The sequence below is a fragment of the Mustela nigripes genome, chromosome 7 (assembly GCF_022355385.1).
Source record: "Mustela nigripes isolate SB6536 chromosome 7, MUSNIG.SB6536, whole genome shotgun sequence".
Lineage (NCBI taxonomy): Eukaryota > Metazoa > Chordata > Mammalia > Carnivora > Mustelidae > Mustela > Mustela nigripes.
The window spans coordinates 119,901,692-119,971,909 of record NC_081563.1 but is presented as its reverse complement, the minus strand read 5'-3'; the positions used below and the strand labels follow the sequence as shown (position 1 = coordinate 119,971,909).

Here is a 70,218-nt window from a genome sequence, read left to right as displayed (position 1 = left end):
TTCAAAGATGACATGAAGTTATATGAACCCAAAGGTTCCAAACAAAAAAACCTGTTAGAACTAATAAACAAAATAAGCAAAGCTACAGAATACAAAGTCAACGTACAAAATTCCATCACATTTCTATGTTAAAAACGAAAACTCCAAGAAAGAAATTAAGAAACCAAACCCATTTACAATAGCATCATAAGGAATAAACTAATTAGGAATAAACTTAACCAAGAAGGTAGAAGACCTTGTACAATGAAAACTATAAAACATTGCAGAAAGAAATGAAAGAGGACACAGATAAATGGAAAGACAGCCCAATTTCACAGATGGAAAGACTTAATATTATTAAAATGTCCATACTACCCCAAAAGATCTACAGATCCAATGCAATCCCTACCAAAATCTTAATGGCTTTTTTTTTTTTTTTTTGCAGAAATAGGAAACAACAACAATAACCCTAGAATGCATATAGAACCACAAGGATCCCAAATAGCCAAAAAATCTTGAGAAAGCAGAACAAAGCTGAATTCAAAGCAATTTACACTTTCTTAATTTGAAGCATATTACAAAGCCATGGTGATCAAAACAATACCGTACTGGCATAAAGACAGACATCTACACCAGTGGAAGAGGATATAGAGCTCAGAAGTAAACTCATGCCTGTATGGTCAAATGATCTTCAAGAAGGGTGCCATAACTACATAATGGGGAAATTATAGTCTTTAACAAAAAGTACTGAAAAAACTGGGTATCCAGATACAATAGAATAAAATTGGACTCTTTATCTTATACCAGACACAAAAATAAATTGAAAATGGATTAAGGACCCAAATGTAAGATCTGGAACTATAAAACTCCTAGAAGAAAACACAGAGGAAAAGCTTTGTAACGTTAGTCTCAGCAGCAATTTCTTTGATATGGCACAAAAAGCACAGGGGACAAAAAAAAAATAGACAAATATGATTATATTAAACTATAAAACTTTTGCATATCAAAGGAAACAATCAACAGAGTGAAAGACAGTCTACAGAATGAGAGAAAATATTTGCAAACTATGTATCTGATAAGGAGTTAATATCCAATATATGTTAAGGAAATCCTACAACTCAATAGCAAAACAAAACAAAATAAAACAGATAACCCTACTAAAAATGGGCAAAATTTGAATAGGCATACAAATGGCCAATTAGTATATGAAAAGATGCTCCATATTATTAACCATCAGAGAAATGTAAATGGAAACCACATGAAATATCACCCCACACTTGTTAGGATGACTATTATAAAACAAACCAACAAACCATAAAATAACAAATGTTGGTGAGGATGCAGAAAACTTGGAATCCTGGTGCTCTCTTGGTGGGTATGCTTAATGGTCCAGCCACAATGGAAAACATAGAATTTTTTGGAAAGATTAAAAATAGAATTCTCATATGATAGATCAATCTCCTCTCTGGAGATTTATCCAAAGGAATTGAAAATAGTACCTCAAAGAGATATTTACACTCCCATGTTCATTGCAACATTATTCACAATAGCCAAGGGGTGGGAACAAACAAAATGTCCATTGATGGATGAACAGATGAAGAAAATACGGTGTTTACAATCAATGGAATATTACTGAGCTCTGAAAGGAAGAAAATCCTACTATATGCTACGACATGGATCACCTCTGAGGACATTATACTAGGTGAACTAAGACAGTCATAGAAGGACAAATATTGCATAATTCCACTTATTATCTAAAGTAGTCAAACTCATAGAAGCAGAAAGTGGAGTCCTGGTTTCCAAGGGCTGGTGGGGAGGGGAAAATGAGGGATTGCAGCTCTTTCCAGTCATGCAAAATGAAACAGTTCTAAGGTTCTGCTGTACATCAATGTATATACAGTTAATAATACTGTACTATGCACTTAAAGATTTGTTAGGAAGGTAGAATTCATGTTTTGTGTGTGTGTGTGCATGTGTATGTGTGTGTGTGTGTTTTATCACAATAAAACAAATTTTAGAAACAATTAAAATAAACATCACTATATCAAAGAATGACTGAGCAGGACAATCACAGAAAGCTCTGAATGGGGAATCAGAAGACAACTTGAAGCCTAAGGCGAGTGTTAGCCCTAATAATTGCTCCTGTTTATTGAACCCTGACTGCAGACTCAGCAGTTAACTTTGTACGGAACTCATTTAACTCTGTCAACAGTTTCATGGGTTGCTATTGTTACCTTCTGCAACAATTTAAACCAACTCTAGCCTCTGTGATAGATAAATCCCCAAAGCTCATGCTAAATAGGGCAGAAGTTCATTTCTGCTCTTCTAAAGTCTAAAGGATGGTCGGATTGGCTCTGCTTCTCTGCTCTATACAATCATTCAGAGACTCAGGCTGCTGGAGGCTCTGCCTCAACACATTTATCTCAAGTCTCCTTGGGTGTCAACATCCAGCTTCAGCTACAGGGAAAGTTGGGGTGGTGGGGGGCGGGGCGGGAAGAGAGAGAGAGGGAGACAGAGATAGAGAGAATCATACTGGTGGTGCTTTATGGGCTCTGCCCAGAATGGCACACATTACTTCTGCCCCCAGTCCATTTGCCAAATGGTCACACATACTTAAAAGGGAAGCTGGGAGACACAGATGTGTGTCCGGGAGGAAAGATTAATGTTTTGTGGATAGCCATCTGGTCAGACTCTCCCACACCTTCCTTTTTTCAAGGGAGGGAACTTGGACTCAAGGAGGTTCAAGGTCACACAGTGAGTAAAGAGAAGTCAAGAGACACCACTGAAACTAGTTGATGGAGCAACAAAATAAGTTGAGAATATAGTATCTAAAATTATGCACTTTACAACAGAGGAACAAGAAATATTAAGTTACATAACTAGCTTGAGCGACGGCTGGTCACTCAAGGGACAGTTTCATGAGCTTAACCCTCATGAAGTTGGTAATTTTGTTTAAAATTGGTAAATTTTAAAAACGGAAAATGGAAACATTACTTGATATTTGGAGGTATCCAGAACTAAAACCAAACATTTAAGGAATTAAAAGTTGTTCCTTCTGTGACCATTGCTTCTTATAGAGGCCCTTTTGTCCATTTGAGTTTTAAAGCATTTACTCTGTTACTTTGATTGACACGTTTAAATTTATATTTTGACAAAATATAAATAACAATTACTTGTGTAAAAAATTCAAACAATACAAAATGGCACAAGAGGGGAAATCAAGACCTTACAACTTTATAAACCCTTTCTTCCCACTCTCCAGAGGTACCCTCTGTTTCCAGGATTTTGGGTAAACTCCAAGAAGTTTCCTCCACACAGCTAAGTATGCGTGTATGTGTCCCTATCATTTTAGATAAAAGAAGATAATACTGTACTTTCTGTCCTATAGTTCACCCTTTTCACTTGCCTTGATATTTTTCATGCTTGCATGCAAAGTCATTCTTCTTAATGCTTTCCTTTGCATGGATGCATCATAATTGGTTTACCAGTCCTAATCAAAGGTCACCTGGATTGTTTTCAGCTTTTGTTCTTGTTTTGCTATTACAAATAATGCCATAAAAAGCAACCTATGCAAGGTGTCCATCTCTGTGTGTTAGATGAATAGAGCTGGAGAAATGGGATTTTGTGCATTAGGAGCCCAAGTAATCAAAGGCACTGTAAGAAGTCTCGTAAATACAGATGGAATCATCTTATGTATTCTTCTTGGAAGCAAAACATACATGCAGAAAAAGCATAGAAACAATAAGTGTATGTTCACAAAGTGAATTCACCCAGCCAGCACAGGGAACAAATTCCAGAGCCCAGGAGACCTTCCTGTCCTAGTCTAGTTACCCATCCTCTCTGGCATGGCACACACTCTTCCTGACTTTCACTTCCATATGAATTAATTTTGTTTTTGAACTCTGTGTCGGTGGAATCACACGGCATGGACCCTTTCATGTCAGGTTTCTTTAACTAAGCCCTCTCTTGGCAGGATTCATCTACATTATTGCCTGTAGTTGAAGTTCATTTGTGTTCACTGCTGTATACCATTCCATGGTTAAATATTCCATAATTTACCAACTGTGATTGACAGACATTTGGGTTATTTTCAGTTAGGGGTTATTAGGAAAGGTGCTTTATCCTGGTAGGTATGTATCGTTTGTTGACCGTGTGAAGGCATTTCCACTGGGCATCTACAGAGGCTGGAATGGTGGGGTCCTGGGCATGTGCACGGTCCACTCTGGGACATCTTTCCCGTGGCTGTGCCAACTTACACTCCCACCAGCAGTGGACATGTGTTCGCGCCAACATTCCACGTTCTTGCCAACACAGATTTTTGTTTGTGTTTTTCATTTGAACCATTTTGTATTAACTTAAAATGATTTTACGCAGGGGCAGGAGCAGTTCATGGAGCACTGCTCATGACTGAATGATAGGGCCTAGATGGCTTGTTAGCAGTGGAGGGGTGGGGATGGAAGAAAGCTGGGCTTGATTGGGTCTGGGGACTCAGGTGATGGCTCTGGGCCTAGCCCAGCACCCCAACACCCCAAGATAGGATGGAGTGACAAGAGCATCCTTGTAAAGATTTTATTTATTTGAGAGAGAGAGAGAGAGAGCATGCGCACTTGAGGAGGGGCAGCAGAGGGGAAGTAGAGCAGGGAGAGAGAGGGACAGAATGTCAAGCTGAGTGCAGGAGCCTGATACAAGGCTGGATCTCACGACCCTGAGATCATGACCTGAGCCGAAACCAAGAGTCGGACACTTAACTGACTGAGCTATCCAGGCGCCCCAGCAAGAGCATCCTTTTAAAAACAGCCTTCCCGTCCCTGGGATTTTTGCTGATAGGTCTGCACTAAGGGCCCCAGGAGATCACTTAAGGCGGGAAGAAAGCCTACCCTAAGGGAAGTGGAGATGTGAGCCCTGGATTCTTTAGTGGTCCCGGGTGGGAAATCGGTTTCTTCTGGCCCATAAAGCAGTTGTCTGTTCTGCTGTGTTTTACTACCAGCGTGGCCTGGCAGGCTGCCAGAAGCAGACCCAGGGGCATGTGCTGGGATGTGGGATGTCTGCAATAGACCCCAGGGAAGCCCTCAAGATGCCTTTACAGATGCCTTTGTCACACAGGCCCCATGTACCCCCCAAACCCAGTCAGACTGAGGGGTATGTCCAGCCTGCAGTTAGGGGACAGGTCAGAGTCTCAGGATAGATCTGGACTGAAGACGTAGACGTCAGAGTCATTGCAACCAGTGACGGTCTTCCAGGCAGTGGGGCCTGAAACCCCTTTCCTGCCTACATTGACCAGAGTGGATTCTGAGGTTTGCAGCGCTCACAAGAGCAGAGCTGAAGATGAGTCAGCTGGCAGCTGAAGTGGGGGCCCTCTGGTCCCCAGAACACACCTAGCGTCTGAGGCCAGCCGTGTGGCTGGTGGCCCACGGAGCCAGAGAACAGAAGACCCCTTGAGAAGTGAGAGGTAGTGCAGCCCCTAAGATCCCCCTCCCTTCGGACACCCACCCGGAGACCACCCATAGATTCTGTAACTCGCTAAAGGACTTCTAGGACGCACAGAAACCTCTTCATCTCGTATTGACAATTTGTTAAAGGTAAATGATGCCATTTAAAGTCAGCCAAGGGAAGAGGTTCATAGGGCAGAGCCCAGGAAAGTTCCAAACACAGAGCTTCAGTTACCTTCTCCTTGTGGATACGTGGACTGGTTTACTCCCTCCCCCCACCCTTCTACCCCCCGCATCAGTGCGTAACAAGGTACCCAAGGTGTTGCCTACCAGGACACTCACCCAAGCCTTGGTGTCCAGTCTTTACCGGGGCTTCATCCGTTGGCACTACTGACCACCTGTGTGGGTGACTGTCTTCTGCCACCCCTTCAGGGATCCAGCTGATGCCACGTAACCCAACGCACCCACCACAGATCACACTGCTCCCCTGGCTTGGTCCAATGCCCCCAGGTAGACAAAGAAACTCTGCTCCGGCAAGACTTCCCAAGGGCTTAGAGATTAGCTCTTGGGCTGAGGACAGAGATCAGACCGCTCTTCAAGCAAGACTGAATTGTTTACTGTAGAAGCCCCCCACTCCACTGCCTGATTCCACCAGTGCTCAGGTCCCAGCTCAGGGGGGAGGGGGAGAGAGTGTAAGAGGAGGGACCTGAGCACATACCCATGGGCTAAATGATGGAAGCGTCTCCTTCAATTGTTGCATTCCATTTCTGGGTTTTGATTTTCCAGCTGTATCTGTACATATACATGGAGGATGGACTCAAAGTGATGTTATGGATAAAGCTATCCAATAGCACTATGTGCTGTCCAGAGCTCTGCCGAGCTGGAGAGGGAGCTGAGCTGCCAGGTGTCGGAGATGCTGATCACAGCAACAACAAGCCAAAACAAGCGGGAAGGCTTCAGTCACTCCGATAGTGTAGGAAAGAGGCTCCAGCCGGATAGCACCGAGAGCCCCCTCTGCCCTTCCCCCTTTGAAATGAAATGCTGGTGGATCCGATGGATCCGTGTAGATGTGGGGACCATCTCACAGTTGAGGAAGCCCCCAATAAAAGCCTCTGGCAGTTATATGGACCCTGGGCCAGCGGGGAGTGATGGGGGGGATGGGCTGGGAGGGAAAGTGCTGAGAACTGAGTCATGGTTGGGGAGGAGTGTGTGCAAGGCGACCTCCTTCTCTCCCTGGGAAGGACCCTCCGCAGAGGCACCTAAAGAAGACCGCTGCTCATGGCTTCACCAGGAGAGACTTGGGGTGGAAGATGCCTGGGCCAAGAATGCAACTATGCAAATATGCAAAGAGCAGGAAGGGCTGGAAGCTTCCCCAGATACAACCGGCATTGGCTGCTCCCCAGGTCTGGGAGGGGAGGCCTGTCAGCTATAAAGCCTTTCTGGTTGCCTCCTGTCAGGCCTCAGAAAGCGCATGTAAGGTTTGGGTGCAAATGCCAGAGTTTGGTTAAAATGAAGAGGTGGACTCCCTCTTTATAAAAAAAAATTACTGGAACCAATGGAAGAGCCCATCAGTAAGGAATTGGTTGGATACATTGTAGCATCTCCCCACCAGGAAATCCTATGCTTCTATAAGAAAGAGGAAGTTGGGGGCGCCTGGGTCGCTCAGTGGGTTAAAGCCTCTGCCTTCAGCTCAGGTCATGATCCCAGGGTCCTGGGATCGAGCCCCGCATCGCATTGGGCTCTCTGCTCAGCGGGGAGCCTGCTTCCCTTCCTCTCTCTCTGCCTGCCTCTCTGCCTACTTGTGACCTCTGCCTGTCAAATAAATAAATAAAATCTTAAAAAATAAAGAAAGAAAGAAAGAAAGAAAGAGGAAGCTGGGGGCGCCTGGGTGGCTCAGTTGGCTAAAGCTTCTGCCTTGGGCTCAGGTCATGATCTCCCGGACCTGGGATTGAGGCCCGCATCTTGGGTCCCCTGCTTGGCTGCTCTGTGGGGAGGCTGCCTCTCTCTCTCATTTTCTCTCTCTCTTTCCCTCTGCCTCTCTCCACCCCTCAATCTCTCTCTCAAATAAATAAATGAAAATCTTTAAAAAAAAAAAAAGAAAGAAAGAAAGAAAAAAGAAAGAGGCCGTTGTCTTGTACATACACAAGCATGCAATTCTGTGTAGCTGTAAGTGGGGGTGGGGTGTGGGGAAGTCAGGGAAGAGGAGAGGGGAACTATAGCTTGCAGTCAAGAGGAGGGTCTCCAGGGGCACCTGGGTGGCTCAGTGGGTTAAAGCCTCTGCCTTTGGCTCAGGTCATGATCTCAGTGTCCTGGGATCGAGCCCCACATCAGGCTCTCTGCTCAGCAGGGAGCCTGCTTCCTCCGCTCTCTCTCTCTCTGCCTGCCTCTCTCTGCCTACTTGTGATCTCTGTCTATCAAATAAATAAATAAAATCTAAAAAAAAAAAAGGAGGTTTCCAGGGCAGCATCTTCGTTTGGCGGGAGGATGAGGTCCTTAGTGCAGTGAGACTGTGGTCTCACGACGGTTCTTTGACAGCTTAGACTTCTGATCATTAATAGCCGAATGTCTTGTCCCAACGCCAGTCCTTCTCGACAGGTCTGAGCTCTCCAGGATTGTCAAATGCCCACAGTCAGACTTCAGGGTTTTAGAACCTGTTACGGGCCAGCTGTGGGTGCCCTGGACCTAGCCCAGCAAGACATGATGACATTCTGTTACAAAATGAATGTGTTTATTCTCACTGGGTTAGAACGACCTTTCCTTGCTTTGTGAATAACAAACGTTTTGTTCTTTTACAAGTAAGTGTTCTTTCCCTGTCTCATAGCAAAATGATTGCCCCATACTCATCAAGGACTTGCCTGGGCTTCCCTGAGTCTTTTCTTGGAGCTATCTCCCTGGGATGTGCTTGCAAACTAGCCTAAGTTTCTTAAAAAGGGAGAACACAGGAGAACAACTTTCCCAGGCATTGTGGCAAACAAGTTTTCTTTCTTTCTAGCACATTCAGGATTTTGAGTTGGTGAGCTCCTACTCCATTGGGGGACCATGTGCAGGCCGTGTCAGAGCCCCACCCAGCTTCCCATAGCCGTGCTCACCAACCTGATTTCTGCTTGCTGGCGCTTGTATTTCTTTGCCTGAGAGCTTTCTGTTGCTGCTAGGGCCCTCTCTTAGAAGACTAGGAGAACCAGAGAACTCAGGTCCACCAGAAGCCCTCCCCACCACCCAGTGAGTGGTGGGAGATGGTGTATAAAGATTCCAGCTCCTGTGGCCCTTGGGTGTATACCCTGAGAAGCAACCTGGGCTGGCTCCCAGAGTTTCCCCAGCAGAACTAAGCTGAAGTCACCTTTGGTTTGATCATATGCCCTTTAAAAGCTGTTTTCTTCCACCCATCCTATTTTCTCTCCTCCAATGGAACTTCCTGGGCTCTTCTTCCAAATAAACTACTTGTACTCACCTCCTTGTACCCAGGGGTGCTTCTGAGGAGCCCAAAGTTAGGCAGGTGATAATCGCATCAGCCGTTGACCAGCACCTAGTATGGCCTGGGCAACCCCGAGGGCTTGATAGGAACATGGAGTCCCCAGTCACCCTGCAGGATGGGATTCCCAGACACAGCTGACAGGTGAGGACACAGAAGTTGCCCAGGGGCTCAAAGCAAGTGCACTGGAGTCCAGGCTGGTTCTTTCCACCAATCCTGAGGCAACACTCTTAAAAGTGGGGACTGAAACTGGGTCCGTGCTGCCTCTACTTCCTCCATGCTGAGTCTACAAACAGGAGATGCTCGAGAAGCACGTCTGACCAATCAGTATCAAATTCCCAGTACGGCTAAGTAAGTCCTTTTGGGTTGATTACCTAATATCACCATGACAACAGGCTCCAGAAGTGGCTACTGTCATTATCATCCTTATTTTATAGATGAGAACCCTGAGTGGGGGGAAGGGACCTGCCCAAGGCCACCTGGCTTGTCAAGGACAAAGCCCAAGTCTGTCACCTGTCTACCATAGGGATGGATGACGGAGGTGGACAAGTGAACCAAAGGAAAGAGGAGGAGGACAAGAAGCCATGGCCTGCCTACCCTGCCGACAGCTGGGTGACAGCACATTGTCCCAACTTGGAACGTATCTCTGTCACACACACAGGGTAAATGGGTCTGTTCCCTGTGAATTATCTGTTAGCCGGCAGCTTCATCCAGCTGCTCATTAACACAATAAAAAAAATATCAAACGAGCCTTCTGATTCCCAGTCCCCGGGGCCCCAACTACGTAACTTGGAAATGACTCTTTAGTAAGTCTGATCAAAGGCTGGTTGTTCAGTAATTAGAAATCATGGCCTCTTCCTCTGGGCTTGGGGCTCATAAACAACAGTTGGATGAACTCTTTATCTGGGTCGGACCAAAAACCTAGAGGGATCCATTTCCTCCTAATTTACACCCGTTTCAATGGGGGCACAGCAGCAGGAGCTTGCGTTTCTGCTCTGGGAGACCCACTGGTTCCCTTGTCTGCAGCAGGCAGGGAGAGAGGGAGGGAGCACACATCGAAGTGAGCCCATGAGCTGCCCATGCACTGAGATGGTCAAGCACCTTCCAGAGGGGGCCTCAGAGCCAGATCCAGGGCTGGGTGGGCCTCTGTGAGACCACGGATGGGGCTAACCCTCCAAAGAGCCCGCAGACAAAAGAGGCCGGGTGGTAGAGAGGTTTAGCTAGAGTACCAAGTGGTTCCTTCATTGAACCATTCAATAAATATTTATTGAGGATCTACTCAGTGCCAGGTACAGAGATCAGATGGTGACTAAAAAAGATGATGCCTGCTTTTAAGGAGGGTACAGGCCAGCCCAGGGAGATGGTCTTTCCTGGGGGAGGTGGAGGCTGGAAAGCCCAGGGGCAGAAAGGGTGGGGGTGCACTCGCTGAAGAGGCCCAGGGCACCCCAGTGGACCTCTCCCCCAGAGTTGGGAACAGAGAAGTCTTCATCTCCCCTGGAAAATGCTGCACATCTGGAAATACAATTTGCCAGTCCAGCTGTGGGCTCCAAACCCTAACTGGGTCGTGGCCCTCACGCTCTCTTGTACTGGAGGTTGGTGCCCAGGAACAGGAAATCCTAGGAGAGACAAGACAGGATGGCATGGGAAAGCATTCCTTACGCCAAAAAATAAGCCTCATCTCCAGGATAAAGGGAGGCCCACGTCTGGGAAAGCGTGAGCTCTGCCAGAAACCAAGTCAGGTTATACATCTCAAACGCGCCTCCATCCCTAAGGTCTCCATAAAGCACAGCTTTCTCCAGCCACCTTCTCTGACGTGGTGATTTATCTGTCATTTCCCAAGCTGCTGCTTCCAGGCAGGCCCCATATAAATGTCCTTTGTGTCACCTAAATTTTCTCTCCCTCGCGAATAACACAAAATTGTGCACCACCGAGGTTTACATTCCTACCGCCTTAGTAGTTTCCATCACCTGAAAGGGTGGGAACTCTGAACCTGAGCCAAAGTCCAATTCTCTCCCACACTGACCCAGCCCTTGCCTTTGGGAGTCAAACAAATGACCTCAAAAGTCTACTGAACATGAGAGTCTATAATAAATCTTCTGATGATTTCTCATGTGCCCAGCTGAGGCCAGCTGCATGAATTGTCGGTCCTCACTTCAATTAACCAGCTGTCCGAGTCCTTGTAAACTCTCAGCAGTAGGATGTTGAGCATCCTTGGGTCCAAAAGGACATTGGATATTAGTCTTTCAAACAGAGTAGTGGGTCAGTGTGTCCATGTCCCTGACCCGCTGTTGCCCTTCCATGTCTTTTTATTTTTTTTTTTTAAGATTTTACTTATTTATTTGAGAGAGAAGGAACACAATGTGGGGAGGGGTAGTGGAGAGGGAGAAGCAGATTAACCTGCTGAGCAGGGAGACCGATGCGGGACTCGATCTCAGGACCCTGGGATCATGACCTGAGCTGAAGGCAGATGCTTAACTGACTGAGCCACCCACGTGCTCCTGCCCTTCCTTGTTTTCAGCGGCTGTTACTTGCTGGAGATTGACGATGTCCCAGACACAGCACAGCATCTCCTTTACTGCTCACAGGGCTCCCGACCCAGTCATCCCTCCTTACAGACGCTATTCCAGAAAGATAACCTGAACCATGGGCACAGACACACCAGAAAATGCTTGATCAGATCCGTGGCGTGGAGAGCAAAGACTCAGATGTATTCCTCGATATGGAAATGGTTCAGTAAATGATGTCTCTGATGGCTCAAACTTTTGGTTCTGTTAATGGTTCTGTTAACCGACGGTTAAGTGTCTGCTTTCAGCTCAGGTCATGATCCTGCTTGTTCTCTCCCTCTTTCTGACGAATAAATAAATACAATCTTAAAAAAAAAAAAAGAATTTAGAAGAAATTTTCAAAACTTCCAAATGGCTCTCAGAGCCTGTGCTGTTGCTATGACAGTATTTTCAAACTGAGCTGGTGTTGAGGTTCCCTCAGGTCACCCACAGGGGTGGGGACGTGGAAGGCAGTGTGGCACAGGCTGTGTCCAATGCCGGCTGCCCGAGGAGGGGTGCCACGTCTGAAGAACATGTGGGTGGCTGCATGGCATCTAGCGTGCCTGGGGCCTTCCTCCCCTTTCTGAGTGGCAGCACTGGATTGAGTCCCACCCACGAAGCTGCGGCCTCTGAACCTGGAAAACAAACCAGTTGCCCCCCTCCCCAATTCCTCAAAAGCCCGTCGGAACCCACTGACCTTGTGGATCTCGAGAACAGGGTCATAGAGCTGAATATCCTTGAGCAGCGGAAGGGGGAAGCCTTCTGCCAACTTCTCTGGAGGTTGAGGCATAGCACGGAGAGAGATTTGTAAATAAATAATAATTATAAGTAAAGTCATAGAAAAAAAGAAGCTTCCCTTGTCCAACTCTGTGTACAGTATACTCCCATTTAAAGATTATGAGGTAGATAAGATTATTATTTCCATTTTACCGATAAGGAAATTGAGGCACAGAGTGGCCAACTAACTTGTCCTAGGTCACACAGCCAGAACTGGGATATCAACCCCGGCAGGCTGCTCCAGGAGCTTGAGCTCCCAGCCCTGGTGCTATGTGGGAGGAGTGGGAGGTATGGGGAGGCAGATACTCATGGTAAGAAGCTAGTAGGCACCTGTTCTCTGCCCTTACTCTCATCCTGCTTTCTGTTGCGGCCAAATGAAGCAGGACTTCATGGAAATGGTGTTTAGAGCTTGATGCTTTATTTTCTGACTAGGGAGTTGGCCATTGACTGGAAAATGTGAATTCAAAGATGGGCTGCCCTGTGCCCGCTACTTTAGCTTCATCCTTAGTCTTTTACCTGCCATTTCAGGGCATGGGGGCACACTTCTGTGAATCCCTCCTTCTCTTTTAGGAGGAGGTTTTCCCTGCCCCAAAGAGCCGCCTTAGTTCCTAACCCTCACTAGAGCCCTGGAGGGAGAGGAGTCCACCTTCAAAACTCCCATCTCATTGGCTACTGAAGCTCAAAGAGGGCAACTGACTAACCCAAGGTCACTCAGCCTTCAGGAAAGCCATGTTTCCCATCTCCAAGCTCAGCTCCTTTTCCCTCAAAGAACACTGTCCTCCTTGACATGGAAAAATCCCTTATGATTCTTACCATTGACCTTGGGGTAGAGGGTGTTGAGAATGTAGTAGTTGAGTAGCGCCTCCAACAGCTCCACCTGGTGGAGAACAGGAGAGATACACCGTGACCACATGTGCCATTTTGCCCACCAATAAACGTCCCCATGTCTGCATGGGGCGACATGGCGAATAAGACTGAAAAAAGCAAATTTCAGATAGATGCCTACAACATGCTACTGTTTTATATTATAAAACTATTTTAAGAAACACATTTTTTTGTGTACAAAAGGATAGAAACCCTTGGAAGATTATTCACCCAACCGTCTTCTCTCTAGGAAGAACGTCAAGGTTTGACTTAGCTTTGTCTTTAATTTTTTTTCACAGTTTAATTTTTTTCCACATAATGTTTTCCCAATTTACTTATGTAATAATTTCTTTAAAAAATTTCAAAACAAAAATTATGAAATACAATTTTATAACACTCACCATGTAGATGGTATAGGGCTCAGAACATTACATCTACACCGGACTCAGTTTTCACAATAACCCTTTGAAGTTGATATTACTGCCTCCATTCCACAGACCAGAAAACTGAGGCCCACAGAATGAAAGTGACATTTAGAAATGGGGAAGCTGGGGCAGAATTTGAGTCCAGATTTATCTGATTCTATAGTTCCTGCTTTCGGCATTCCATGCTCTGAACACCCGATAAGATGACTTCTTGTGAATCTTTACATATGAATGTTTTACCTCATAGGACACTTATACATGCCATGTACAGATGCAATATTAGTGTGTCATCAGTCACTTCCTCCTTCATTCCCTGGAAGGGGTCATCCTTTGGGATCCCTGTGGGCAACGTCTCTCTCCACAGTTTATGTGGTTGTTTCTACTTCGTAAGTCGGTAAGGGAGGGTCTGGGCAGCGCAGGGCAGGGGGACGCTGGCCAGAGGGGTCAGTGTGGGCAGGATGGTAAAAAGGAAGACAATTATTGGAGGTTAAGGTCATCCATCTCCTCCTTGGCCTGTGAGGAGGAGCTGTCATCACCCCGTCTTCCTTCTTGTCAGAAATTTCTCCCTGATCACATCAGCCCACACTGATTTTCCCACTGTCTTTCTTATTTCAAATAGGGGCCATCCATTTTGCCACTTGTTTCTCCTGGTGGAAATCACTTCTCGGTTCAGCCAGGCCAGCAATTAATTCCTCTTCTTTTAATAACAGAGTCCCAATTTCCCCCTGGGGAACTCTCCTTTCCAATCTCAGTCCATGTGGCTTGGGACCACACATCCTGGCTCCCGGAGTGTAGATGAAACCTATGTTCGTTCGGTCAACTGGCCTTGTCTAATTTTTAGCCACAGTGATTGGCTAAAGAATGGTCACATGACTCAGATTCACCTAATGAGAGCTAACACCTAAATTTTTAAAAAATTAAACTACAAAATGCTGATGTTTTCTAGCAGTGGGAAAAATCAGTCAGAGAATGAAGTCAACATGGATGAAAGCAAAGAGGAGAGATGGAGAGAGATTCTTGATGCACTAATTTGAGCACCTAGATCCAGCTATGCCTGAAACCTCATTTTTAATTTAATTTAAATTCCTCCTGTTGGCTTAAGGCATTTTTAGTTGGCTTTGTATTCTTGTAGTTAAAATAATTCTGTCCAACAGAAGATTTAATTATAACTTATCTTCTATTGCAATGTAACTGTTCCTTGGCCCTTGTTCCATGCCCTCAAGAACTACACTTGTTATGGCAGACAGTAGCTCTTCTCACTTTTCTATTTTCTTCTATAGGTGCCATAGCATTGCTTAGGAAACACACTAAATTATATTAAATAAAAACAATGATTACTTACATTGAACACCCCAACTTTAGATTCTTTCAGTTCCACTTGTATCCTATAACAAATCAGGCAAAAGTCAGAGATGCAGGCATGATACCCATGGGACACCTAAACAATGTGGGGGTCCCCAGAAAGGAGGCTCTGGTTTAAGAAGACACAGAACCAAGGATGGTGTAGTGATGGGACTGAGAAAGATGACTAAGAACCAAATCAGCGATGCAACCTTACTGGGAAGACTCACAGAGGGGACGTGAGTCATGTATGTCAGAAAGTCAATATGGCTAATGTCAAAAATAAGAAAAATCAGTATTAGTAAACTCTTTAGAAATTTGGAAGTAATGGGAATTAGGCAGAAAGGACGTTTGGGAGGCACGACCAGTGGGGGAAAAGAATTGAGCTAACCGAGGTAAAATTTAAGTTTCCTTCTCCAGTGATAGACCCCTAACATTGAGAAGAAGATCTGCTCCCATCCCTACCCCCAGCTACAGAGAATCAGCTACAATGTCCAGATGGAAGGAGCCCAGTTGAATGCCTCCATGGGGGCAGGAGGCTGACTTACTTTCCCGGTTTCAGGAACCCAGTGATCCTGCTGGTGTTGAAGGTCAACATGGCAGAAACATTAGTAGCCTGGAAATTCCAGTAGAAGAAAACAGGTTTAAATGAGAAAGGCAGTCAGGGCACCTGCGTGGCTCAGTGGGTTAATGCCTCTGCCTTCAGCTCAGGTCATAATCCTAGGGTCCTGGGATCAAGTCCTGCGATGGGCTATCTGCTCAGCAGGGAGGCCACTTCCCTCTCTCTATCTGCCTACTTGTGATCTCTGTCAAATAAATAAATAAAAATCAATAAAAAATATTTTAAAAAAACAACTAAATGAGAAAGTCTGTCACATATAGGAAGGATAACTATTAGGACCAGCTGTTTCCTTTAAACAAACAACTTGGTGAGTTAAAGCAGGAACTTGTGCCCTAACTGTGGACTCCCAAAAGGTTCATCATAAGTATTCAATACATGTTTGAACTTGGACTTGAACATTTTTTACTTGAAGTTGGTGACTGTGATAGTGACTGAACTTTGAACAAACAGACTACCAAGAGGTGTAGAGTACCTATCCCTGGAGATCTCTAAAGGGATAATTTCTAGCTACCTCACAGCTAAGAGTCTATCCTAGTGGTGATAATAATAAAAATAATATTAATAATATTTTAAAATTTATAATATATTAATAACAACAAATTTGACAACAATAACAACAATATCAAATTGCAGATATAGCATCTAGGAGCAATTACCCTTCTAGAAATTTGTCTTGTTGAGTTTCCAACCTGACACAAGAGAACAAAGTTCTCCATTCAGTGAGCAGGAACCCAAAAGGACTCAGAATCCCTTCAATGTCAGACAGAGCCCATTGAGAAAGGAGAGAACCCTCTCAATATTTAACCCACAGGGCCTTTGATATAGGGAGGTGCTTACACAAGTGATGGAATTGCTGAGAAGCCAAAGAGAGCTAAGGGGATGACTTAGAGACCAGCAGAGGAAGGAAGCTGCTTCCACCCCAGGACTGAGAGAACAGAGGAGGGATTGGGGTTAAGGGAACCACCATGGAAGTGACAGAATCACTGCCTGAGCCTCGGACCAGGACAAAGACAGAGGAAGAAATATTCGGGCTTCTTCCTTCCTCCTGCCATCTTGACAGTGTTTTCCATTGGCTAACTTTATTAGAAGTCAAAGTCCAAGGGAGCCTGGGAAATGTAGTCTTCAGGGGTCAGATATAGCTGCAGAGCAAACAAGTCCAGGACCCTTATGCCTTCCTCCCAATAATATCCCTGTCTCAGTGTTTTGGAGATACAAACATTAAGCAAATAAACAATTACGTAAGCATCTTTATAATAAATGCTATGCAGGAAAATAATAGCGTGCTTTAAGAAAAAAAAAAGATGACAGGGAGCCTAAGGTGGTAAGAGGCAATCAAAAAAGTCCTCTCTGAGGAATGGATACTGAAGTTGAGATCTGAAGGAAGGGGGAAGAGCATGCAGAAAAAGGGAACAGCATTTGCAAAGGCTTTGAGCCTTACCACACCAAGCCGGAAGACAGGCTCCTTGACGGAGCTGGGCAGGAGGACAAAGCCTTCGATCTCCATCAGGGGGGTCGAGGACAGATTCCCAGGACTGAAGTTCAGGGATGGGGCAGAGGCCATTGCTCCCTGGAGCTCCAAGTTCATGTTGGGGTACAGTCTGGCTAACTGGGGGCAGAATGAGAATATTATAACAAGAGAAGGAAACATGCAGGTTTGCCGGGGGAATCCCGAGGGAGTCAGAGAAAGCTGAGAATGCTTTTCGATTGATTTTATTTTCACAAACGCTCTGTTTGCTTTTCTCTTAATGGTGCACCTGGAGATCTTGTCTTGTCAGACATCTGGAGTTTTCACGGCTGCATTGGGTTCCATTGGGCGTGGGCACTGTAACAGATCTAACCACACTGGGCATCAAGTGGTCTCCAAGGTTTTGCCCTTATAATGACCACTCCTGTGAGTACCCTTGGCTATTTTGGGAGGAGGGGGTACATTCCTAGAAGTGGAATTGTTGAGTCAAGAACGGGATGGGTATTGTCAAGCCTTGGATGTTCAACATGACTGCCTGTCCGAGACACATCTGGGGCGGGGGAACTGGGAAGGTGTGGGAGAGGACAGATGGATTTCTGTGGGATTAAATGATGAATTTAGCCCCGTGATGACAGGGTTGCTGTAGCAACTGCTGGAAACAACCACAGGTCCTTCCTGGGAGACTGGCTGAGCCAACAGTGATGAGTCCGTACGATGGCAGGCTGGGTGTTCATGAGAACACGAGTGAGGAATCTTCTTTTCTACTTCTGCAGAGTGAGCTCCCGGGACAGTAAGGCAAAAAAGTAAGGTACAAAATGGTGTGTATGATATGCCTCCATTTGTGTTCAAAAATGGAAAGGATTCACAGCAGTTGTTGGCATATACATAGACTATCCCCAGAAGGAGGTAGGCTATGGATGGGAACTGGGTGGTTAGGGGCCAGGAGTGGATGGGAAATTTTCCACTCTAGAGCCTTTTATGTCTCTTGGATGTTGAACCATGAGCATTTATTATCCTTTCAAAACATAATTTTTAAAGCACCAAGAACTGTGCCTGGTCCCTAGTGTGTCTTCTCTAATTGTCTGATGTTATTAATTAGGGTGCATTTGGCGGGACATGTTGGCATTCCCTGGGATTTTTCAGATATCATTGGTGAAAGACTGGGCGACTCATGTTCCCAGAGACACGAGGCTCAGCCCTCTGTTGGGCTTTGGAGAGAAGGGGCCCCGAAGCCAGCAGCAGGAAGACCTTGCCCTCCCTGGGGGACTCACTGCCAGCCTTCTGACTCTTGGTTAAGCTGAGAGAAGCTCCGTGGTTTTAAAGGGAAACCCCTGGAGGCTAGTGGGGTTGGCTTGCACCTGCCAAGGTCTGAGAGAAGGCTTACCCTGGGGATGAAGGGGCGGAAGGACTTGGTGGTCAGCCGGATGTTAGAGCCCTGGGGAACCTGCAAAGAAACACGAAGTTTTAGGGCGCTCCCACCAGAGAGCTGAAGGTCTGAGAAAGATGGAGAGGTGGGTGGAGGATGCTCAAGACTGCGGCTCTTGACTACCTGGGTTACCATAACAACAGTGAGGTGTCTGCACTCACCAGTTGCCAGGGCCTCAGCTGCTCTCCTGGGACACAGGTGACATGCAGGACGCTTACAGAGGATCCGTGAGAGTGAGATTTGCAGTCATAAGGACCTAGGTATGGTTCCTGGCTTTGTTGCTGTGTGGTCACAGGCCAGTCCCTTCACCTCTCTGAGCCTATCAGGCCATCGCGAGGGCTGATGGGACGGTGTGCACACAACACCTACATGGGACCCAGCGCACAGCTATTATAAAACACAGTCATTATGACCCAGTCTGCTAAAAGAAAGGACTGCACCATTGGAGGGGTGCCTTGCTCAGACATGAAAATAGAAATAAAAGGCGAGAAAGGTGCAAAGGTGAGAAATTACCCAAAAGATCGCAAGCCACTCCCTCACCCACTAGGTGGCATCCCATCTATCGTCAGAGCCAGCTGGACCACACAATGGGGCTGCGCTGTTGCTGTCATCATCCTGACGTTCACGAGGCCTCAGCTTTACAAAAAGCTACAAGAAATAATTTTCTGAAACCCAGGAATATTAAAGAAACTGGAGAATTATTGAAGATGCAATCCACTTAAAAATTTAATATTCCTTATACAAAATCCCGTTTGAGATTCTTGTTTTAGATGTACGTTGTAGAAAGACTGCTTCCTTTCACCACGAATCACTAAATCATGGACCTTTTTCCTTTTGGTTACAAGGTAGTTTCCAAGTAGATATTTTATTTTAAATAAATTCAACTATGGGCACAATGTTTTCATGGTAGTGTTTCACTTTTAACTTGGTTTCATTTCCTATTCAGTATAACTTTATGCATTAAATTAGTGTATCCATTAACCTGCTTCATTTACTAAATTTTTAAGTTTTTTTTTAAGCCTCTACAAACTAAGCATGAGGGAAAATATGAATTAGAACATCAGGTCTAGACAGGGGCAAAAGTAAAACCCAGACAAAGAAGTCACAGTCTTTTTCAGTTCTAATGGAGAAAGGATATTTGACTCGAGCTTCCTGGTAGCTGAAGTGAAAAGGGAAATTGTACTAATTTATATATTTCCTTGTCTGAATCGTTCTTCTCAATAATTTCCTATATCATTGATATAAACGGGGTGGAAAGGAAAGAAGAAAGGATAAGCCACCCTGTCATTTGTGCATGTTTTTCTGTCATTATCCTCACCATGTCATCTGTGATGGAGAAGTTCAGGTATCCGGACTCATGATAAACCAGGCTGGCTGTGTTGAAGACATAATCAGAGACGGCAAAGTAGACCATTCGGTCCTGTTGCTCAGGAAGACTCATGACAGGAGCAAGGAAGGTGACTGGGGAATAGTGATCACGGCTAAAAATTTCACCCTGGAGAGAGAAATGGGATGCATTTGAACTTTTCAAAGTCTACCCCAGTGCTGGACATCCGAGCTAGGCAGTTGCTTATACAGCCTGAGTAGGGGGTTTTGGAAAGTAATTGCCTGAAACTCTACCATTAAAACACAACACATCAAAGTGTTGTGTGTCCAGAATCTGTAAATGAAAAGCTCCCCAGCTTTGGCATTTTTAACCCATTAATACCCTTTGCACCACCTTGCCCAGTTCTGATTGACCTCACCTACGTGATGGTCAAGATGACGGAAGAGAAGAGGGAAGGTTTCAAGGCTGAAGACTTGTAAGACTCCTATTGGAGCCCTGGTTGTTGAAGCACTCCCCACCACTCCATATTGCCCTGCCCTCAACACAGCCCAAGCCACTGGGGAGATGAGGACAGATCTGAAGCCAGAGAGACAGGAGACCCCAAGTACGGGCTGGCCTTGAGGGTATGCTCTGCTGGGGCCGCACCCACCCTCGCCCCTGCTCTAGGACTCTCACCTTAAACATCACGTCCAGCATTTGGGCTGTTGCCCGAGGGGCTTCCATTAAACTGTAATCAATGCCAGCAAAACTGTCGATCTCTGTTGTGACTGTGAGCCAGGAGAGGGGAAGAATTAGAAGCCAGGTGATGGGGGCTCTGACTGATCCACACTCTTGTGACTTTCTTCAGGGGCACCTGCCCCTCTGCCAAGACCTTCTACCCAGCCCAGCCCTGGAGCAAAAAGATATTCCTTCAAGAAAGAGAGGACAGGGGCGCCTGGGTGGCTCAGAGGGTTAAGCCTCTGCCTTCAGCTCAGGTCATGGTCCGGGGTCCTGGGATCGAACCCCGCGTCGGGCTCTCTGCTTGGTGGGGAATCTGCTACCTCCTCTCTCTCTCTCTGCCTGCCTCTCTGCCTACTTGTGATCTCTGACTGTCAAATAAATAAATAAAATCTTAAAAAAAAAAAAAAAAGAAGAAAGAGAGGACATGTTTCTGTTGTCCCTCTGGTAGGTTAGCCATGAAGGGGGTGGTATGCTCAGCCTGGGACCTGAGTGGTTTCCATGGTCTCTCTCTCTCTCTCTCTCTCTCACACACACACACACACACACACACACACATACACACACACGCATGCACACACATCAGAGGGCAGGAGGAGCCCAGGTCTGGCAGCCCTCCACATCCTCATGCCAAAGAAGCCACAGAATGGGGAGAATTCTCCAATCAAGGTTATTATTTCCCAGTTTCCAACTGAAGCCTTGATCTTCAGGGAAACTTGCCTCTTATCCACACACACCAAATAACCAGGAAGGTCAGGCCATGTCCAGAAGGCCCAGAAACTCCCCTTCAAAGCCCTAGGGGAACGAGAGTCCTATGTCCCACGCACTCGGCTGTCTGTGCCTGCCTGAGCCTCCCCTGAAAGACAGCTGCCAACGAGCGAGTGGGGGGCCCAGGGGCCAGGGCATTACAGAATACCTCAGACACATCCGTATGATGGATTACACATATGATGGAACTACACAGCTACTAAAACGAAGTCTTTTGCAACCACCTCGGGAAACGGGAAGGATCTGGTCATGCAGAACCCGTAACGGTCACGTGAGCCTGCTGTCCTTCTCCCAGGTATACACCCAAAGACATGTGTCCGAAGGTACTAGAACATTCATAGAAGTATCAATCATGGGGCGCCTGGGTGGCTCAGTGGGTTAAAGCCTCTGCCTTCGGCTCAGGTCATGATCTCAAGGTCCTGGGATCGAGCCCTGCATTGGGCTCTTTGCTCAACAGGGAGTCTGCTTCCTCCCCTCTCTTTCTGCCTGCCTCTCTGCCTACTTGTAATCTCCTGTCTGTCAAATAAAATAAATAAAATCTTTAAAAAAAAAAAGAAGTATCAATCATAATGGTCCCAACAATCAAAATGGTCTTCAACAGCAGAATGGGTAAGTAAAGGGAGGGACCCCCACACTGTGGAGCGGCGTCCAGCCAGGACCATGAATGAACTCTCACTCTTCATGCAGCACTATGAACCAACTTCATCTTTTAAAGTAGAGCCAAGAAAACTATCTTCTCTCTCTCTTTTTTTTTTTTAAGATTTTATTTATTTATTTGACAGAGAGAGAGAGAGAGAGATCACAAGTAGGCAGAGAGGTGGGGGAAGCTCAATCCCAGGACCCTGAGATCATGACCCGAGTCGAAGGCAGTGGCCTAACCCACTGAGCCACACAGGCACCCCACTATCTGCTCTTGATAGAAGACCTGAAATACGGCGTGGTGCCATTTACCTACAGCGTGCAAAACTAATCTTTGTTGGAAGAAGTTGGGATAGCGGTTTTCCTTCAGTGGGGACCCGTGGCAGGGGCTCACGTGAAGGAGTTCTGAAAGCCCCATCATGTTCTGTTTCTTGCTTTGGGAGCAGGAACGTGCCTATGCTCAGTTTTGCAAAATTTTTTGAACTGTTCACTTACGACTTGAGCACTTTTCTCTCTCTGTAAACCCCCACAAAACGTTTCTTTTTTTTAAAAAAAAGATTTACTTGTTTATTTGAGAGAGAGAGAATGAGCAGGGAGAATGGCAAAGGAAGAGAGAGGGGGAGAAGCAGACCCCTCGCTGAGCCAGGGGTCCAACGCGGGGCTCAATTTCAGGACCCCGAGATCATGACCTGAGCTGAAGGCAGAGGCTGAACCCACTGAGCACCCCCAGGGGCCCCCAAAAGGTTTTTTAGAAAAATGAGATAAATTTATGTGCCCTAATACAGAAAGATGTCCAAGGTACACAAATCACAAAAGAGAAGAAAAGAATGTGTAGAGTGATATATACTCCTAATTGGCATATGCATGTGTATTCATGAACAAAAGGAATATATAATGATTGTATGTTTTTGTATCATTATGTATATTTATATTTTTTCTAATTTTTTAATTTTTTTATAAACATGTAATGTATTTTTATCCCCAGGGGTACAGGTCTGTGAATCTCCAGGTTTACACACTTTATATTTATGTTTTTGTATAGGAAAGAAAATATCTGAGAGCTGAAATCCCAGAGATTATTATCTCTTGGAAGAAAATCTGGGGAGAAAAGGATACTTCAATTATGACTTTCTACACTGCTGTCCCATTTAATGTTTTATAAGGCATGCTTATCTGCTTATAAGTATAAATATAAATTAATAGAGTGTCCCCCGCATGGGTGGAGTAGCCTACCTGGCAGAGTTTGGAGATAAGGCTGCAGGTCCGAGGTCACCGAATTCTGGAGCATTTCGCAAACCTGAAAAACACGGAAGGAGAAAGCCTGAGTGGGTCCTCCCCCCACCCCCACCCCCGCCGCTGGCTTTGGTCTGCCACTGTGCTAATTGCTCTAGTCACTGTTTTTCATATATTAGTCCATTGATCGATTCTACAAAAATGTATCAGTGCTCACATGTGCCATGTGCCAGGGAATAGAAATGATCAAAAACATGCAGGTCCTCATGTGGATCTCAATAGGGTCCATCCGGACATCTCCAAGTTGATCCCGGTGTTGGATATCTGAGTTAGTCTGCTACCCAGCCGGGTCGGGCACTTTGGCTGGAGGCACTGCCTGAAATTCACCTTGAAAGATACTTTCGTTTGGGAGGTACTGCGCCTCCCCCAGAATTTAGACTTGAATAGGAGGAACTAGATGGCCAGTAGAAATAGCCAGCCCATAGGTGTGTACTTAGTAGGTACTTCTGAAATGCCATCCATTCACAGGCTGGCTGGGACCCATCTGTATTTCACGTTTCCTGTGTTCCGGAGGCCACCACATGGTAGGCACACACCCTTCTTGGAGACAACTTGCGTGGCATGTTTCTCAAGAAGAGAGAATATGTGTTCCCAAAGCTGCTGGTTATACATGCTCTTGTAATCGCTCAGAATATTTCTTGTGTAAACCAGTGAAATACGACTGAGAAAACCTAAGTACTTGGGAGAGGTGAGCTGCTTAGAGAAATTTCCCAGTGTGCACAAGAAAAGGCTTAGGAGGAAAAAAAATCATGAAAATCTAGAAGGATTCTGCACCGGGGATTGCTTTGTAAATGTCTTTGAATTCTCATTGTGGTTAAAGAAAGCTGAGCTGGAATTTGTAGCAGATCAATGTTTCGTGCACGAAAGACAAAGTCCAATGTCAATCAGGAGACTATTTTCAAAGAGCAGTTTCTATGTCAAAAGACGACAAATGGATTTATATTTACTATATCTTAAAACATTTGGATTTTCATGTAAATAGTTTTTTTGTTCGTGTGTGGACGCGAGTCCCCACGGTCCACAGTTGTTTTAATTAATGGGTCACACCCCCTGTGCGGAGGCATCCATGTATATAAGGAGGGAGAGGTATATGGGGGAAGGAAGGCTCCACAGGTATGGGAACTGGCATTTTAAGGGCAGACAAAAGGGTGAGCTGTCACAAATCAGGCATGGAGGTGTGGGAAGCTCTATGCTGGGGCTGGGCAGGCAAGAGGTGAAATCTTAATCTCCCTTTGCTGCTGGCTCAGTGTGGTGAAGGACAGACACATTTGATTTCATGGGAACCAGGAAACTGCTAGCCTCACTCAAGTCCTCAAGGAGACTAGTCCCTCCTTGCTTTTCCTTCAAAGGCCCACCAGATCTTCCTGAAGAGCCCCCACCCCTGAGCGGACCTGCATGACCGTGGAGGGAAGGCTTTCAGCCCTCAGTCCCAGACCCATCACAGGGCCTCCTAGAGAGGTAGGTTAAGGGTGTCATAGGGGAGTTGAACAAACCTGGGTTCAAATCCTGTCCAGTCCCCTACTGGCTGTGTGACCTTTGCAGAATCTCTCCCTGCTTTTGCGTCCTCATCTACAGGATACAAGGCCAAGGCCAAGTGCTTCCCAGGGATGTTTGGGGTGGGGTGGGGGGTGAGGAGACTAAGACAGTGAGTTTATACGGCTCAAAGAGCAAGCAGGCACGAAGTGGTTCTTCTTAGCCTTGCTGGTCAGATACCATCAGTGGGGAATGTGAAAGGGTCTGTACCAGGCTCTTTGTTTTCCTAGAAGAAGGAAATTTCTGAGGACCCATAAGGGTCAGGGATCCAGGGAGGTCTCCATCTTTCCCAAGACACCCAGCCCCTAGAAAGCCTTTGGTACAAGCTGCTCCGCCTTCTAGGAAGTTCGAATGCTAACTCAGTTCCTCACCAGCAAGGTGACCACTGGGCAAGTTTCTCCACTGCTTAGAGCCTTCTCGGTCAAATACAGAAAACGGCACTTTCTTCAAAGGTTGTGGCTAAGCTGGATGACATATTCAGTGGTTGAATGCTTAGCACACTACTCCTGGCCAGATCACAGGCTCAATAAATAGCCGCCATTGTTACAAATAAGAATAGTTATACAGTGATATATTCTGCATCACGTTAATTACATTAATTAATCAAAGCAAAATTAATTGTATATATCAAAATTAGTTGTGATATATTACTATTATTATATAATATTATTGATAATACTTATTTGCACCGTCATCAGCAGGGCAGTAGAAATCCACACCAATGAAGAATATTATGGCCTACTGAGAAAAGCATGGCAACACGGAAATGAGATGCTCAAGAAGGAGGCTGTCATATTTCCTAAGCTCACCTAGACCCCAGGACCCCAGAACAAGACAAGGAACAGAATGCACTCTGCCCCCCTGGTCCGCCAGCTGTGGGGTCTGTCTGCTATTCTCACTTCAACCACTAGGGGCACTCAAAACAAGACCAGTCCGTGGGCCCCAGTGAAGAGAGAGTCTGTGTGTCTGTGTGTCTGTGTTCCTCTTTCCGCCTTCATGAGTTTCTCCATCGACGCTGTCATTGCTACAGACACAGCTCCAGGTCCACGATACCTCAGAAATGGGATTTTTGGGTGAGGTGAGTATTTGTTAACATGAAACCTCTTAGTTGTAGTCAGAGATTTCAAAATTCGGAGATCTCACGTAATTTTTTTAATGGCAAAAAATGACGCTCTGGGGGCACCTGGGTGGCTCAGTGGGTTAAGGCCTCTGCCTTCGGCTCAGGTCATGATCCCAGGGTCCTGGGATCGAGCCCCACATCGGGCTCTCTGCTCCGCAGGGAGCCTGCTTCCTCCTCTCTCTCTGCCTGCCTCTCTGCCTACTCGTGATCTCTGTCAAGTGAATAAATAAAATCTTAAAAAAAAAAAAAAAAAAATGACGCTCTGTGCTGCCTTACCCTCCAGGGCAGATGCTTGTGAGCACGCCCAGGTAGGAACCAGAGTTCCAGTCTGGTTCTCACATTTCCCGTGTCCTGCTTGGGGTCTGCTAGCACCTAAGTGCTGATTTCCTTTTTGGCCTTATGGAGCACAGCGCAGTGCGGGAGGGAGGGCAGGGAGACAGTGAGCAAGGTCAAGGAGAGGGAGGGGCAGGAGTCTCTGTTCACTCCCGCTGTTTTACCGTTGCCTGAACATTGAACCATTCTCTGCCTCACTAAACACACTTGGAGTCCAGGGACCTACAATTTGCCCCAGCTTGGCCATGCTCCATGACCTTGGACAAATGATTTGTCCTCTCTGGGCTTTGGGCCTAAATATGTCTGGGCCAGTCCGCCTGGCCATCCTGGGCCAAAGCCCAGTGAGGGCTCCCACCTGGCCCTTGAGTGACACAGCAGATGCCAGCAGCTTGGACATTCCTACCTTGCTCTCCAATACTCTGCGGAATTTGGATTCAATCTGGTTGTGGAAGAGATTCAACAGCCACCTGGAGAGAGGAGCACAGTGGGCGGTGAGTTCTGTGCCACTAAATGCAGGGACAGTGAGGCAGCTGAGAAAGCTTGGCCCTGGCCTCTGACCAGGCCGGTCCCTAAGGGATCCCTCCTCCCCACCGTTCTGGGACCTTGCTGTGTCTCCAAATCCTGGACAGGATGAAAATGCAGAGTTCCAGCCCCCAACACATTTGTTGACTCAGTGTATCTGGCTTCCCAGCCCCCTGTTGCCCCAATCAGATTCAGTGGATTTAGGGGAGAGGCTTGAGAATCCACATACTTCTAATGAAGCAAACTGAGACTCAAAGATATGTACCCACAGACTCGTACATTGTCCGTGCATGCTCCTTCGGCCAAACGCCCTTGTGTTCCTCTAATAGATTTCATTCACCTGATGGTGGTCCCCACCAGTATTCCTGGCTCGAACCTGTATCTGTTAATCTCAGCAGGGTCCCCCAAAGAATGACCTCCAAGTACCTGTGATGTGCCCCTGCATTATACATGGGCATTTGTGCTTATCAGAGGCCAGGCGTTGGGCTGGATGGGACTCGGGCTGCAGGCAGGGGTCAGGCTGGGCAGTGTCCCCGTGGTGACTTACCCCAAACCTCCCGATATGTCCACCTCCACGTCTTGAATATGGCTGCTGCAGCCGGAGGCAGTGATGGTGGGCCTCCCAGAGGGCTCCCTGCCCAAGACAAGACTGACAGAAATGGTAATGCCCTTGACCTGCACATCAAAGGAGCCATGTAGTTTCCTGGAGGAAATAAGAGAAGCAATCAACCATTCCTAGACTAAGATCAGCCACCATGTAGGAGTAAAACATGAAGCTCCATTCTTACCCCAAAATAAGAGGAGCTGGAGCAGAAATTTAATTAGGAAAATTATTACAAAGTAAAGATTTATTACAATTAAAAACATAGATGGTCAGGAAGAGAGCCTGGGTCTAGTTATTGATGGGAATGGGGGACCAAAAGCCTTTCTACATAGAATCCAAGTCTAAGGAGGTTTAAAAGAAATGGTTGATAAACTTGCCAGCATAGAAAATGAAAATTTCAGTAAACAGACAAAAAAGAAACAAAACCAGGGGCACCTGGGTGGTTCAGTGGGTTAAAGCCTCTGTCTTCATGATCTCAGGGTCCTGGGATCGAGCCCCACATCAGGTTCTCTGCTTGGTGGGGAGCCTGCTTCTTCCTCTCTCTCTCTGCCTGCCTCTCTGCCTACTTGTGATCTCTGTCTGTCAAATGGATGAATAAAATCTTAAAAAAAAATACCATATTCAAAGTAAACAAAAAAAGAAAGAAAGAAAGAAAGACTCTGCATGGTGAGCTGGCCTAAAAGCTAATTCCTTAATACACAAAGAACAAGCTCATACAAACTAATAAGGAAAAGACAAAGCAACCCAAAAGAAAAAAAAAGGGGGGGGTATTGAAGATATATAATAGGAAGTTCAATTGGAAAGAAGCATATGAGACATATTAAAATTAAAATATAATTAAAAATAAAAATAACGGTAATGCCAGTTTTCCCCTGTCAGATGGATGAAAATTCTGAAGCTTGAGCAGGTGCGTGTAAACAGAGTTTCCAGGGGCTGTGGTGGGGAGATCCCCTCTGGAATATCCATGGCTGGGATCCAGCCTCTCACACACGCGTCTTTGGCTGCGGAGGTTTACTTCTAAGGCTCTACTCTGTGGCCTTCCCGTCTACATATATGCATGGGGCGGTTCACGGAAGCATCACGGGTCACAGCAAAAAGTGACGAAGCATCTAAAGGTCAGCTAATAGGGACAGGTTCAGTTAAGTTGTAGGCATCTATGCTATGCAGGCTTTAAAGAGAATGAGGGTAGGGGTGCCTGCGTGGCTCAGTCAGTTAAGTGTCTGACTCTTGATTTCAGCTTCTGTCCTGATCTCTGCGTCATAGGTCGAGGCCTGTGTTGGGCTCCCATGCTGGTTGCTTGGGATTCTCTCCCTCTCTCTCTGCCCTGCCCTGCCCCTTTCAAAAAAAAAAAAAAAAAAAAAGAATAAGGATGAACATGGTCTAACTACACAATGAAATATTACTTATCCTTAAAAAAGGAATAAAGCTCTAATGCATGTGGAAGAACTTCAAAAATCTTAGGCTAAATGTAAGAAGCCAGACATAAAATGTCACGTATTGTATTATTCCATTTGTATGAAATGTCCCAAATCGGCAAATCCATAGAGAACTAATATAGATCTGTGGTTGCCGGGGGCTAGGGCACTGGAGGGAGGAGGAGGATGGGAACATTCTGGAGCCAGAGGGAGGTGGTAGTTGCATATCATTGTGAGTGTATTAAATGCCACTGAATGTCTCACTTTAAAGTGGCTAATTTTACAGTGTGTGAATTTCACCTCAATAAAAATATTATGTTAAAAAAGGTAAAAGAAAAAAAAAGAATGAGGTAGATTTTCATTTGCTCGTACAAAAAGATCTTTGAGATACTTAACTGAAAAAAGCCCAGACAGAGTGGCTGGCTTGATTCTTTCTGTGGAAATGGAATGAATGTGCCCTACACAAGTGACCTGCATCCTGAGCATCTTTCTCCAGCAAGATGGAAACGGAATGTGAGTCCCATCGGTAATGAAAACATTTTTAGGAGCCACATTCAACAAGGCAAGAAGAAAGAGGTAAAATTAATTTTAATTTTAATAGCGTAAGTTGTCACTTCAACCTAACGACATAAAAATCACCAATGGGGTTTCTTCTGTTGTTTTTCGTACCGAACCTTCAAATCTTGTGTTTCACACTTAGAGCGGGTATCAGTTTGGACCAGCCATTTTTTGAGTACACAGTGGAGACACGTGGCTAGAAATGACTGGATTGGACAGTGCAGGTCTAAAATATAAGTAAGATCAGCTCACCCAGGAAAGGCTGGCCCACCGTTCTGTTATGGGCTGAATTGTGAACCCCTCACCCCAGATTCGTCTGGTGAGGGCCTTAACCCCAGGACCTCAGCATGTGACTACACTGGAGGCAGAGCCTTTGCAGAATTGATGCCATTACACTGAAACCATTAGGGGGACACCTGGCTGGCTCAGTCAGGGGAGCAGTGTTCTTGATCTCGGGGTTGTGAGTTCGAGCCCCATGTTGGGTGTAGAGATTACTTAAATAAACTTGGGAAAAAAAAATTGAGGCCATTAGGGTGGGCCAGAATCCTGACTGGTGCTCTTCTAAGAAGAAGACACGGATTGACACTTGGAGTGCCTGCACATGGAAGGATGACCATGTGAGGTCACAGTGAGAGAGCCACCATCTTCAAGTCAAGGAACAAGACCTCAAAAGAAATTAGGCCTGCTGACACCTTGATCTAGGACTTTGTATCTCCAGAAGTGTTGTTGAAACCACCTAATCTGTGATATTTTAGTACGGTGGCTCAAGCGGATTGATCTACCTTCCATCCAAGGATTCTGGAGGTTGAAAACAGTTCAAAATGCTAGGGAGTTCATGCCCCTGGGAGCCAGCTGCCTTTGACCAACGGCAAACAGGAGGAAGGGTCATAATGGCTGAGTTGGGGAAACTCAGAGGTGTGCTCTGCCTACATGGTCTCCTGAGGTCCCCAGTCGGCTGCCCAACTGATTTCCTTCCCTCCCTACCTCCCTTCTCCACCCCCATGGACGTTTCCTTATGTTTTTTCCCAGATAAAGTACTTACACTTGAACTCTTGTCTCTGGTCTGCTGCTGGAGAAAGCAAACGAAAAAGATACAGAATTCTCTCTTTCAGCTCGCCCACAACGCATGAGAAGGGAAGAGAATCAGAATCAACCAAGAGCCAGGCCTCAGATCCCTGTGTGCTCTTCTCATCCACCACCTGGCCTTTCCAATGAGCTAGGAACACGTTGGACCCAAGAAGGATGGGACAAAGGCCAAGGCCAAGGGCCCAAGAGCCTGGGAGCAGAATCTACTTACACAAAGGCTTTGCGCGCCTTCCACTCTCCCTCGACTCTGATGAAGGAGTCAGAGATGCTGAGGCTCAGGCCCTGGCCGGGCAGGGGCCTCAGAGCAGAGCCACGCAGCTCACAGCTGTGGATGCTCAGGCTGAGGAGAGAGACACAGGGAGCACGACGTCAGCCCCAGCTTGGGTCCAGCCACAGCGGGGCTCTTGCTCCAGCCCCTGCCGCCGCCCCTACTCTCACCCCACGGGGACTCGGCTGGCAGAGCCGGCTCCGGGCCGCTGTGGGTCTCCCCCAACTTCCTGAGCACCTGCTGTGTGTTCTGTGTTGACCATGCTGCCATGCTAAATGCATTGTCTCCTCTATGTCACCTGCGCCTCTAGGGGGGACAGCACTGTTCTTGTTCCCTTTTTACGGAGGGGGAAGTAAAACCACTCGGAAGAGCTGCATTTGTCCAGAGTCACACCATCGGGATCAGAGCCCACGAATCTCAGGATCCTGGGCGAGATCTGGAATAGGACACAGCAACACGCCCCTTTGGGTTTGTAACTCCTTTTGGGGGCCATCTCTCCCTCGACAGATCCAAGTAGGGGGAACGGATTCAGGGGAGGCTGAGGCCAATCCCAAGAAAAGACACGAAATGCTGGAGAAACAAACCAAGATGACACATATTGTGGGGGCAATCGGTGGGAAAAGAGTGATCAAGTTCCATTTTACATGCCCAGCACATAGTAGGTGCTCAATAAACGTTCGCTGATGGAGTGAATAAAAGAAAGAATGAGTGGAGCCATGAATGGTAGTGGGCAGGGAGGGGTGCTGAGCGGTGACTCTATTGTCCTCCTCCATCTCCTGTTCCTCCACAAGTGTTTTATGCCTTTTTTTGGCATCAGCTGCTCATGTATAATGATCCTTTGAAGACTCAACTCAAATGCCACCACCTCTTGGAAGCTTTCCTGATGGACAAACCTCGGCTCTAACAGTTGGGCTACTATATTGAAAATTTAAGGTCTATCTTCTCTTCCGGACTATAGGCAGGGGCCAGACAGAAGCCTGGATTATCACAGTGTCATCTCCATCTTGCAGATAAGGAAACCGAGGCTCAGGTCACACAGCTAGTATAGGTCTCCGTTGATATTTGCTGGATGAATGAATAAGTCGGGGGGACCTACTTCCCTCCCAGGACTTCGCTCTGAATGTTGTGAGGAATTCTTCCATTACTGGCCCAGAAATGTCCTGGAGAATCTCCCTCTCCTCCCTCCAAAGCCCCACCCCCACCCCCAGTCACCTCAGGGCCCCAGCAGAAGGGAGCCTCACCTGTAGAACTCATAGTGCCCTCGGCCAAAGGGCTTGATTTTGAAGTCCCCGGTGAAGTCAGGCAGTGTGATTCTGAGCAGTTCCTTCTGCAGAGCCACTGACCCCTCCCTGGCCACTGTGGACAAGAAAAAGCTGCAAGTCAGCCTGGCCTGGCTTCCCTCCCCTCTAAACCCTTCAGTGGCTCCCACCTGCTCTAGGGAGAAAGGCTAACTTCCTTGTAAGTATTAACAACAGTTACAGACTATTGAGCTCCTGTTGGGTACAAAGTGACATGAGAAAGAGGTGCATCACTGTGTTTCACGCAGTGCTATTATGTGGGTGCCCAGTTTATGGATGAGGAAACGGTGTCTTTGTCAGCAACCCCACAAGGGGAGGAGTACTGTATGCATGGGTGGCAGGGCAGGTGCTCCTCTGTCCCGTCCTTCTCGGCATCTAGGCTGTGCAGAAGACACTGTAAGCATCTGAGGGATAGAATCCTGGTGTTGGCATCTTCCTAGCTTGGTGACCTTGGGCAAGGCTTCAGCTTCGCCTTCTCCATGGCAATGGCAACAGAACTTTCTTTACTGGGCTGGCATGAAGATTAAAGGAGATATTGCAGAGCAAAAAGGGGGTTGGGGGGAGGACACGCACTCCTAGCTTGGTGCGTGGCCCACGGCAGGCACTGAGCAGATGCCTGGAATGGCAAAGTGGGGTTTATCTTATTAAAAATATGGAAAGGACCAAAATGTCCAACTCTAGCCAATAGGCTAAGAGAACATGGCACAATCAATCACACAGTGGAAAGGAACCAAAGGCAAATTTTGCCTGATTTAGGATTTCAATATAAACAACACTTGCTAATACCCTCTGTTTGTTGGGATACATGAAGGATTCAGGATTCTGCTTTCAGGGAGCGCATGTCTACACAGAAGACCAGGGGACTCCCCTCTTTCCAGCTGGCACTGCTCCCTTGAGAGAATGGCCATGCCAGTCCTTCTGCCAGAGCGCTAACCCTTATCCCTGGCCAAGTGTCCCTTATCTTTTGTACCTCTCTGAACCTCCTCCAAGAAGCCTTCCCTGATTTCCTTTCCTCTGCTCCGAACAACCCTACCTGGAGAAATGTTATTACCCCATTGAACAGATTAGGCAGTTGAGGCTCAGGACTGTGAGGAGAGCCCTGGTTCAGTTCCGGGGAGGGTGGTGTAGAAACTCCTCAGCTCCCTACCCTCTGGATGGGCGAATCCTGACACTTTGTTTCAGCATCTTTTTTCAAAAAGTCATCTTACTTTTGTTCATTCTTTCTAGTGGAGATATAACGTACATCAAAGTCCCTGCCAGATAACTTTTGAGTGTTGAAGCAGCCCCCCACCCACCCCCGGAACTGGAGGGGACAGAGTCTCAGGACCCCTGCAGGCTCCCTCCTGCCCTCTCTGGCTCACCACCAGTCTGCCTTCTAGATTTAAGACACATGTTTTCAAACTCAACCAAGAACTTTCCGGTAGAATTGCCCCGGTCAGTGGGACTCATAACACACTTCCCTGTCTTCTGGCTGCTCTCCATCTCCTGCGCCGTATGCTGGAAGTTTTCTCCCAAATTGATTCTTTCTCCAAATCCTTCTTCCTGGCGGCTGGTCACGGACCCCCACTCTGACAAGTAACCTGCCCAAGCAGCACTGTGGGTGGGCACCAAGGTGAGACTTGGAGCCAAGGCTGCCAGACCCTGGCTCACCACCCCGAGGGAGAGTGCCCCATTGGTGTCCCCCGCTGTCCCCAGAGCAGTCTGGCCCCCAGCAGTCCAGCCAAGTGCAGCCAATAGCCACAGCTTCTTACCATACTGTAGGCCCTTGTCAGTGATCCTGGCAACCAGGCCAGGGTTGGTGCCCAGGGCGCCCGGGGTGGATGTGAGCAGCAGTCTCAACAGGAGGGAAGGCAGGGCCCCAGCCAAGGGCTTCATCCTGGATTCCCAGTGCGGTGGCCCAGACGGGGCCCCGCTCCCTTAAGTAACAAGGGGGTTGGGGCAGAGGTGGCTCCTGAGTGGGGGCGGCTCCTGGGATCTGGTTCGTGGCATTGGGAATGGGAGGCACAGAGACTGGAACTGGCTTGCGACATTGCTGGGGTCACGGGTCATGCTTAGAAGCCCGTTGCTGCTGATCCGGGTCAGAGGGTGGGTTGGCCTGGCCCCAGGTGACAATCTCTGTCCACCCTTCCCACAAAAAGACCCCACATTCACTGCTGGCAAGGCCCGGTATTACAGACTAGGAGGCTCAGGGAGGTCATGTCCCTCCCTCAAGATCCTGCACCTGGCAAGTCAGGGAGTTGGGAGTCAAAGCCATGTCTGGCACCAGCCGAATTCTTTTCTCTTTTTTAAAACAAACAGAGTTGAGTATGAAGAAATCTTTCCCCCTTCCCCCCTTGGGAAACCAGGCTTTCTCAAACCTTGCTGGTGGTAACATTTTCTGGAAAGCAACTTGGCAAATCTTTAAACGTTTGCATGCCTGGTAACCCTGAGTTTCTGCCTCTGGAATGTTAAGTACATAATTATGTCAGGGGAAAAATATGTCACTGCACCAAGGTGCCCAGCACTGTACTGCAAGAAGCAGGCAGGAGAGCAGTTGGACCCAACCTAAAGGGTCCAACGAGAGGATGCTGGCCAAATTAATTATGGTACATTTAAAGTGAGGCTGCAGAAACCAATGTATTTCTTGATCTGGAAAGATGCACATGAGGGGCTGGTTCCCAAGGACACCATACAGCAAGGTTCTGTACCCATGTCTGCTAGTCTGGACAATTTTTAGCAAGGAGTTATGAAGGATTGTCTCTGTTTGGATGGCCAGGATTATGAGTGTTTTAAAAATCTCTTTGTTTGTTGGTACTTAAAATTTTTATTTTCTTGGGGGACATATTGTATTCGCAGTAAGTAAAGATAACAAAATTTCATGGAGGGAACAAAATTTATAATAAGGATTGTGCCTAAATACAGGATTTCCCCCCCCCCCCCCCCCCCCGCCCAGGGATCCTATGTGTGTGAACTTTGTTCTGCCCCCACCTCCAGGAAGCCTTCCCTGATTATCCCCGCAATTCCCTGGATTAGAGGGAGGTCCTCCTCTGAGGTCCCAGAATATCTGCATTTTCTTCATCATAGCATTAACCACTCTGTGGCTTATGGGGTCCTTTTTAAAATATGTCCACAAATTCTTTTATACTCTTCCATCAACAGGTGGAGTCTCTGTATGCTCCCCTTGACGTGGGGTTGGGTCTCTGTGACCACCTCAGCAGACAGAATGTGGTGGGAGTTAACAGTTCCTCCCCAGTGGGTCAGACAAGGCACTGGAATTGAGGTTAAGATCAGAACTCCCCCCTGTCGAACACAGGAAAGCCTACAGCCCAGACCCTTCTTCTTCTCTGTATCCTGTTGTTGATGTTCTTGGGGTTGAGGTTTGTTGAGGTCCCTTGCACACCACCCCCGGTCCCAGCGTGGGTGCTCTTGAGGGCAGGGCTGAGGCTTTGGAATCCTGTGATCCCTGCACGTGGGGCAGAAAGAGGCAGGAAACCAGGAGCTGTGAGCTCTTGCTCTGTGCGGGACCCCGAGCTGGTCGCCCACACCTCTAAGCCCTCTAACGCGGGTCTGTCTTGTCTCATTTTAGCTAAAGGATCTGAGGCTCAGGGAGGTGAAATGCTTTTGGTCACAGTCAGCCTGCAGGGATTTGAACCCAGATCTGTGGCTGCCATTCCAAAACGATAGTCCAGGAAGTCTTCTCAGAAGGGATGTGCTGAGCTGAGACCCCAAAGGTGAGTAGGGGCCAGGCTTTGGAGGAGTCATTCCAGGCTTAGCTGAGAGCAAGGACAAAGCCTGGCAGCAGGCAAGGCTTCCCCCTGAGCCAGGGGCATCTGTTTCCCGGACTCAGCCTGTGGAGGTGGGGAGGGTTCCTGGACTGGGAGCTGGGAACCAAGGTTCTGACCGGGCTAAGTCCTGCCTGGTGTGTGACCCTCAGCAAATCCGCGTCTCCTGTGTGCCTCAGTTTGCCTCTGTAAAATGAGGGAGACAGAGCAAGTGACTCCCGTGCAAATTAAGAGAGGACAGTCTGGAGAGTGGGGACCGCCTGGGGACACGGGTGTCACCCCCAGTGCAGCAGTCTGGGGATGTCCCAGACATGGCCGTTGACAGGGGCGGGAATTCCCAAGCAGTGAACTTCGGACCTTACACCTGCCCAGCCAGCCAGCTTGCCTCATGGCCCCAGGCCAGGCCTCCACCCCCATGGGTGTCCTTTTCTAGCTCAAGGTCCCTGATGGTGACCCCGGACCCAGCAGAGGCTCCTGGGGGCAGCATTCTGCTTGGAACCCCTGGGTCTTTCTCCTCCCAGGCTGTCCATCCGTTTTGAATGACAGCTGCCCCGGCGCTCCTGCCTCCATCCAGTCCTACAGCAGTGCTCTCCCTTTGAATAAGAACAGTCTTCGTTGTGTTCTGATTACAAAAATGTTGGCAGAAAAATCCCGAATGTAGAAACCACAGTGCCTGGAATACTGAGCGGCATATAGGAGACCACTGCTGAGGGAGGGAATAAACATAAAGCAGGAAACAGTGTGAGGTTAAGGGCATGGACTCCAGGACCACCTGGCTTGCGTCGAATCCTGACTTGCCCCCTGTGTGACCTTGGGCACTCTGTGACTCAGTTTCCTCATCTGTAGTTGGACTCAGCTAAAGAGTAATAGGACGGGAAGTCAGAGGTCTGGAAGAGAGAGGGAAGAAGGTACTTCTCAGCTTCCTCCTTGCTTTGGATCTCAGTCAGACAGTAGCCATGTCACTCCCCCCAAACCCCTCACCTGTGGCTCCAGCCCGCCCTGGGCTTGGACACCAGACTCCTTTCTTAACTGCTTTAAGCCAGAGCTAGGGATGCTAGTTCCTGGGTCCCTCAGCATCTTCTGCCAGTGTCCTTAAGCCTGTCCCCACCTCTATAAATAGCCCCTTAACTCAAATCCCAAGAACCATCTGAGTGGGACTCCTTTTTCCTGCCTGGACCCTGGTGGACGCAATTAGCACAATGAACTTTTCGTTTGCAGCAAATGCCTTCCTCTTGTGGAAAGCTTTGAATTCTTTGCCCAAGTCTGCACAGGTCTTTTGCAGGAATAGTAGACTACGAAAGACAGTACTAAAAATACACAGCAAGCCATGCTGTGCCATCAGGGGAGTTTCTGGGGGCCACCGAGGAAGGCTTTGTGGAGAGGTAGCATCCTGCAGCGTCCTGAAGGTCACGTCGAAGTTTTGCAGAAGGGAGAGCAGAAGGCAGTCCAGGAGAAAGAAGCAGCGTGGGCGAAAACACAAAGCCATAAAGTAGGAAGGATTAACAGCAAGGAAGCCCGGATCCTAGGCTTTGCTCCTGGAAGGCTGTGTGACATGGGACAAATCACGCCCCCTCTGATCCTTGCTTTCCTTGTCTGCCAATTACAGACGAAGGCATTAGGCTAAGACAGCATTTCTCAGATCACTCAGGAATCTTGTTTACTTATTTGTAAACTTATTTGGGGGATATAATCAGGGATATAAATCTAAGGTGTACAATGTGTTGATCTGATACGTTTACAGTTTGCAATATGATTAGCGTTGTAGAGTTAGGTGGCCTTCTATCGGGTCGTGTAATTATCATTTTTTTTGTGTGTGATGGGAAAAATTAAGATCAGTCTCGCAGCAACTTTGAAGTTCATGATACAGAACCGCTGTCTTTCATCTCATTGCTGTGCATTGGGTCTCTAAGACTTACCTACTTGTTCCATGTTTGTCTCCTTAAATGACATCTCCCCGATTCCCGCACCCCAGCCCCGGGTAACAACCGTTCTGCTCCCTGTTTTTATGAGCTTGGCTTTTTTTAGATTCCACAAATAAGTGGTATCACATAGTATTTGTCTTTCTCTGTCTGACTTACTTCACCTTGCGTGACGCCCTCAAGGTCCGTCCATATTGTTGCCAATGGCAGGTCCTCCTCTCTCTCACTGTGTGTGCGCGTGTGTCACATTTGGGTGTGGAGATAACGGAACCCTTGTGCACTGTTGGTCGGAACATAAACTGGCGCGACTAACCTTTTCTAACTGTGGAAGACAGTACGGAGGATCTGTGAAAAATTAAAAATAGAACTACCTTACAATCCGGCAATCCCACTTCTGGGCATATAGTCAAAGAAGATGAAAATGGGATCTCAAAGAGAACTCCGGGTTTCTTGCAGCATTATTCCAGGAGCAAAGACAGGGAAACAATCTAATTATCCATCAACAGGTGAACGATAAAAAATTGTGATATAGATATACCAGGGGTCCTGTCAACAGCAATTCTGATTCATCGGGTTCCTCTGGGGCCCGAAACTCTGCATTTTTTTCTTTGCTTTTATTTTTTACTATTTTGTAAAGATTTTATTTATTTACTTAACAGAGAGAGACGCAGGAGAGAGGGAATACAGCAGAGGGAGTGGGACAGGGAGAAGCAGGCTCCCGTGGAGTAGGGAGCCCCATGTGGGGTTCGATTCTAGGAATGACCTGAGCCAAAGGCAGATGCTTAATGACTGAGCCACCCAGGTGCCCCTTATTTTTTTTATTTATTTTTTAGAAGATTTTATTTATTTATTTGACAGAAAGAGAGAGATTGCAAGTAGGCAGAGAGGCAGGCAGAGAGAGAGGAGGAAGCAGGCTCCCCACTGAGCAGAGAGCCTGATGTGGGGCTTGATCCCAGGACCCTAAGATCATGACCTGAGCCAAAGGCGGGGGCTTAACCCACTGAGCCACCCAGGCACCCTATTTTTTTAATTTTTTTAAAAGTAATCATGATCATGATCATGACCTGAGCCAAAGGCCAGGTGGGGCTCGAACTCACGTCCCTCAGATCAGTTTTGCATGCTCTACGGACTGAGGCACCCTCGAGATTCTGCATTTCTGACAAGCTCCCAGATAGTGCCAGTCTTGGACCGTGTTTCGAGAACAAGGGGCTGAAACAAACTCGGATTTCCCTCCAGGCTCAGCGACTCTAGAACTCTGTTCTAGAACAGAGCACCGGCTCTGGCTGAGAGAGACCACTGTTTCCGGACCCGCCTCTCTGGTCCTCGTGGGCTAGTCTGGAGCTGAGAGTGTGACATTTCTGGCAGCCCCTTCCCTCAGCCCCTTCGCCGGCAGATCTGTGTGCTCAGATTTACAGAAGAAATAGCACTGTCAGTGATGATCCAGTGTGGTTTGAAAACTGTGTCACCTACTCGTGCGGCTGGATTCACAGTCGCTCACCCAGGGGAACTCTGAGGAAACTGAGGACGCTCCCCCATCTCTCTCTCAACCCTCTCTCGGCCTCTGCGATTGGCAGCATCTAAAATCCCAGGCTTAGCCTCCTCTCGCTGGATCTTGATCGCTTTTGGAGGACCCTAAGGAGCTTCTGTGAAAATGAAAACTTCTCAGGAAGGAAAGATTCTTTACCCCTTGCCAGAACTCCCTTTATTGGATTCCTTTCCGGGAATTCCAGAGGGCCCTTGCTTTTACGGGGAGACGGGGAGACCGAGACCGAGACTGGGAGAGGGGGAAGGACTGGCCACACCAGGAGTTCCTCATTGAGCCCAGATTTCTGGCCAGCCGGTGGTTGGCTTCTTGGGATTGGGCCTGTGGAAGCAGGCAGGCCCAGATCACACTTTGAAACCCGTGACAGGGTGGCTTTGAGTCACACAAATGTGGATTCAAATCCTAGATCATTTAAAAAAAAAAAATCAGTATTTAGGGCGCCTGGGTGGCTCAGTGGGTTAAGGACGCCTTTGGCTCAGGTCATGATCTCAGGGTCCTGGGATCGAGCCCTGCATCTGGGCTCTCTGCTCAGCAGGGAGCCTGCTTCCCGCCTCTCTCTGCCCGCCTCTCTCAGAGTAGCTCAGTCAGGGGATCCTATCAGCTCAGGTCTTGGGTCCATGCTGGTCTTGGAGTCTACTTAAAAAAATTAAAGAAGTGCCTGGGTACCTCAGTAGGTTAAGCATCTGACTCTTGGTTTTGTTGTTTGTTTGTTTTTTGTTTTCTTTTTTAAAATCTAATTTCTTTTCAGTGTACCAGAATTCATTGTTTATATACCACAACCAATGCACCATGCAATACATGCCCTCCATAATACCCACCACCAGGCTCTCCCAACCTCCCACCCCCAGCCCCTTCAAAACCCTCAGATTGTTTTTCAGAGTCCATAGCATCTGACCCTTGATTTCAGCTCAGGGCATGATCTCATGGGTTGAGAGATTGACTCCCACATCAGGCTCTGCTCTCAGCTTGGGGGGAGGGATTCTCTCCCTCTGCCCCTCCCCCTGCCCCGCAAGCACTCTCTCAAATAAACAAATAACTTAAAAAAATTTTTTTCAAAGTTATTTATTGAGCACCAACTGTCCGGCAGGCATTGGGAATATAACTGGAAAGCCGGACACAGTCCTTACAGTATAGTGGGAAGTGCTGGGTATATTAATAGGAAGAACTTACTTTGATTTCTACTTATCAGGTCCTGTACCCCAGGTTTCACATATGTTTGATTCTCTTTACCACTCAGTGAGGTAGGGACTGCTGTGACCTCCCTTTGCAGGTAGGAAAGTGGAAGGTCAGCTAATTGCCCAGGGTCACACAGCTAGTAAATTGCAGGGTTGGGATCTGAAACCATCGTGTCTGGGACCACGGCTCATGCTCTTAACCACCACTGTGCCACTAATTCCTCTCCAAAACCTCATGCCAAAGAGGAGGGCCAGGTTTTATCTGTACTTTTCAGAGAAAGAGCAAAGAGGTTAAGTAATACTTGGAAAGCTGTGCAGCCCACGAGGGGCTGGGTTGACCTTTGAAATCAGGCTCTGAGCTCAGTGACTTTGGGTGGGCCCCTCCCCCCAACTGTCTACCTTTGGAAGTGGCCGTGAGGATTAAATGAAATCATGAGCGAGAAGACATTGGCAAAATGGGATGAGGCAAAATGGAGAATGTCCTGCTTAGTCTCCCTGGGACCCGCCTCCTGTTCTCTCCCCCAGGAGGGGACACCTCCTGCATATTTAACAAGTTAGCCTTTCCCAGAGGAACCCCCAGAGGCCATGGCTAACCCAGAAAGGAAGATGTTTGAATGGTGAGCTTTTAGGCAGACTGGAATGGCGATTTAAACAAAATTTTTATGGACATATTTTTCAACATACCATCATGTTCACCGCTCAAGGGCATGGTTCCGTGGTCTGCTGAGATTCGTGTCACCATCACCACCAGCTAATTTTAGAGCTTTTTTCTACACCCCCCCAAAGAAAGCCCATACACTTTAGCAATCATTTGGAGCTGACGATGCTTAGCCTGGAAGATGAAGTCGCTCAGACTTGGTTTTGTCGGAAGCGTGGCAGGTCATTGGAGCATGGTGGGGGATTCCCCCCAAACCATACCTCAAACAACCGCCCATTTCTCCCATCAGAAAGCTGTCTATGGGGCACAGTGTCTTCTATTCTCTAGTCTTTAGGTCCAAGAAATAATGACATTTATTTTTTTCCTGTGGAGAGTAGGGCAGGGGCTTCCTGAGGGTTTGGAAAGTAGCAGGTCATTGTGGGAGGGGCCAACGACCCCAAGGAGGATGGTGGAGAAGGAAGTGAGGGTGGGGAAAGACAGGGCTGGGTCCCACACTTAGCAGCCAGGCTCCCCTCCCCCACCAGATGGATCTTTCAGAATTGTGACTTGGATCGTGTTGTTTTCCTCCTGGAAACTCTCCAATGGCTTCCCTTATTCTTTTGGAGGAAAATCCAGAGTCCTTAGTAGTCTGAAGGCCTCCCAGCTTCATTCCATGCTGTGTTTCCACACACGCTCTTCCTTCCAGCCTCACACGCTGCTTTTCTGTCTCTACTTTGCCTCCATCAGCTTTGGGCAAACACAAAAATGGGCACTCCTGGTAGAACAACTTAAAGAAAAGATTTTGCTCTCTCTGCCTGATGCCTTTTAATAGCACACAACCTATGCAACTGAACCCAGCAGTCCTGCCCTAAATAGGCCAAGCTGCCAACAGGCAAGATGTTGACATCTAGGAGGAGTGGAAAGACTCCACGGGGGGGGTTGGGGGGCGTCTCTGAGGGTGGGAATCCCAGCTCTGCTACTGGCCCGCTCTGTGGTCTACGGAGGGTGATTCCATCTAAAAGGTGTGAGTGATCCCCACCTTGGAGGACGGGGAATGCCCTGAAGATATAATGAAATCATTGTTGTGCTGGGCCTGATGGGTGCCCCAGAATCCCACTTCCATTTAACAGAGAATCAGTGATGTCAGCAGCGCATACACATTTTTCCATAAAAACACAAATTTTTGAATGTCTTTTGTCTGCTTCTCCTCACTACAAATGCTCCTCCATTTTTACTAAGCACGCTGGATAAAGCCTAAATGACAGCAGACTCCTAATTTGTGCCCATCCCCTTCCACTCTTACCCCTCCAGTGCCTTCAGGAGTCACAACAAAACATGTTTAAAACCAGATCTGACCATGTCACCCCACACCCCACTGCCTGCTTCAAATTCCTCATCATTCTGTTCTCCGACCAAACGTCAACAGTGAAAGAGCCTTCCAGGTCTGCTCAGTCAATGCTAGGAAGACCCGGCTAATGGCCTGAGATGGCCACAGCTGGTGTTGCCACTATGGGAAATGGCCCAGAGCCCCCAAGGAAACTCACCAAGGGCCCAAGGACAGTCTGGGCTGGTTGTGTGGCTTCCATGCCAGCCTAGAGAGTCATGGGGAAGAACTAATTGCAGCTGAGGATGTGACTTGCTAAAACCTCTAATGGTCTCTGACCCCTGGCCCAGTGTTCTGCTTTGGGCTCCACGGCTGGACAGGAGAGCTTGGAAAAAGGGAGCCACATCGCGGAACCCAAGCATGGGTCAGGGAGACAGGCCTCGCAGGGTAGCCGTTCAACAGCGACACCGCGTGGTGGCGACAAGAGCAACAGGCGCCCGATTTTGAGGATCGCACAGGAAGACAAAAGGCTGAGCAGCCTAAGCTGCTCAACAGCGACACGGTGTGTCAGTGGCAGGAACGGCAGCCTAGTGGATGGATTCCCCCCACCCCAACCCGGAGACCCTCTGGGCCTGAAGCAAGACTTGCTCCCTTTGGACTAACTAAACCCCAGACACTCTTGGAAGTGTGGAGTAAGGGGTGTCTCCAAAAAGGGACAACAAGGGTCCCCTGGGTGGTGCAGTTGGTTGAGGGCTCTTGGCTTCAGCTCAGTTCTGATCCCAGCATCCTGAGATCAGCCCTACAGAGGGTTTCCTGCTCAGTGGGGAGTTGGCTTGGGTTTCTCTCTCCCTCCCCTTCTGTCCCTCCCCTTGCTCTCTCTTTCGAAAATAAATAAATAAATAAATAAATGTAAAAAAAGAGAGAGAGAGAGAGAAAGAAAGAAAGGGACATGAGACTTTCTGCCAAGAAGGTGTGTGAGGGCTCAAGAGATTCCGTAGAGGACTGGAGAGAGATGATTTTACCTGCGCTGAGCTCATGCTGCAGGGCAGGCTGGGTCCAGCCAATGAAACAAAGAATGAACAAAACCCAAGAAATAATACCATCACACAGAACCGCACAGAAAAAGAAGCGTTTTTTTTTTTTTTTTTTTTTTGCCAGGGGATGGGTATGAAGCACGTTGAGAAATAGCGTGGTAACAACTGGAAAGCGATTCTTGGAGGAAATCTATGTGCCCACTTAGCCCTTGTGGGAAACGCATGACCCCGAAAGTACACACGCCACACACATTCTCAAGGAACAGAGTTTCTGTATTTAGACCATTTCTGAATCTGAGTTCAGAGAAATTTGCAAGGGACTGTGGCTCAAGGGCTGGGGAAAGGCAGCCTGTACCCTCACAGGCACGTCAGGAGTAGATAGATGCCAACCAGGCTGCCCCTCCTGGCAGGGCTGACCGCTTCCAGCCCTGGGAGGACTTCACCCGTAGTGAACATCTGCACCAAACAGCAGGAAATTCTAGGGAGAGAAGAGGGAGCCATCATCCGTGAGGAGTGCACCCTGGTCTCTGAGCAGGGAGCTGCTGAGGTTTTTGAAGGAAACTTGGGGAGCAGCTGCCCCACCCCCACCCTGGGAAGGGGAGCCGAGTGGGGCCTGTCTGTGGACACAGAGACAGGAGTGAGAGGGGGGCTCTCGGAGGTGTCGCCACTGGGGTCTTCGTGTCAGCGGCTGCTGGCACTGTGAAGCCGACTGCAGCCGGCCTGGCACCTGTTCCCCTCCCAGATGGACGTGGAGGGTCGCGGGCCACAGGCTGGGCCTTCATTTGTCATCCCTGCTTCACGGCAGTTCAAGGGACCCTTGTTCCCATCAAGGCTGCAAAACCACTTTCTTTACTCCTTCCTGCCCCTCACTGAGAACTTTCAGAAATGAAGAAATTACATTGTGCCATGGGGTCATTTTTTTGGTTAAGGACGAACTTGGTAAAACGTGGGGTACCCCGGGGCTGCGTGTGTGTGTGTGTGTGTGCTGTCTTGGCTAGTCTACGGTCTCAGCCCTGGGGAATAACCTGGTCTGAAGAATTGGGGGCTGGGGGCTGGGGGCTGGCTGACTGGATATTGGGGCTGAGGGAGAGCAGGGAATCCGGGTGATGTGGCCGCTTCCTACCAGGGCCACAAGGTTAGCAGGAGCGCTGCTGAGCAGGGTGAGGAAGACAATCGTGGCTGGCAGCCTTGTGGCCCAGTTACGGGCTTTGCTGGCACACACGGGACTTAAAGGGCCACAGAGAAAAAACCGGAAGTTTGGCTGGGTCGCTAGGTGGCAACAAGCCAGCGGGGATGAAAGCCAGTAGGGAAGGCTGACAGTGGGGAGGACAGAGGCCTGGGCAGGAATCCTGGAGGACTCCTGCAGGGCAGGAGAAGGAGGGGCCGGAAGGGGGAGGAAGAACCAGTAAAGAGGCCTGCGTTGACCAGGGAGAGGCGTCGGGGAAACCAGGAAAGGGAACCTTCCAAGCTAGGAGAAGACATTCCTAACCAGTCTCAGAGGATGTTGTGGGTCTGGCTGGGGGACAGGCCAGAGAAGGTCATCCATTCTGGGACACAAGTCTCCACTTTGTGCCTCCCTTTTTACTCCCGGGGCCTTGGGAGGCATGCCACACACATTTGTCGAAGATGTAAATGCTTATAAAAGAGGATCTGTGGCCACCAGTGGAGGGGGGGGGGTTCCGTCTTTTACCGAGCGGAGTGTGGGAATGCTTCAAAGCCACTGGTTCAAAGCAGGGACGTGGCTGTCAAGTTGGACTTCCCTGAGAACTGTGTGGCTTTTCCGAGCCTGACTCTTTCTTCCCTGTTCATCAAGAGCCACCCACTTCTTAGGGTGCTGGTAGGGCAGAGGGTGCTCAATATGGGGATTTTTGGCAACAGGTGGCTGTTGTGGAGGGACATTGGGTGACGAGGGACGTTTGGACCTACCTGGTGGGTTTGAAGCACCAGGTTGGAGAGCTGGATGTCGGCGGGCAGCGGGAGAGGGAAGCCTTCCAGCAGCCGCTCTGCAATGGAGAGTGAAGTCAGCACGAGGGGAGGGAAGGCGGAGGCCAGCCTCAGAGAGCTGGGGGAGGGGGGACAGCCTCCCTGAACCTGTGTGCCTGGCTCTGGGTAGGGCCGGCAGGTACCTGCAGGCTTGAGGAGTAGGCTGTCCCGGAGACTGTCTTTCTTCACCACGCTCCGAGGACCTGGGAGCCTGGCCATTCCACTCCATCAGCCCCAAGCCCACATTCAGGACCCGTGCAAGCCTTTCCCCCAAAACAACCCTCCTGGGCGTGACAGCAGTGCTGGTGCCCACGGCCAGCAGTAGACAGCCCGAGGCATGTGATTGGGGGTAGCTACTGGTGGGCACATGAAGACCCTCAATGTTCAGGGTGAAACCAGAGATGGGCAGTAGCCAGGGGCCCGCTTCCCGCCGTACTGCCATACTCTGACGTGGGACTCTAGAGAATTCCAAACTCAACACTATTCTCCCCAGGTCATTACGAAGCTACATTTGTCAAGGTAGGAAGAGGAGTTTGTGGTCTTGATTTATAATTTCTAACTATTCTTCTGGTCCCACAGTCTGTGGATCTCTCTGTGCACTCTTGCCCCTGGCTCTTCGAAGGTGAAGCTTCCATCGGTGGGCGGGGGGGGGGGGGCTGAAGCCAAGAGCCAAGCCGGGGTTATCCTTCCCTGTCGCTTTGCTCCGAGGCATTAGAAAGGCAGAGGGCTCTGGCTTCGGAGCCGGGTCCAAGTCCCAGCTTCATATCTCACCTTCTCTGTGACCTGTAATAGTTAGGCACCTGACTTCTCGAATCTCCCCTTTCCTCCCAGGACAGTCCTCAGCTCATGGGGCTGTCTTAAAAACTGGATAGAATAATAGATGGGCACATAACAGAAGCTCAACCTGTGGGTGTCCCCTTGTCTCCATTCCTTTTCCGGGATCAGGTGCCCTTTGATGTTCCTTTGAGGTGACCATCTTCCAGCCTCCATAACTAGGGCCACATACCAGGTGACTCTAGGACTGAACTCCACCCGCCTCCTCTAGGACTACAAGTCACTCATTTCTCCAAAGCTCCTTACCGTTAACCTTGGGAATCACAATCGTGGGCAGAAGATAATTCATGACAGACTGCAGCTCCGTGACCTGGAAATCAGGAGGATGGGACCCGCGTCAGGGCACCTTGGTGTCGTCCAGCATTCTCCGCCAGCCTCCCTCCCCCGCAGGGCAACCTCAAAGCTGGGAAAACAGCTGAGTGAGGGACACAGGGGATAACGGGAAAATTCTGCAGCCCAGTCATGTCACCCAAGTGATCTCTTTGGCTCTCAACTTTCCAAATGTAAAGCATGTTCTAGATGTAGGTTACAAGACAGAGGAAAGGAAGGTCAACAGAGTATTTAAACATGAACATCTCTGTATGAGAAAATGCATGGTCTCAGACACTTCAGGCTACAGGACAAACTGGCTCAGGCTTTCTGAGATTTTATGTGCCCATGCTCAGCAAAAGCCTTAAAAATATGTGTGCCTGGGGGCACCTGGGGGGCTTAGTTGGTTAAGCATCTGACTTCAGCTTGCGTCATGATCTCAGGGTCCTAGGATCGAGCCCCTCAGCGAGTCCCACATCGGGCCCTGCTCTAAGAAAGGAGTCTGTCCCTCTGCCTCTCGCCCTACTCTCTCTTTCTTTCTCTGTCTCTCTCTTAAATAAATTTTAAAAAATGTGTATGCCTGGTGGGCCAGCAAATATGCCTGTAAGGCATTCGCCCTAAGGAAATGATGTAGGGTGCAGGCACCAGAGCCATAAATTCAACCCAAACAGTAAATTAACAACAACCTATATGTCTAACGATTGGGGAATTATCTGGGGGACCAGGTGGCACTTTGGATCTAGGAAATACGATGCAACTCTTAAGAATAATATTGTAGGGGCGCCTGGGTGGCTCAGTGGGTTAAAGCCTCTGCCTTCACCTCAGGTCATGATCTCAGGGTCCTGGGATAGAGTCCCACATCAGGCTCTCTGCTCATCAGGGAGCCTGCTTCCTCCTCTCTCTCTGCCTGCCTCTCTGCCTACTTATGATCTCTCTGTCAAATAAATAAATAAAAAATCTTTATAAGAAAGAATAATATTGTAGGAATTTAATTATTCACACAGAGACATTCATGCTCTATTTTTGAGTGAGGAAAAGCAGATTATGGAAACCAAATAATTCTATTGTCCTATTGAGTATGCAGAGAAAAAGGTCAGGAAGGGTATACTCCAAGTGATTAAGTGGCAAAAACAGGAATGGCTTCTATTCTCTTTGGCTTGCAAATCTGTATGTTCTGTTTCTCTATAATGCAGATGTTTTACTTTTACAATAGTAAAAAAAAAAATTCAAAAATAATGTAGCGCCCTCAAGATGATTGCCTGGTGACATTAAAACTTGTAAATATGTCCTTTTTTTTTCCTGGAACAATTGAGTTCCCTTCCCCAGGCTAGAAATCCCTGGGCTCCTAAAATGGGGTGCCCTTCTTTCTATGAACCTGAGAACTTTAATTTTTTGTTTTCTGCAGAAGCAGAAGTTAGTTACCAGCTGAGTCAATCCACCGTCAGAGCCCCGGCACCAATGAATCCGTGAAAATACAATGAGGTCGTTTGGGTCCTTCTGTTTGTTCTAGTCTTACCGGATGGAAAAGGGCTCGCTGGCCTTCCAGCCGATTTGGAGGGCATGTTGGGAAGGCCCAACTTTGGGCTTCGTGGCTTACAAGGTATCTACTTGGTGGGGATCTTTGGGAGGCATTTCAGGGATGGAAGGAAATGTTCTCCAGGCGTTCAACAAGAGACCCCCCCCCCCCCCCGCTCCGGGAGATCTGGACCATGGGTGGTAAGACCCTGTGGACAGAATCAGCACACCGAGGCTTCTAAGGGAAGTCACAGGAACAAGGCTCATTCGAGGCGGCTGGGGAAGAGCAGTGAGCTACTATTTTCTCGGGCAACTCCAGGGTCCCGGGGGGACTTAGGAGGGAGGCAGGGGGAGTCTGCTCAGTCACGGTCAGTGAGTCCAGGTAGTGGAATACTTGCTGTCTTCCCTCCCACCTGCCCTTCCCCACCTCCACACTGGCTCTGCCACTCACCCAGTTGTTCAAGCCAAAAATCTAAGAGTCCCTCTGCATCACCCTCACCACATAGACCACCACCCTCAGCAAGCTCCATCTAACTCCACTTCCGAAGTATGTCTCCCGTCCGCCATCTTTCTCCTCTTCCTAGACAAATGCACCCGCCTCTCACTGATACATATGGTCTCTTGGTCCCCCAAGTTCCATTCCCTCTCCCCTAGCCTGGGATACCTTCTATGAAAGCCTAAATCAGATCCCCTCTGTGTGGAGAAGCTCACTTGCTTCTCATGGCCCTTTGACCACAATCTACTCTAGGCCAGAAGGCCCAGGATGAGCTAGCCTTGCCTGCCTCTCCAGCCACGTCTCCTCCTACACCCCCACCCCCAGCTCTCACTGGTCCAGCCCTGCTGGCTTCCCTTCAGTCCCTGAACATGTTGAACTTGTTCTCACCACATGGCCTTGCTCCTGCCAGTCCCTCTGCCTGCAACAGATCTTCCCTTTGCTGGCTCTTTCAGCCCACATATCACCTCCTCAGAGAGGCTTTCCTTGATTCCATGATCTAACCTTCATCCCTCTCCATCCCCATCCTCATTTTGTTTTTCATGATGGTGGAAAAGAGTATGCTTAATTTGGGGAAGATGTGAGGTCCAGAGGAGGAAATGACTTGCCCAAGGGCCACAGTTAGTAAGCATGGAGCAGGGACTCTAGCTTAGGTCTGTGGGCCCACAAAGCTCCTCTGGCCATTACTTCCCATGCAAATTATATGCAAATGAACAGGCAGCCTCCAGAAATGATGGAGAGTTCTGAGCAGACCACAGGACAGTTAGCTTTAGATCAGGGAACAGGGAGCCCCTGAGGGCCTCAGACTCACCGAGAAGGGGCCGACGTCTGAGTGCTTCAGTTCTAGGAGCAGCCTGTGAGAAGGGGAGCAGAAAGCAGAGAACACCATTTGCCTGACCTGTGTTAGAGTCCAGTTGCTGGGCGAAGGGGCCCCCTCTGGTAGATGCTGCCTGGTTTCCCACCCAGTATCCATTCCCTTTCCTCTGGTCACAACCCCTAACAGTTCCTTTCGGGGCATCACCCATTCCCTACATTGTTAGTGCTGTGCTCTGGGGTAGGCTGGCCAAAGGGCAGAGTCCACCTCCCCTACCACAGTTATTGTTGGAAGGATGGACCTGTGACCTATGCTGGTTCAATGGGAGTTGGCCCTAGGACTTTTGAAAATACTGGTGCTGCGGTGTTCTCTTTTCTCCAGGAAAACTAGGCAGCTGCTGGTGGCCATTTTTGTCACCAATTGGTGACAGCCTGATGAGAAATGAAGTCAGCTTAGGGGAGAGTAGAACCAAGAAATGGAGAGAGTCAGAATCCCAAAGACATCATTTGAGCACCTGGATCCACCCTTGCCTGGAACCCTTAGACTTATCAATTACCAGAGCCAATGAACCATCCCCTCCTTACAGTCTTTAGGGCATCCTAACAGAGATCTAAAGAAATACGGAAATAAATGGCTACTTATTGAACCCTATCACTCACTATGTTGTGTGCTTCGCCCCATGGAAATCCTCTAACACCCCCAGAGGCAAGGGCCATCACTCACATTTTACAGATGAGGATACTGACACTCAGAGATGTCAGACAACTTGCCCAAGGTCACACCAAGAACAATTAGCAAAGCAGAATTTCAACAGATCTCCTGATGCCTGAGCTCTTGTCTCCGATACTCTACAAAGCTTGAAAGCTCACCCTTCTTCATCAAGAGTGGGAGCCCCAGGACTCCTGCCCTGTGGACTCTTACACCCCAGGCCGGCATGTGTGAGCATCTGCTCAACCCTCACCCAGCTGTATCCTCTCTGACTCTTCTACTTGAGGGCTCATGGGTGTTCAAGGAAAATTAAATCCACATGTACCCGAAACAGTAACACTTGTCAGAGTGATGCCAGGAGAAATACGCAGCGTGTAAACCTCAGGGGCCAGTCTCAAGGTTAAGAAAGACAGCTCTGTGCTGCAGAGAAGGCGGAAATGGACAGGAATGTAGGTCAAGACTCAATTTAAACAGCGTGAGCGTGATGAAGAGGCAGATAGCGGGTCTAACCGCTGGGGGTCATCGTGTGGACTCTGCAAGGTTCTCCCTTTCTCCTCCTCTGTGTGTGTCCTTCCCTCTCTCCCCCTTCTGTGTCTGTCTATCTGTCAGTCTCTCTTTTGCTCTCTCTTTCTGTCCCTCTGTCCCTCTGTCTCTTCCCTCCCTCCTTTTATGTGTCTCTCTGTCTCTGAGAATCTCTCCATGTGCCTCTGACTTTCCCGGTCTCTCCCCCTTATGGCTATCTGCCTTGTTTCTGCGTGTCCCTCTCACTCCTCCTTGCTGGCATTCTCCACACTTCAACGCATGTGAATTCCTCATTTCACCCTCACTACAACGCTCTTGGCAAAGAACAACCATCGGGCTTGTTTGTTTCTGTTACATCAGCAGGCTTCTTTCGAAGCCGGGGCGAGGGAAGTCCGATGAGTAGGGTGTTGGCTGAGGGGGGCTGTGCTTGGCACACAGGCAGCCCCCCCGCAGAGCCGGCGAACCTAACCACAGCCACTGCCACTGGGGCTCTCCTAGCACCAAGTAACTGATCACGGCTCACGGATGGGCCATGAAGAAATGGAGGTGGGTATCCCACGTGCTAAGGCAGGCCAGCAACTGGGGCAGCCGAGCCCTGCTGAGGGTCAGCGTGGGGTAGAAGCACCCGTTGGGCCTGCACAGCCATGAGTCTGCCTAGGACCAAGGGGTATCCTGGGGTACAGTATCTTCTGTGCTAACACTGGGGGACCGCAGGCAAACCACGATGACCAGTCACCTGTGGTGTGTGACCTTGGGCAGGCCACTTCATCTCTGAGCATCAACAGAGCTCTGGTGCCCACCATGCACCATCTGAGGCTCACACGTGACAGATGAACAGGAGAGCAATGACATGGAGCTTGGTGTGTTGTAGGGCCATCACTGGCTCATGCGCAAGGGGGTGGGCAGCCACCTCCCACCTCCACGGGCTCACTTACCTGTTCAGCCTGAGCTTTCCGATAAGCCTGTCAGGCGTGGTGCCGACCTCCACGGAAAAGTTTGTGCTCTGCAAAGCAGTAATCCAAAGAGTGAAAGCCCCCGACCCAGGGGCCAGGGCCTTGGCGAGGTCTCTAACATGGGAGGGTCAGCTTCACAAAGGTGTGGCAGAGGAGCCCACACGGCCCCCAGGGAGGAGGGGCTCTTCCTTTGCTTTGTGCTTGTTGGTGAGTCCTGGGCTGTGCACCAATTACCATTTTCTCCCACTGCCCTAGGGACTATTTCAGATCTCCAGGCCATTCACATGGGCTGAGCGAGACTGACCTCAGGGCTGGAGTCTAGGCCAGCCCTATTCTCAAGCCATTCATTCATTCATTCATTCATCCATCAAATATTTACTGAGTCGGAAAACTGAGGTCCCCACCTCAGCTTCTGGGCTCACTGTCTGCGTGATCAGGGCAGACCCCTCAGAAACCATTTAAATTGGCTAAGTGGGGAAAATAGGTCTTAAATTAAGAGAGGGCAGACCTGCCCGAGGCCTGTGAGCGCCCCCTGGTGGGGAGAGAGTCTGGCCTTCCCCTCCGTGGCCGCAGTGGGAGCCACCAATGCCACCAAATACTTGGAGAGTGACAGAGTGAGCAGATGAAAAGAATGCGAAAATCAGCAATGGACCAAAAACTTGAATCAGCGAAGGATTACACCCACAAACGGAGGAATAAACAAAGGTATGCATAAATGAGTAAGCGATGAATGAGTGAACAAACAAATAAGCAAATGAATACTTAGACAAAGGTGTAAGTAAATGAATAAATGCATAATGGAATAAATTAATGCACGCATGAACCAGAACAGGTCTAGCACATTTCAAGTGAGCAACCTAAGGAGTAATTGAATGAATGAACAAATTCACAAACGCATACTTGGGTGACCACAGGCATGAGTGTATGAACCAGAACCAGTGCACGGATTTCAAGCCAGTGATGGAGGGCAGAACTGAACCCATGAACGCCTGCAGAAGCCAGAGGCAGCTAGTAAAGGGGCTCTGGTCTGAGGCCCCGGAGCATCTGAATCTGGGCAGGATTCACCCTGGTCCCCCAACCCCGAGGCAGTGCCCTCATCTGCCCATACCCGGGAACAGCTTACCAGCTGAAGCTCGAAGAGAGGAGCCAAGGAGGAGTTGGGGAGCACAGCAAAAGCCTGGGTCTCCAGGATAGGGGTGAAGACAAGGCCAGTAGGGAGCACGGTGAGGTACGGTGGGGACGGGGCCCCAATGTTGAGCTGCATGGTCATGTTGGGGAACATCTTGGCCACCTGCAGTCCCCCAGTGGGGACAACAAACAAAGTGACAGTTTTATTCCACCTCTTCTAAATCCCATCTTGTCTTGACCCTGCGTGAACACCTCCCATGTATTCCTGTTGCTTCTGGACTAAATCCTAAAGACTGCACTGTCTGCGACTCAGGGCCTGCAGCCTCCCCTCACCAGCCTCTACTTCTTGCTCTCCGGCTCCAGCCGTGTGGGACACCTTCCTGTTCCTCAAATATATGACCCACTCTGTTCCCGTCTAAAAAACCCTTTGCACTCTCTGTTCCTCTGGCAGAATGCTTGTCCTCTCACTGTTTCCCAGCCTGGCTCTCTCCCTTCCTTCAGGGGTCATCTCAAGTGTCACTTCTTCACAGAGCAGTGGTGGCCTCCTGGGAGGAACTGAGGACGGCTTTGGTGACAACCGCATCTCTTCTGGCCTCCAGTCCTCCCCCAGGTAAGCTCGTGGTCTCAGAAAAACAATGTGATTGTTAGGCCATAAAGCTTCCAGAGGATTCTCCTGATTCCCTGACCAGTCATGCCTCCCCACACCAGTACCCCTGTATAGAATCTTCTGGAAGTGACACCACTGGAGAGGCTGTTGTGGGTTGAATGTTTGTGTCTCCCAGACTCGTATTGACGTTCTTACTCCCCAGTACAGCTATAGCTAGAGACAAGGCCCAGAAGAAGTAATTAAGATGAAATAAACTCATAGAGGTGGAGCCCTAATCTAATAGGATCTATGTCCTCATAAGGTGACAGCAGAGCTTGCTTGCTCTCTCTCCATGTGAGCTCAGAGGAACGGCCATGTGAGGACACAGAAAGGAAGTAGCCATCTATTAGCCAGGAAGAGGCCCTTACCCAAACCCAAATCTGTGGGTACCTTGACCTTGGTCTTCTCAGCCTCCAGACCCCTGAGAAATACATTCCTGGTATGGGGCCCCCCTAGCCTGTGGCCCTTTGTTACGGCAGCCCGATCAGGCCGAGTGACCTCATCCATTCACTGACTTCATGTCTCATGGTGTGCACTTTCTTTTGGATTATTCTGGGTCATTCTGGAGGATCATTGTCTCTCTTCACCGGAGTAGGCCTCCAGGAGGGCAGGGATATGGTCTGCTTTGCTAGATGCCAAGAACAGAGCCCTGGCCATGTGGTGAGCACTCAATAAATATTTTTTGAGTGGATCACTCCCCATCCCCCGCCACGTCTGCCCTCACGCCTGGTCACTTGGGTGCTTGGAACCCTTCTCTGCATGGAGGAAGGGCCCTAAGGCTGTTTCCATTCTCAGGCTGGGTTGCCTCTGGATCTGGGGGGGGGGAGGGGCTCTCCTTGGGCTACACAGCAGAACTCAGTCCTCCCCGGCCCTCCTGGGCTGCCATATGAGCGGACAAAAGGGGAGCAGCCTCTTTCTTACCTGGGGTATGAGGACTCCAAAAAATGTGGTTGTCAGTCGGAATTTGGATCCCTTTGGTATCTGTGGCAAGGGAAGAAGAGAAAAGGACTTTGGGGGATTATGTTAGAGATTTGGGGGGCAGAGTCCATATGAGGGGTGAGAGACTGAACACACAAGCAGACAGCAGACAGCTCATTCCTGACAACACTGACCCACAACGTCGCAGCCATCAGCTCAGAACAGTCAGGATACAATCAGGGACTGCCAGCTTTCCTATTTCTTTTTTTTTTTTTTTTTTGCGCTGAAAATATGCTCTTCAAACTGATCATGTAGGATGTCCTGCTTCTATTAGCTCACATCCAGGACCCCCGTGCCCAAAACCTCCACAGGAGCACAGCTGTAATGGTATAAAGCCATCAAGGTCCCCCTCCTCCTTGTGCATTCGTCTCTACCAAGTCCAAGTGCAGGTGGCTGACTCTGCTAGCCTGAGGAGCTCCCATTCTGGTGGTCTTGGTTACTTCCAGGGGACATGTCAGGGCTTAGCATCCCTTTGGTGCCCCTACAGAGAAGGGGAGCCCGGCCCCTCTTCCAGGAGCAGTGGCGGAGGAATCCCACGTGGTTGGTTACCAAGCTGTACCTGGACTCTGGACAGGATGGTCATGTCCCCATATTACAGACAGGTAAACTGAGGTCCAAAGCAGGACTCAGCCACGAACATATCAACAGAGATACTGATGATGATGATGACGGTGATGTGAGACTGAGACCGGATTCTGGCATGTACTTAGGCAGTGTTGGCTGTAACATTTACCCTTCGTGGAGGACTTCCTGCCTGTTCTGCACGTGCTGACTGCTTCTGGCACATTCATACCTCATTCCACCCTCTCATACCCTCGGGCGAGAGATACTGGTACTGGTGTTTTACAGGCGAGGAAACAGGTTCTGAGAGGTTGAATGACGGGCCTAAGGCCACCCGGCTAGGAAAGAGGGGGCCGATATTCCAACTGCGGTCTGGCTGCCTCCAAAGGCTGGACTACAATCCCCACCGCCGTGTGAACACAGGTTCAAGCCCAGACGGCCGCTGCGCTCTGAACCCCACGCTCATCCCTCATCCACTCCAGCCCGGCCTTACCATGTTGTCTGTGATGGTCAGGTGTAGGGCCCCTGCCTGTTGGTACACGAATCCCGCTGTGTTGAAGAAGTAGTCGGAGAGCCCCAGGTACACCATGCGGTTGTGGTCAGCTGGAAAGGCCAGCACCGGCGGGGCGAAGGGAGGGGGGCTGGGGTGGGCCACATTGAAAAACTCCCCCTGGGGGTGGAGGAGACATGGTGAGCCTGGGTTTCCTTCGGGTATGATAAGTTAACGTCTTCATTCCAGGAAAAAATGGGTTGCGGAGACCAATCACGCACTCAGAGAGGAGGAAGCCATGACCAGAAACCAAGAGTGTCATGCGTCTCCTGGGAGCTTGTTTCTAGGGGCTTTTCCTGCCAATCCTGCAAGGCAGGTGCAATGACGCTCATTTTGCAAGAGAGGACACCAAGCCGCAGGGAAGTTGGGTGACTTGCCCAAGGTCACTTGGCAACATGCCCAGTGGCTCCACCGGCTCAGCCCCGCCCTTGCCAATGAGCATAGAAGTGACACCAAAAGAACAAGGAGATTCTGTTTGTTTGTTGTCAGCTGTCAAATTAGCAACGCTTTAAAGAGAGAGGTAAACTGTTTTTAGTGCACTCTCCAGTTTGGGGTAAGATTATTCCTACGCTGCTGGGGAACATATATTTAATAAGTTTCTGAAGAGCAATTTGGCAAATGCACTGCCGGAGCAGATCACTTATTTAGCCAGAAAAAAACAAAGTTGAGTTATAAAAAAGCAAATTGTAGATGGATACATATGGTAGAATACCACTTATGTAAAATTTAAAGGCATATAAAGCATACTAAGCAAGAATTATTGACACATGCAGATACATAGTAAAAGTATAAAAACCGCAGGTAGGACGGATACGCACCGGCATCATATTCGTGGGATTCCCTGGGGGGTACAGGGAACCCGGGGGGGGGGGGCCTCAGCAATTTATTTTTAGACTATTTCATCTCAAAAAAAAAAATCAAGACAAATAGGACAAAAAGGCAATATTTCTTAAATCTGGGTAGTGGGTTCTCTGTACCTTTGAATCATCTCATTATTAAAAATTAAGCACCATGACCCTCGTCTTACAGAATACCATGCCACTCCTAAAAATAGTAAGTGGACCCATGTGCCAGCCAGGAGCCAGCTCTAATGCCTATCTTTAGATACGCATTAATAAGTGAAAGCCTGATGTGTATCCATTCATGCGAAGGGATTATTAGCAAAACCAGGTGGGTTTGGGAGGTTAACACTCCCCCATGGCTCATCGCCCTTACCTCTGGGAAGTACCCTGGAGGGCCAGTAAACAGGACATTCTCATTCACTAAGAATAATTATGTATCATTTTAATCCTTTATTCCATTGTATCACTTAGTTTTTTTTTTTTTTTTTTAAGTATACTATTCGGTTTAGCAGTGCCATTTCCAGGAAATAGTCAACAATGGGCAGAGATCCAGATGCAAGAATGTTCATGGCAGGTCTGGTTACATGTGTGGAAAAAATGGACAGAGACCAAATGTCCCAGAAGGAGGCACTGGACAGAACCTTATCCCAAGCTGTCCACTGGAAAGACCCAAGAGCCAGTAAAAGGGCTGTTGGAGGGAGATTCATGGGAAGGTGTTCACGTTACACTGTTGTGTTTTGAAAAGCTGTGAGATAGTATGTGTAACACAACTCATATAAATATAGGTATGTGTGTACTTATTCCTATGTCTATATATGTGGGGTTTTTTATGCATATGCATGTGTGTGTGTGTGTGTGTGATTTCCTATGTCTTGGTAGAGATGGGTTGGAGGGAACTAATCTGTGTGTCAATAATGTGTATCTCTGAGTTGTAATATTTGGGTAAATCTCTCTCATTCTCCTTCCTCCCTTCTTTCTTTCCTATTTATTTCTCTGCTTCCCTGTAGTTTCTAGATTTTCTTTTTTTTATATCAAATGTGTCTTAGAACAAAAAAGTAAACAGTAACAAACAAGTCCGTCACCCGTAGTGGAGAGACTGAATGAGGCACATCCAGAGGGAATCCAGAGATGGGACCTACTCCAGCTGGGGCAGTCAGGGAAGGCAGCTGTGGGAGAAATATCCAAGCACAGACGCCCCTGGAGTCTGTGTAAGTAAGAAGGGAGTGCGGGGGAGAGGGGCATGCCAGGGAAGGCAGTTCAGGGGGAGGGAAGAGGTAGGACAAAGGCCCTAAGGTGGGAATGACTTTAGTGTGTTAAGGAAGTGCAAGGCCAGTGTGTCTGGTTGGAAGATGGTGAGTGAGGGGTCAGTGGCATGAAATGAAGCTCCGTCCATCCAACCATCCATCCAATCAAAATATTTACTAAGCAGCTAGTGGATACCAAGCACATCTCCAGGTGCTACACCAGCAATCAGGAACAAAACAGCCATAGCCCCTCCTCTTTCATCACAGAGGGATACTGATATGTGACTGTGTGTATGTGTGTGTGTGTGTGTATGTGTGCATGCACGTGTGCGTGTTGAGGAGGGTGTTAGTAATAAGTAATGCTAAGAAAAACAGAACAGGATATGGAAGGAAAGGAGGGAACTATTGCAGTGAGTGTGGTCTGGGAAGTTCTCTCTAGGGAGAGGGATGTTTGAGGAAAGACTGGAAAGATGGAAGGGAGAGCCTATGTGAATATCTGGGTGACAGCTTCTGGGCAGAAGAAGGAGCAAATGCAAAGGCCCTGGGGCCTTTTGCATACGGTGGTTCAGGAGAAGTGGGGGGGCCAGTGTGTCTGGAGCAGGGAGAAGGAGCTGAGATGAGAATGATGTGGAGCCCTGGGAAGGTCCAAGACAAAGGCCTGAGGGTCCCTCTGTGTAAGTCTCACCTTTAGCTGCCCATCCAGGTTGTCAGCTGTGATTGTCGGAGGGGCCACCAGTGAGTAATTGATCCCAGCAACCTTATCTATTTTGGTTGTCACTAGAGAGGCAGAAGACAGACCATGAGCTGGCTCTGCATGGCAGCATCTTTGGGGCCTGAGATGCAGCGTCGGCATCACCCAAAGTTGAATCAAGAACTGCAGTGAGGGTTCCATTCCCTCCTCCTCCAGGGAGCCCTCCCTGAGGGAGGGAAATAAGCCCATACCCCACATAAACAGACATCGTCTCCATCCCTTCTTCCAACAGCCCTGAGATACAGTCAAGGAGCAGAGGGCTTGATTTGAACTCTCTGGGACTTTGGACAAGTCCTTTCATGTCTCTACGTCACTTTTTGTCATTTGTAGAACAAGATAATCCTAGTGACCTCACAGATGTCCTGTACGTGGTAGGGGATCTGAAGCTGAAGGGATGATTACTAGCAGTGATAATAGCCCAGGCAGAGCCCAGGCTGGCTCAGGTCCGATTGGTTTCTGTGTTTCTCAGCGGTCATCAATGATAATTCAGTAAATACCGGTCCCTCCTTAAGCGCCCCCTTCCCGAGTTAGAGGGAATGAAATGAGGCCCAGAAAGGTAACTTGTCCAAGATGGCACAGCAGGTGACTGATGGATCTGGGACCCCAACCCACATCATTTTCCTGTCTGCTGAAGCCAAACCGTGGATACTGCAAATCCCTGGGGAGGCTGGGGAGATGTCTGGGGACGGAGGCACCTTAAACATGCTCACAACGTGCCGACGAGCCTCCTCCACAGGGAGGGAGCCCAGGTAGCAGTTTGGGGCCCGGGCTCAGGAGGAAGAAAACCTGAATTTGGATCCTGTATCTGCTTCTGTCTGGCTCTGTGACCTTGGGCAAGCCACGGCTCCTTTCTGAGCCTCAGTTTCCACTGTGGTAAAATGGGTAGAATGCACAACCTCCACGGGGGTGTTGGGAAGTCAGGAGGAGACAGTTCTGCAGGGTGCATGTCTCATGGCAAGGGCTGGCCAGGGGAGTCCTCCCCTCACGGACAGCAGCTTGTCACTGTTTACTACGTACTTAGGGATACAGAGAATTGCCCCCATTTTTAAAACTATGAAAACGGAGGCCCAGAGAGGTGAAATGATCAGCCTCAGATCTCAGGCCAGCTATGTGTGTCCAGTCTCAGAGCTGGGAGCCTGCATGGGTAGGGGAACGACTGGGTGTGGGCTGCTCTCGCACTTGCCACCAGGGCCGGGCCCACTGGGCATCTGATGCCGACTTCCATTTGCAAATAATCTGTTCTACCCACTCCTTCCCCTGGCCCCAGCCAGTCGCAGACACTTGCTGGCTCCCACACACGGTCCTATTTCCCTGTCCCCTTCCCCCTTGTGTCCCTTGACCTCACCTCGCAGGGTCTTTAAATAGGACTGCAGCTTGGAGGACACAGAACTGGTCACCACCTGGCAGATCTGGAGAGAACCAAAGAAGTGATCAGAGAGGGTTGCCCATCGCGGAGACTGTCCTTTGTGAATAAGGAATCTGACATGTTTTCCTTTCCTTGAATGTTTCTTTGAAGGCGGGAGGAAGGGAAGGTAGGAGGGGGAACTAGAAATGTAGGAGGGAGAGAACACTGGTTTCCTGAAGCATGTTTCTATCACACCAGACTTGTGACTCTGCATGCCCCAAGAATATCATCCTCGAGGAGCCTGTGCCTCTGCCACATGGGCCAAGAGGGGTGGGGGTTGGGGGGGGTTGGGGGGCAGCACATCCAGGAGCTGGAGCCCGGCTGAACACCTAGGCTACTGCCCTCCAAGTCTGCTCACTCCGGAGGGCCACCAGATGGCTCCAAACCACAGCAAATCACACCACATCCTGGAGCCGGGCTTTTTGCTGCTGCCCCTCTGTGCTCCATCCTACCTGCCCTCCCCACTACCCCCCACAGACCCCTGAGCATCCCTCAGATACCTAGTCTTCACTCTGCATTCCTGGAGAGCCAACTGCCGAGCTCATACCTCTTCATTTCCAGCCCTTGCTACTATCATGGACCCCTTGGCACCTCCTTTGTCTACCCCTCCATCCCTCCATCCATCCATCCCTCCATCTATCCAGCCACTCAAGCCAGTACTCTCTCCTAAAAGATCTTGTTATGATTAAGAGCTTCACCTCTGAGGTGGGATGGCCTGGGTTTGAGCCCCAGCACTCTCACTTCCCTCTCTGTGCCTCAATTTACTTATCTGTAAAATGGGGAAATCATGACACCCCTCCTCCATCATAAGGAATTTGTGTGGGTTAAGTGCTAGGATCCCTGTAGAGTTCTAGGCATCATGCCAAGCCCACCCCGTGTCTGTAGTACCCTCTTGTTCCTTCTCCCCATCACCACCGCTATCTGACAGCAGCACATTCTTACTTCTTAGCTTGGCTGCTTTTAAGGGGCCACTCTTATAGTGTCACCAAGAAATACTCTGTTTTAATAGCTCCAGTGTTAAATGCTTTCCCCTCTTACTGTTACTTGATTACAAAGACAGTTGAGCCATGGCTTAGCCAGGCTAGGGGGTGAGCCCTCAATAATTCTTCCAGCAGCTTGGTGCCGGAGGTATTCGTGTCCCCATTTTGCAGATAGTGAAACTGAAGTTCTGATATTTGCTCAAAGTTACAAAGCTAGTTAGGCCCTGGGGCCAGGACTAAAACTCAGAGATTCTGACTCTAAAAGCCATTCTATGATCTACTGTGTTAATATGCATTGTGACAACCATGCACTGTTTTTTTGTTTATTTTTTTTGTCTTAAGACTTTGATAGAATGCCTTCAGACGGATGATCTGGTTTGACTGATGTCTCCCTATCCCCATGGTCAGTGCCTTTGCCTGGGAACCAGTGACTCCCTTCCAGATGACCATATAGCTTCCTCAGTCTCCCTGACACACCTTGCCCCATCTTCTGGTCCCTCCAGTCATTCTCATGGCAGCCACAGAAATTCCTCTAAAACACAGATCTGGCCAGGTCACCCCCTTGACTCAAATCTTCAATGGCTCCCTATTGCCTTTGACTCACTTGGCCTAGGGCAGACAGACTAGGGCATTCCTGGGAGCTAATGGTTCATTCATGGAAAACCAGTCCAAGGAATGGCCCCATTTCCAAGCTGAAGAATCTGGTCTGGGTGGATTCAGGGTGAGGGGAGGATTGGGAACGTTGGTTGGTACCAGTTCCAGCCTTAGGGAACAGTTTGCAGGCACTCTAGCCTAGCAGCTTCCTCAATGGAACATCAACACCCTTCCAGAAGGGGGTTTGGCGTGAGGTAGGGATTGTAGAGCTGGCCAGAGGGCTTTTGAGAAGGGCATCCGGGGCAGGGGAGGCAAGAGAAGGTAGTTTGCCTGAAGGGAGGAATGTGGAAAAAAGAGCGGGGGTGGTCCAGCGGGAGCAGGGCAGGTGCATTGTAGCTGTATGCTGGGACCTTTTTTTGGCTCTTGCTGGACTCCTCATGACTGGTTTCTAAGTTAGACCCATGATTTTAAAGAACCGTGAGGACCACTTCCTGTCCTCTGGGGCGAGAGCAGAAGCATCCAGTGCTACGTACACTGAGGGCCCCACCCTCTCTGAGCCCACCTTACCTTGCTCTCCATGGTCTTTCGGATTGAAGACTCAATTTTTTTGTGGAAGAGTTGGATCAGCCACCTGGAGATTGACATGTGAGGACAAGCATGAGGCTTCTCAGGTGTCCCTGGGTTGCATTCGGGACACTGCCTCATGTGGAAAGCCTTCCTCCCTCTTCCAAATAGCCTTGGCACCCTTGTTCCTGAACTTTAACTGCACACACACACATACACACACACACACACACACACCCATTAGATACTTGGCCCTCTGGGTGCAGTGACTTGTTAATGAGTTTATTTCTTCAATTGGTGCATAGCTGCCCCACCCCCAATCCCAGTCTCAGCCTCTTTCCTCACTATTGCTCTCTGTCTTGGCACTCCAACCATACTGTTTTGTTGTATCCTCTTGTGTTCTGTGCTGCCTCCCACCACAGGGCCTTTGCACATGCTGTTCCTCCTATTTAAAACACCCCCTGTCTGCAACATCCACCTAATTAACTTCTACATCTTCTTTTCATTTCAATTCAAACGTCATTTCATCAAGGAAGAACCAGCCAGCTTCCAGACTAGGTCAGATTCTCCTGCTCTATGTGTTGGTAGGACTTTGTACCTCTTTTTCTTATTTCTTCTATCCTTTTGTAATTTGTTGTGAACCATTGCCTAGCGCATTGATTTGATTAATGTTCATATTCCCCACCGAACAAGAAGCTTCAAGAGAACAGGGACTGTGGCTAAGAGTCTGCAGTCAGATAGCTCTGAGCTGAATCCCTTTTCAACCCTCACTAGGTTGGAAAATTCAGGATATTTCCTATTCTCTCTCCACCTTGGTTTTCTCCTCCAAAAACAGGGGTAATAGTAAACTAACTTCATTGTGTGGATTGGTTGAGACGATTCACAAGCTTAAAGGAATGCTTGGCCCACAGTGACCACATGCCACTGATGTTAGCTACTGCTAAATTTTAATTGGCCATTACTATTTCTTGGGCATGAGCCTGGTGCACAGAAGATGCTTAGATGACATTTGTTGAGAGGATGCATAAATGCCTACGGATTGGTGGTGAGGACCGTATAGTTTAATGCACATCAAGTAGGTAGCCCAGAGCCAGGGAGTGTCATATGTGCTCAGTAAACCTGTTGAATGAAGGTTGGATGAACAAGTGACTCCTTGAGGCAGGGAGGGGGTCTGCTCTGTCTGCGGACCCCGTCCTCTCCTACATCTGGGCCCCTGGAAGAGACCTGGCAAGGAGGGGGCACTTGGTATGGTTTGGGAATACACAGATGATTAGGACGGTGCTTCTGGAGGTCCCGCCTCCCACCCACCATCCCAGAAGATCATACCCCAGCTTGCTGCCTGAGATGTGCACATGGACAGCGTTGATCTGGTTGCTGCAGCTGGAACAGGTGGCAGTGGGGAGGCCCGAGGAAGGATCAAAGCCCAGCTGCAGACCAGCCGAAATGGAGATGCCCTCCACACTCAGGTCAAAGTTGCCGCTGGTTTTGCTGAAGGAAAACACAAACGAAAGAATTTTCTTCCCCGCTGCCATTCAAACGACAAGCCTGGGCTGGTAGGTAGGTTTTGCTATTTGAGATGGTGTTCAGAGAGGGGAGGCAGCCTGCCCAAGGTCACACAGCACTCAGGGAAGTGTGGGTCCATGTTTGCCCAGCAGAACGCTGTTCTTACCCACTGCCTCTGCCCTTGCCAGTGGCTTTGGGTGTCTTAACTGCTCTGAGGTCCAGTTGCTTCCCTAGACCCTTGGCCAACAGCGGAACATTGGCTTTGCCCCTAAAACATTGGGAGCTTGGGGGTGGGGCTGTCAGAGACTTTAATTAATGCTCTTATTCATGCAATGGGGTTAATAACTCCTTCAGGGATGAAACGAGTTTGGGTAAGACAGTGGACCTAAATGTATTTTGTCAACCCTCTTTCAATACGATGAAGTTCTGTTATTTATTTATTTTGCCATCAGTGAGTGAAATGGTAGATGCAAAAGAGCCCATGTGAAGAACCAAGGGATTCTTACTGTGGGGAAGGGACAGACCTGGCAGTCCTTGTATGGGAGGGCAGATTCTAGCCGCCTCCCCAGAGTGCCTTCTCCTCCCTCCGTTTTGCCCCCAGACTCCCCACCAGGAAGTCTCCAAAGTGATTGATCATTCTGAGACACAACCACCAGAGGGCAGGCTCACTATGCAGTGAACCCAATATGTAGCTTTGGAATTGTAGTTTGGATGATTTGCCTCAATGTTTCACCCCTTTGCCTATCTTGGGGGCACCTGTGTGCATTTCCAGGCTCTTGACTTTGGGCTTGATCACGTGAATTACTTTGGCCAATGGCGTATGAATAGAACTGACCATAGTCCACTTCCGAGTCTAAGCCTTAAGGGGACCTGTGTGTTTCCAGTTATCCTGTTTGCATGTCTGCCATCGCCAAGGATCTGCTCTGAGTGGCCCACTGGTCTAAGGACGAGGAGGAAGAGATATACATAGAGCAGGGCTGCCTCAGCTGAGCCCAACCCAGATCAGCAGAACCCTAGCCGACACATAGATACACAGAGATAATATGAGGCTGAGTTTGGGATGCTTCATTATACAACAATAGCTAACTGATAAAGGACTAATGAAAGGTCCCACTTAGCCTTCCATCCTAAGACACATGTACCAATTCTTGAGACTGTCTTACATTGTGATATGGGCAAATGCTCAGCTATTAATCAAGGCTATGTTAAAACTTCACAGGTGAAAAATGCCCCCAGGAACCCTCTGGGGACAAGAGGTGGTGGGTAAGGCAAAAATTGGGCATTCCCATGATCCTGGCTCTCATCCCTTCCAAATGTCACCAAGAGATCCCACAAACACTCACTAAACCCCAAGCTTGGAAACTCACATGAATTTCTTTCGTGCCTTCCATTTTCCACTGATCTTGATATTGGCATTACTGATGGAGAGATCAAGGCCCTTTTCGGGCACTAGTTTTATGTGCGAACTAGGAAGCTGGAATCCACGAATAACCATGCTGTGAAGAAGAAACACTCCATTAGCCTCCTGGGGGCCCACAGAAGGACTCAGTTAATGGTTAGTGCAAACTCACCCCTTCCCCGGCTCCTGTACCCCATCCATTCCAGGAGAACCTAGAAGCTACAGGAGCAGCCTTGGGCAGAGTAGCTAGACTTTAAAGTCAGACAAATCTGCATTAGAATCCTGTTCTCCAGTGTACTATTGTGTGACTCTGGGCATGTCATGTCATCATCCTGAGCCTCGGTTTTCTCATCTATAACATGGGCACAATAATCTCCATCTTGCAGGAAGTGTGACAATCCATGAGGATGATACAGGTAATCTCAATGGGCTGCAAGTTCTGTAAAAGGCTGGAATGTGTCTCTCTCGGTTCACTATTCTAGCAAAGCCTGTTGTGGCACACACATAGTAGGTCTTCAAAAATGGTTGTTGAATGAATAGGTGTATAAAATTCTGTAGAGGACATTTTCTGCCCAGGACCCATCCCCCCTTCTCGTGGTAATAGAACTGCCTTTTTACTTTGGGGGAACCCCCGCCCCAACACCTAGTCTATGTCGCTCCAAAGAAAGCTGACCTCACCTCTGCTTTCGTGGGGGTGGGGCTTTGACCTCGGGCACAAGCTAGTTAGTATGGGCTATTCCCTGGCCACAGGGATTGGTTCAGGGTCGTGTGCATAACTGAAGATGGGACCATCACAGGGAATTTAGGGTTTGTGCTTGGGTTGCAAGGGAAAAGTGTTCTGTCTCCACAGGATTCTCAGGGCTGGTGGCCATCTTGCATCTTTGAGGGGACACCCTATCTGGGATTAGACTTCCCCAAGGGAAGCAATGTTGGAAAGTGGCAAGGCAAAGACAAGGTCTAGTGACATTTGGGCTTTTCTCAAGCTGAACCCAAGGCCAGACTATTCCAGAGACTTCTCATACATGTGAGTCAATAAACTCTGGCCTGGGCCATTTTAGAGTAGGCTTCCTGTCCTTAAACCCTTATCCATCTTCCAAAATCCTACTTGTTTGGGCGTTCATGACACATTCCTCCAGCCTTGGGAGTCATGGTAGATACCTTCTGTGGCCTCCTCCATACTCAGCTCGGGGGATTATATCCCCTCGGGAGGGTGTCAACCCTACTTTGTAGATCCTAACCTCTCTGAGTTTAGGAATCTGGGGCTCTGTGATTCTAGGTTTTGACCCCAGGACACTACAAGTTCTGTATGCTAAGGATTGAGCTCCATGGGTCTCACCTGTAGAATCTATAATGCCCTTTCCCAAGATGCTTGACCTTGAAGCTTCCTGAGAACTCGGGTATCTTGATCTTCTCCAGCTCCTTCTGCAGCACGGCCACTCCTTGCTGGCAGGCTGAGGGGCGAGAACAGGGGCAATGGTCAGAGGCTCCACCTGTCCCTGTCCATACTGGGGGTCAGCGAGGGTTTTCCGAGAAGGTTCAGATGGCAAATATCTTTGGCTTTGTGGCTCCTACTGTCTCTGTCACACGCACCCGGCTCTGCTGGGATCGCAGGAAAGCAACCAGAGACAATCGGTACGTGAACGGGTGTGGCTCTGTTCCAATGAAACTTTACTGATGGACGCTGGAATTTGAATTTCATATAGTTTTCACATGTTGTGACATATTATTCTTGTGTGGCTTTTTTTTTTTTCCCAACCATTTAAAAATGTAAAAAGTAAATGCCATTCTTAGTTCCAGGGCCATACCAAAACACAGGGTGGGCCAGAGTTGGCCTGAGGGCTGTCGTTTGCCAATCCATGGTCTAAAATACTGCCTCAAACACCCAGTCATGGGTCCTAGCAGTCTTTCTGGAACACTGACTCTGAGCCACCTTCGGTTCTATGCCCTCACAGGGACCCCGTCTCCCTGACTTTTGGCCTCTCTCTGTAGGAACTTTGCTTGCGTCATTCCTTTTTTTTTTTTTCCCCTTGGCGACCCTGCCAGGACTCGAACCCTTGCTTGTGCCATTCCTATGGCCTGAGAGACCTTTCCCTCTCACCCTCACCTGGTCAGCTTCTACTCAGCTGGACCATCGCTCCCCCCCAGGAACTTGCTCTGAGCCAGCAGATGGGAGCAATCCTCCTGTGGTCATTCTCATGGTGCATTTCCTTAGGAGCCCTCTTTCCTGTTGGGGACTATACATCTCTTCATGTGACTTTGGGGTTGCTCTCTCTCCCACTGCCAGAGACAAGCCCTCCAAGCCTTGTAGTTCTGTCTGTTTGATTTACAAAAGTGGCCCCTGCATTTACCACAGTGATCAGCACTTACTATTAGGAAGTCCCCCTATTTGTGGAATGAATAAATGAATGAGTGAATGCCAATGTCAGGAACCCGGCCATCAGTCATTAAGTAGTTAGCACCATCCAAGAACCAGCTGGAAGGCAAGCATGTTACTTGAGAAAGAGGAAGTAGTAAGAAGAGGGAACCCAGGCGTTGTGTTTTCCGGCATCACCATTTATGTGTGCCGGGCGCTGTCCTGGGCTCTGTACCTGTGCGAAGGGATTGAATCTGAATAATCCCAGAAGGTAGGTTCCCTTACCACCCCCAGTTCACAGAGGAGGCAGCTGGATTTTGCAGGAGTGGTCACACTTCCCATTCAGCTGATAAGGAATGGGTCAGGATTTGAATCCAGGTCTTGTGGTCCTGGAACCAAGGCACTGGGACAGTTCTCCCGGGGATTCAAAAGCAAGCAGTGCAGACATAGTCACGGATGAGAGAGGAAGGAAAATGTGGAATGGACCAACGTGGGTGGGCTGGGGCCAGGTCTTAAAAGGTTTCAAATGCCATGCCAAAGGGTCAGACTATCTTCTGAGGACAGGGACATGAGCAAATGTGCTACGTTTCAGGAAACCCACTCTGGCAGCCACATGGGGAAGACTGAGGCTCTCGTGACGGAAAACAACACTGCCCGGTTTAAAGGCTGAGCCCAGGCTTCTGCTCCCCAGAAGCTTCAGACTACCCATTGTCTGATCTCCGAGCTCACATGCAGCCTTCTGTCTGCACCCCTGGGATTCAGAGGCGTCCCGTCAGGTCCCCCCAGAACCCCGTCCTGCATCCCTCCATGGGACCCCAGCTGACGAGGCTCTGCTATCTCCTTGGTCTGATTCCTCTGTGGCTGGCTCTCCCACACCAGCCCACGGTCCGTCTCTCCGCCACTGGAGACGACATCGAGCAGCCCCACGCGGGGACGTGAGCTAAGACTGGAGGCCCACTCCAGACCACCCACTTCCAGTCCCTCCTCCAAGTTTCAGTTTGCTCATCTGTGTATTGTTGCCAGTAACATGATGTCCCATCCAGGGCCGACATAAAGATGACAGGAGATCGGGTGTGTAAAGTGCCTGGCACAGATCTAAGCAGGTCAGCACAGGGCTGTCCCAGGACCAGAGTAGCCTGGAGGGAACCTCTCTGGGGGATCCAGATGGGTCACATGCACAGTATGGCTGTGCCAAGCTCCTGCCCTGGGGGAGACCTTGAGGAAGGCCCTCCTCTTTCCCCCCATCCCCATTACTCAGCCTCCTCACAGGTTCTGCCTGGGCTCTGTCCACGCTGGAGACCGAGCCAGAGATCTCAAGGCAAATGACAGGATGGAGAACCAGGTCTGAAGGGAAGAGAAGGGCCTAGAAGCCTGAGTTGGCAGCTGGGTGGAGAGAGGGAAGGAACTGCGAGGACCCTTGGGGGCCTGAGCACTGGACTTGGAGTCTTCCAGACCAGCACTCCAACCCCAGCACTGCCACTTTGCAGCTCTGTGATCCTGGACAACTCCCCTGGTCTCAGTTTCTTCATCTACGTTGGGGGGTGGGGGTTGCTAAGAGGGTTGAGGAGCAGTGAGCAGTCCACCCACTGGATTTAAAGGGCTGCACACAGCAGGTGCTCAGTAAGTGCTCCTTAGGGGCAGAAGAGGAGGAAAGGAAGGCATCTGTTTACCGTAGTCCAGGCCTTTCTGGGTGATCCTGGCCATGACGCCAGGGTTGGTGGTCGCGATCACAGCTGTGCTCAGGGTGCTCAACACCAGCAAGCCTGCCCACCTCAGCGCGCTGTCAGGCTCTCTGGCCATGTCTTCGTCCTCCGCAGCTGCCAAAGCCTGGAGGCCTTGGAGGGGAGCCAGGGATCTATAAAGGAGCTGGCTGGGGAAACGCAAGCCAGTTGGATGTAGAAAGGAGGAAGGAAACTGGTTGGGGGTGGGAGGGGGGAGGACTGCTGCCTGCCCTGGTTGGGGCCACAGCCCCAGAGGCTGCCAGAAGGGGAGCCTGGGAGGTGTGTGTGTGTGTGTGTGTGTGGTGTGTGTGTGTGTGTGTTTGTGTGGAGTGTGTGTGTGGAGTGTATATGGGGGGGTCATGTGTGGGATGTGTGTGTATGGCGGTGATAATGGTGGTGTGGGGGAGTTTGTGTGGTTTGTGTGGTGTGTGTGTGTGTGTGTGATATGTGTGTGTATAATAGAATGAGAATTCTGGTTCCGGGCATCCTTCCACTCGCTAAGCATCCCCGTGCCCCTCTCTGAGCCCTCACCTAAATCCCTCCGCCTAAGGGTCACGCATCCATCAGGATTCATTATATTTTTCTTTTTACCCCCACGCTACTGAGGTATAATGGACACATAAAATGGTGTATATATACATTTACAGTATACAACGTGATGATTGCCACAACCAAGGTAATTAACACGTCCGTCACCTCCCACAGCTGTCATTCAGTGTCCTCTTAATCTACTCACATAGCAAATCCCAAGAATACAATATAATATTCTTAATTCTGCTTATCATGCTGTACATTAGATCCCCAGGACTTTTTCATTTTATAACTGGAAGTTATATTTTTCTTTCTACTTTTGATATCCTTGATATTTTCTTTAGTAAAATATTTTTAAAAACAGACCCTTTAGCATTTTTTGTCCTAAGAGACAGTAGGGGTAATAATTAAATGCTTGAATTTTGGAGTCCAGTATCTGAACTGTGGTTTGAAATCTCAGCTCTGCAACCCTCTGGTGGTTTGACCTTGGTCAAGTCCCTTAACCTCTCTGAAACTCAATTTCCTCTTCTGTAAAGTGGGGATAATTAGAGTACCCTACCTCCTTGGATTTCTGTGAAGACAGAAAGGGCTTTAAGCCACATAAAGCACTTAGCAAATGCCCGCTCCCGCCTCCGCCCCAGAAATGGTAGCTATTAACGTCTCTCTGACTTTAAAAGTAATGCATGTTCATCATTCACCAAAATTCAACATTCACCAAGTTGTGAGGAAGAACCACAAGAACATTGCACGTGATCCCCAATTCTAGAGACAAGCAGAGGTGTTTTGTGTTTTTTAGAGGATCCTTTTGGTGAGCATAGATAGAGTGTGTTTTTTTAACAAAGAAAAATGGGATCCTACTGGTCAGTTTTGTCAAGTTCTCCTTTTCCACTAACCAGTGTGTAGTGAATGCTGTCCCCAGCACTAAATATCCTTCCTCACGCACCATATATCATTGCTTCCTCATCCCACAGTTTTCTTCACCAAGCTTTTGTTTTTACTCCTTTTCTACCCCTTCCTCTGACAGATGTGGAACCTGAGGCTTGGGGAGGGGAAATGTTCTTCCTGCAGTCACGCAGCTAGCGGCTCCCAGAGCTGCGACGCAAACGCAGACCGCCAGGAGCGT

At 48.8% G+C, this 70,218-nt stretch overlaps 2 protein-coding genes across 3 annotated transcripts; both read right to left on the bottom strand.

The window, feature by feature from the left end:
* Positions 1 to 10,117: 10,117 nt before the first annotated feature.
* LBP (lipopolysaccharide binding protein) lies at positions 10,118 to 33,783 on the bottom strand. 2 transcript variants are annotated; one of them, XM_059406989.1, is made up of 16 exons: positions 33,573 to 33,779; positions 31,765 to 31,879; positions 30,467 to 30,595; positions 30,212 to 30,238; positions 27,140 to 27,295; positions 26,474 to 26,537; positions 23,025 to 23,088; positions 20,343 to 20,434; positions 19,659 to 19,835; positions 18,299 to 18,358; positions 16,888 to 17,055; positions 15,376 to 15,443; positions 14,829 to 14,871; positions 13,011 to 13,074; positions 12,118 to 12,194; positions 10,118 to 10,493 (listed from the first exon to the last, which is right to left on the bottom strand). In XM_059406989.1, exons 1-16 carry the CDS (start codon positions 33,694 to 33,696, stop codon positions 10,449 to 10,451), a joined length of 1,473 nt encoding a protein of 490 aa, XP_059262972.1. In that variant the 5' UTR covers positions 33,697 to 33,779; the 3' UTR covers positions 10,118 to 10,448. The 2 variants fall into 2 exon arrangements, with proteins under 2 accessions (XP_059262972.1, XP_059262971.1); XM_059406988.1 differs by lacking the exon at positions 10,118 to 10,493 and adding an exon at positions 11,565 to 11,746 and having other exon boundaries at positions 33,573 to 33,783.
* A 9,683-nt stretch (positions 33,784 to 43,466) lies between these two features.
* On the bottom strand, positions 43,467 to 68,697 carry BPI (bactericidal permeability increasing protein). The gene is made up of 15 exons (XM_059407977.1): positions 68,514 to 68,697; positions 65,827 to 65,941; positions 64,459 to 64,587; positions 62,915 to 63,076; positions 61,592 to 61,655; positions 59,391 to 59,454; positions 57,980 to 58,071; positions 55,152 to 55,328; positions 54,041 to 54,100; positions 52,469 to 52,636; positions 51,328 to 51,395; positions 49,160 to 49,202; positions 46,278 to 46,341; positions 45,141 to 45,217; positions 43,467 to 43,692 (listed from the first exon to the last, which is right to left on the bottom strand). The coding sequence occupies exons 1-15, from the start codon at positions 68,641 to 68,643 to the stop codon at positions 43,654 to 43,656; spliced, it is 1,452 nt and encodes a 483-aa protein (XP_059263960.1). The 5' UTR covers positions 68,644 to 68,697; the 3' UTR covers positions 43,467 to 43,653.
* Positions 68,698 to 70,218: the final 1,521 nt, after the last annotated feature.

What these genes read in the sequence shown, in the direction of transcription:
- LBP (XM_059406988.1), bottom strand. Translation starts at nt 33,696, where the DNA reads ATGAAGCCCTTGGCTGGGGCCCTGCCTTCCCTCCTGTTGAGACTGCTG. An exon ending in TGACAAGGGCCTACAGTATG is followed by an intron (nt 31,880 to 33,572) that starts GTAAGAAGCTGT and finishes TCTTGTCCACAG; the next exon opens with TGGCCAGGGAGGGGTCAGTG. An exon ending in TTATCTCCAAACTCTGCCAG is followed by an intron (nt 20,435 to 23,024) that starts GTAGGCTACTCC and finishes CCTGGCTCACAG; the next exon opens with TCACAACAGAGATCGACAGT.
- BPI (XM_059407977.1), bottom strand. Translation starts at nt 68,643, where the DNA reads ATGGCCAGAGAGCCTGACAGCGCGCTGAGGTGGGCAGGCTTGCTGGTG. An exon ending in GGGCATTATAGATTCTACAG is followed by an intron (nt 64,588 to 65,826) that starts GTGAGACCCATG and finishes TCTTCTTCACAG; the next exon opens with CATGGTTATTCGTGGATTCC. An exon ending in TGACCATCACAGACAACATG is followed by an intron (nt 54,101 to 55,151) that starts GTAAGGCCGGGC and finishes CCCTTGCCACAG; the next exon opens with ATACCAAAGGGATCCAAATT.